Below are 71,298 nucleotides of genomic sequence, written 5' to 3' on the forward strand. Positions count from 1 at the left end.
GGCACCCGAGTTCATCACTGTACCCGCAGACCCCCACTTCCATAAGTCAGTCTGAGTGATGCAACCTGATTACAAATGATGTTGTTTTTTGTTTACTCGAAATGAACACATTCACAGCGTAATTCCCCATAGTCTTCATTTATGCCATTGCTGTTGCTTATTTGGTTTATTGCTTATTACTTGTTGTTTTTGGTACACTTCCTTGAAGTTGATTACACTTAAGTACCAACGTCCTCCTATAGGAATATGTCCAATAACGGCGTGACTACCACGTGGATCTCTGACATCATATTGATGATCATGTCGGTCATGGGCAAATATAGAGACATCAGAAATGTCTGCGTCTATTTTATGGTGCTTTGCATTATTGGATTAGTAGCAAGGGGTTGTGTTGTAAGCAATATTGGCTCTTACAGGGCCATGCCACAATGACAATAAATGTGCATTTATCATTTTTCTGCTGTATCGATGTAATATTGAGACATCAGATATGTCAAAATTAGCTCACAGTTTACCAGATCTGAGCCCCATTGACTCCCATCCATTCTAAAATTAAAGTAACACTTTACTGTCATTTTGCAGTTTGTGACAGGCTCCAGACAAACGTCCGCAGCTTGTAGAATGCTAGTCTGTTCTAGAGGAAAAATCCCTTGTAAAAGTTGGTATCAGATTCAGGATGTAAACCAAAACACATCATAATCATAATTATTATGAGAAGGAGATAATGTCCGCACACTGTTGAGTAGCTCCCACTGCAAACTTTATTTGATAAAGTCATCCTTTATCAAATAAAACTTCCAGTGGGAGCTACTCGACAGTGAGCAGACATTCTCTCCTCCTCCTGTACGTATCCTTTTGTTTAGCACCTGACAGTTCTTTGTTTTCTTTTTAGAGATGTGCGTACTTTCCTTCGGATTCCGTTAATCATAATGATCATCATGCCTTTTAGATGTCACAAGTTGTCTTAATTGTGCATTTAGTTTCTAGTAGTATGTCATTGTTAGGACTACTTCATGTCTCCTTTAAGAGACATGAAGTAGTGGCAGTTGTGGACATTTCTAAACCATTCTATGCTGTCATTAAATGTCTTTTGATCTCTCTGCGAACAGAAGATCAAGCAGCAGCGTCAGTGGCTTCAACAGTGAAATGTGTTCCGATGATCAGTCGGTAGGTGTCACATTTGTTTCAGCCAGTCGCTAAGCGTAAAACGTATAATTCATACTGCACATTATATTAACATGTCATATCCCCCCCCCCCCCCCCCCATTCGTAGCTTAACGAGGAGCCGCTAGCCATCAACCATGAATCCCCGTCTCAGGAACTGTTGCCGGTGAAGAAGAGGCGCACCCATATCCCAGACAAGCCCAACTACTCACTCAACCTATGGAGCATAATGAAGAACTGCATTGGCAAAGAGCTGTCTAAAATCCCCATGCCTGTCAGTATCACCACAAATACTATACTAGGCCGTCTTCCTAGGAAATAAATAACAATCTATTTGATAACGCACATTAAAGCAGCACTATGTAACGGGTTTTTTTATGATTTTTCTTTGTGGCTTTCGCCTTTATTTTATATATTTTATGGAGGGATAGACAAGACAGTAGGCTGACAGGAAATGGGGAGAGAAATGGGGTGACATGCAGTAAAGGCCGTCGGAATCGGGAGTCGAATCCACGGCACACTGCCAGACTGGATTACCAGCCAAGGTGCCTAGACCGCTGAGCCACGGCCCAGGCCACTATGTAACCTTTTGTACAACTATATAGCATTATGTCCCACAAAATTATAAAGTTACATGTTTAAGCAATGCCAATCATCCTCGGGCCATCCCTGCTAGGGCCTAGTCAAGGCTTGACTTCCCTATACTACATATGTATCAAGGAAGCTTTGAGAAGGAAAGACAAGTGGTCACGTGACTGGGCTGCGCCATGACACTTTCATGGGAGCCAAACTAAGTTTGGCAGAATGCACTGGAGTCAATGAGAGCTCAGTGACCAGCTCATGAACCTTATTTATGAATGACTGAGACCTTTTGTAAAGTAATCACTTCTGGAAAATAACAAAAAACAACTGTGTTGCTTTTCGATGTGTACACTGTGTCATTTTTGGTATGGTATCTAAAGAGCACAAAGTACCTTTCTGAACGTACCAAGTATCGCGAGACGTCCCACCGTTTCCTGTCTAGCAGCCAAATCTCACGATACTTCGGAGCCAGAAACGATACCTGCTGCTGTTTAGATCCTCAGATAAAATGATATACTGTGCACATCGAAAAGTAAGTCATTAGAAAACAACCTGTGATGTGTCTTCTTTTATATTCCTGAACCGATTATATGACAAAGGTCTCAATTGTTCATAAATAATGTTTGTTATGAGCTGGTCCAGCTGGCTCCATTCACTGCCATGAATTCATTGCACTTTCCGGTGTGAGTTTAGTTCCCATGAAAACCGTCCCATGAAAGTGTCATGGCGCAGCCCAGTCACGTGACCACTTCTCTTCCTTCTCAAAGCTTCCTTGATGCGTATATTTTTTCTACGTCCGAGCATAGACATGGTAACGCCCCGCCTGCCTCTGATTGGCCTACCGACACAGCCGGTGTCTCCGAGGTGGAAGATACATGCTGGATAGTCTGCTGCGCGAGGTTACTCCGTGTGGGAAATATATAAATAATACAAGTACGAATGAATGACAGCTTGGCACGCGCGACAGTAACTTTATTTTTTTGTAGAAGAAGCAAACTAATATAACTGTTTATTTGTATACATGTGTAAACTTTAAACATTATTGTACTGTAAAAAGGTCTCTTACCTTGATCTTTATCTTTTTTAGTATATTAGTTTACTATAATTAGATCAATACACATCAACACTTTAATTTAGAACACAGCCAAATCATAGTACATAGGACTACGTGTTCAATCAATTATTCAATCAAAGCAAAAGGCACAAACAATATTAGTTTGCCTCTTATACAAAAATTTAAGTTACTGTCTGGTGTTGCCATTCACTTGTACATTCTGTGTATTATTTCCCACCACGGAGTAGCCTTGCATCTCGGAGGACAGGCAAGGCGGGCAGTGTCGGTAGGCCAATCAGAGGCAGGCGGGGTGTTGCCATGTCTATGCTCGGACGTAGAATAGATATACGCTTCCTTGATATGTATAGGGAAGACAATGAGTTTCATGGTATTTGCCACGGCATAACGGTCAGTCAAAGTGAAGATTGGCCAATCACAGCGTCTCCTCGCCGGACATGCTTGCAAAGACTCTTGGGTGATGAAGTCAAAGACGTTTGGCTGTCATATTATTTGTGGCCACTGATACCTACCTACTACATAGGGCTGCTTTAATAACCATTACGGTGTGCTCATGTGTGGCAGGTGCGCGTACGGGTCACATTTAGCATGTTGGTGTTAAAGGTAATCAGACGCACATGCATGCGCATCATAGATGCATGGTCTCTGTCCTGTGCATGTGTGCATGCATGCATAGAGAGATTGTCTGGTCATTCTGGTCAATAGTGTGGTGTTTATGAGCTTATGCACACTGACGTCGCTTCTCCCGCTTTCTCTCTCCGTCTGTAAGTGTGCATCAGTGCTCTGTGCAAGAGAACAATGTTGGTGTAGCTAAGAGATTTAAATACATTTTGTACATACATGTGTATCTATGAGGTTGAATATATTTTAGTTTTCTATTTCCCTTGCATTGCCGTTCTCCATAATGTCTGCTCACCAAAACGTTGCTCTGGGGTCCATCGGACACTGAAACGTTAGCATGTAAATGATGCATGTATTGCAATGTGTCCAAAGCGCGAATATGGTTTAATCTGTAAATGGTGCGCTGTGACTGGCCAATCGCTGTGATTGACAGCCTACACCTAAACCTAACCCTAACCTTAACCTCAGTAAAAGTATACCTAAACCTAACCTCAGTAAAACTAACGCAGTGCCTGGGGGGCGTTTCCAAGAACCCGAATCCGCAGATGAAACCCTTTTAGCGTCCAAAGCAGCTTACAGTATTTGTACGTGCGAGCACACATTAATGCGTGTGTGTGTGGTCTCTCTCCCTTTGACGTCCAGGTGAACTTCAACGAGCCCATCTCCATGCTACAGCGGCTGTCGGAGGACCTGGAGTACCACGAGCTGCTGGACAAGGCGGCCAAGTGCCAGAGCACTCTGGAGCAGCTGTGCTACGTGGCCGCCTTCTCCGTCTCGTCCTACTCCACCACTGTCCACCGCACGGGCAAGCCTTTCAACCCCTTACTGGGCGAGACCTACGAGCTCGACCGCCGGAGAGAGAGCAGCTACCGTTCCCTCTGTGAGCAAGTGAGTGAGTTGGGGGGGCGGGCGAGAAAAAGTCACTTTTAACCCATTTTGTGCGGGAACCCCTTGGTGTTTTAAACATTCTGTTATAAAATGGTAAATGGTGCATTTATATAGCGCCTTTATCCAAGGCGCCTTTGTGCATTACATTCACCCATTCACACACACATTCATACACCGATTGCGGCGGAATGCCATGCAAGGCACCAACCAGCACATCGGGAGAGCAATTTGGGGTTCAGTGTCTTGCCCAAGGACACTTCGACACTTAGACAGGAGGAGCCGGGATTCAAACCGCCGACCCATGGATCATTGGATGACCTGCTCTACCTCCTGAGCCACAGTCGCCCCAATTAGCCGTTTTATTAAATTATGAAATTTAGCTATTGAAAAATAGCAGATCTACAAGCTCATAGCACGCCACCGAGTGGCGCGCTACAAGCTTGTAGGTCTGCTATTTTTGAAAAATCCTGAAAATTTAGAAGGATTTAGAAGAATTCTTTAAAATTTTGAGGTCAGGCCTAAATGGTTTAAGGAACTCGACCCGCCAAGTTATATTATACAACAGAGATTGACAACATGAGGGGGGTGTGTGTGAGGAAGATGGCAGGCCATGGTTTAACGATGGAGTGGAATGTAGCCATGGTTAAGATAAGCGTGGAATGTAAAGGGGAATGTGTGGGTTAGTATTGTTGGAATGTGGAGCTTCATGCCACGCTTCATGCTAACGGGTAAGACAGGTCTGGGCATTTGGGCACATATTTTTGGAAACGTATACACTTTGAATGTTCACGGCTAGCATCGACGGGTAACATCATATTCATACAAATAAACATTGCAGTGCACATGATATCACAAGCCTTGAACACAGCATCCATTATCATTAGTGCAGACTGACATGCAGCTTAGTGTCCCAGGGACATTTTATGAGTCCTATTTCAACGTTAAGAGTACAGTACTAAGTACAGTATTGCATCCCAGGACCCCCGGAGGGTGACATGATTGCGTCCTTTCTCAATTTAGTGAGTCTATGTCAGTCTTCTCCAAATTTGGTTCATTCCCAAACTGACCTACATTGATATCTGGTATAAAATAAGTGAAGTTATGAAAAGTGAAAAAGATATTAATAGACTGGGATTTATGTGATTTCTATGTGATGTTTCTGTTCTTATTTTTAGGAGGATCATTCACAACCTGTGATTTAGTTTGTATTAATACTAGTCATATATCCGTTACAAGATGATTTAAGTCATGATATTTGACCAGTCATTGAAGGCTTTTGTTGACATGCTTGACGTAATTCAATCTGTTTTGTTATTTCGGAAGTCTTCAGTGGGCCTATTTCCTGTATCAATTTGAATTGAATTGAATGTCATTTGAAAAATATATATACATAAACACAAAATATCCATTTATTCTTAGGTGAGTCATCACCCACCTGCAGCAGCACATCATGTGATCTCCGATCGAGGCTGGACCCTGAGGCAGGAGATCACCGTCGCCAGCAAGTTTAGGGGCAAATACCTATCAATCATGCCCTTAGGTGAGTACGTTTAGGGGCAAATACCTCTCAATCATGCCCTTAGGTGAGTACGTTTAGGGGCAAATACCTATATCAATCATGCCCTTAGGTGAGTACGTTTAGGGGCAAATACCTATATCAATCATGCCCTTAGGTGAGTACGTTTAGGGGCAAATACCTATATCAATCATGCCCTTAGGTGAGCAAGTTTAGGGGCAAATACCTATCAATCATGCCCTTAGGTGAGTACGTTTAGGGGCAAATACCTATATCAATCATGCCCTTAGGTGAGCAAGTTTAGGGGCAAATACCTATCAATCATGCCCTTAGGTGAGTACGTTTAGGGGCAAATACCTATCAATCATGCCCTTAGGTAAGTAAGTTTAGGGGCAAATGCCTATCAATCATGCCCTTAGGTGAGTACGTTTAGGGGCAAATACCTGTCAATCATGCCCTTAGGTAAGTAAGTTTAAGGGCAAATACCTGTCAATCATGCCCTTAGGTAAGTAAGTTTAAGGGCAAATACCTGTCAATCATGCCCTTAGGTAAGTAAGTTTAGGGGAAAATGCCTATCAATCATGCCCTTAGGTAAGTAAGTTTAGGGGCAAATACCTGTCAATCATGCCCTTAGGTAAGTAAGTTTAGGGGCAAATACCTCTCAATCATGCCTTTAGGTAAGTAAGTTTAAGGGCAAATACCTGTCAATCATGCCCTTAGGTAAGCAAGTTTAGGGGCAAATACCTGTCAATCATGCCCTTAGGTGAGCAACGGCGACTTTGAGAACACACACTTGTTCAGGAGTCATGTGACTTTGAGAACACACACTTGTTCAGGAGTCATGTGACTTTGAGAACACACACTTGTTCAGGAGTCATGTGCAGTATCAGTGTTTTGTTTTTGTTGACTATGACTAAATATACTGACAATACTGACAACAGCTAAAAACTAGACTAAAATGCTAGGAAGGGGACTAGTATAAGTATATTATAACTAGTATAAGTATATTATAACTAGTATAAGTATATTTTACACCTGGTTGCATGCTGAAAATAGCAGATCTACACGCTCACAATGCGACGCGTTGTGAGACTGCAGATTTCAGAAATCTTATATGACATTTAGTCGACTGGAAATAAGCGAATTAGCACAAAAACCCCAACCCCCATTGAGGGCTTATATTAGGAGAAATAGCCAATAATGTGCTTTTGCACAAAATAACACCTGGACCTCTTTGGTGGGGACGTAACAACTACAAATAAGGGTAAGAAAGCCTTCTAGCATGGTTTTCTCCTTTAACACAGTGTACACATCAGGCTAATGCATCAAGTTAATAAACATGCATGTGATTATTATTTTGTTGTACAAACAAACATTATCTTGGGTCGTCCTTGCAGGCACAATCCATGCCATCTTTGAAAAAGGCGACAATCACTACACATGGAAGAAAGTTACCACCACCGTGCACAATATCATTGTGGGCAAGCTATGGATTGACCAGGTAAGGCGAAGAAAAGCCAAACGGTACAGATAATATTGTTCAGATCATATAATGTTCTCTCGGTATGAATTGCCATTACTACAGAATGATTGCCGATGTATTTGAGTGGCCAAAGTGACAAATCTCTCCATCTCTTCCCCAGTCAGGAGAGATAGATGTGGTGAACCATACGACGGGGGATCGTTGCCATCTGAAGTTTATCCCCTATAGCTACTTTTCCAGAGATGTGGCCAGGAAGGTGAGGGAAAAAAAGAGAACATTTCAGACTCAGTTGCAACAGGTCTTCCTTTCCTTCACACCGTTAGTCATAGACAAGTTCTGCTTTTTTCTGAGATACCGCCTGACACGTTATTCTGCAGTCCTTAGCGCTTTTCGGTCTAGCATTGCTGATTCCTGTGGGTTTTTTTCTTCCCTGTGGTCTTTAAAACCCATTCTGGGCGGGGAGCCCTTTTGGTGTTAGCATTATGTTATGCTTTAGCTATTGAAAAATAGCAGATCTACAAGCTCATAGGTCTGCTTGTAGGTCTGCTATTATGAAGAACGACTGACATAGAAACATAGCTTTTTCAGAAAACTTGTCAGGATGCAGAAGACATTTTTAGAATCTGATCTCAGGTCAAAATGGGTTACGGTCACAACATGATGAAGAGCGTTCTCTTTTCCTTTCTCTCCTCCTCTGGTCAGGTGTCCGGCGTGGTGACGGACAAGGATGGGAAAGCCCACTACGTGTTGTCGGGAACGTGGGACGAGAAGATGGAGTTCTCCAGGGTGATGCAGAGCAGCCGAGGGGGAGAGAACGGCACCGAAGGCAAACAGAAAACAGTGTACCAGACACTCAAAGCCCGCGAGATCTGGCGGAAGAACCCACTACCGTGAGGACTGACTGCCTTTGTACATTTGCATCTGAGTGTGTGTACTCGGACCTATACAGCCCTTTGCGACAAGTTGAGAAACGTGTCTGCTTGTCAGTTGAGAAAATGTCTTTAGGCAAGTACTTGTTGAAAGGATGATGCGACAAAAGTAGACCCCGTTAGTAGGCCCCGTTAGTGGCCCCGTTAGTAGCCAGTTTACAGCCTCGCGGGTGTAAACTGTATCCCTTCCCGTTCTCTAGGGGCCCTGGTAGCTCAGTTGACATAGCAGGGCAGTGTTTTGATTGCCAGGTCAACTCATGAGATGTACACTCATAATCCTTCCTGTGGTACACGAATCTGATTGTTGTCTATGAATGAATGACCCTCTTTTTGCCGCCTGTGACTTCTCTACAGTGAGGGTGCAGAAGCCATGTATTTCTTCACTGACCTGGCGCTCACCCTGAACGAGCCCGAGGAAGGCATGGCGCCCACGGACAGCCGGCGCCGGCCTGACCAACGGCTGATGGAGGACGGCCGCTGGGACGAGGCTAATGCCGAGAAGCAGAGACTGGAGGAGAAGCAGCGGAGCGTCCGTCGAGAGAGGGAGAGGGAGGCCGCCAGCCAACGCACCGCCAGCCAATCAGAAGAAGGTAAGATCGCATGGTTATTATGTCTTCTAATGCAGTGGTTCCCAAACTTTTTCATGTCAAGGACCCCCAGATTGACACTCATTAGCCCGTGGACCCCCATTTGAAAACATATGTCAAGGACCCCCATAAGGGATGATTTTCACGGTTCGGTTTGACCTGAATTGGGCTACGGTCCCCCATTTCTATCTCTGGGACCCCAATGTATATTGTAAAATCAATGTTAATTTAACTTTGAGAGTGTACAAATGGACCCTGATGGGTCCATTTGGTTCCATTTGTACACTCTGAGTTACAGACCCATAAGGGTCCATTTGGTTCCTAACTATCATTTAGCTGGGGACCCCCTGGAACTCTCTCAAGGACCCTTAGGGGTCCCCGGACCCCACTTTGGGAACCACTGTTCTAATGCTCTATCCTCCCTCCCAACCGCAATTGGAAAAATCTTGGAACAAAACTGCCAGACAATCTCTGTAACTAATTTTTCTTTCTCAAAAGCTATCGATGAGGACTCTTTTACTGACTCCTCTATAAAAAGCAAGTATTTCTGTTTTTGGTTTTTTTTACCTCTCTCTCTCTCTCTCTCTTCCACTTGCCTATCAGTCAGCATTTAGCTTCATTGCTTCTGATTGCTGGTTCTCTTGAAAGCGATGTGGAACTTACTACTGTACAGTCTCTTTTTGGCAATATACACTACAGACAACTAACTATTTGTTATTTCCTCCTCCAGGTGCACACCACGACGACCCCAAGGCGCTATGGTTTGAGCATTGTGAAGACCCAATCACAGGTGAGCCCGTTCATATCTATAAAGGAGGCTATTGGGAAGCCAAGGAGCGGGGCAGCTGGGAGGACTCTCCAGACATATTCTGAGTGACCCCAGCATGGACTGGAAGGTGCCACAAACAAGGCTCTCGCGCTGGAGAAGTCCAGCGGAGAGTTCCCGTAAGAGGCCAGCGTGTCGCCCATCGTACCCTAACCCCCCACAGCAGATAGATCCAACAAGGGCTCTCTGTTCTAAGAGACCTGAAGGGTGGACACTGCGGTCGGTCCGATCCAGCGGGAAAACAGGGTCTTCCCTCCCGGCCCTATTACATTTTTGGTCCCTGGCTCCTCCATGCCCCCATGTGGGTTTGAGCCCCCCTGCCTCTCTCACACCATCACATGTCTGACGAAAAAACGGGGAAGATGAAACAGTTGAAGCTTTGAAGTTGAAGCCGTCTGTAGCATATTGGGTTTATTTTCACAAGTCGATAAACAATAAACTTTTGACATGGTGTGGATAAAGGGGACCAGGGAAGGAACTGAAACGGGCAGAACTGCCTAATGTAGGTCATCCTCTTTCTTCCCTTCTTGACCCTGTCATAGTCACTCACTGTAACCGATCAGGAGCAGATGCTGTCTGATCAGTCACATCTCCTCTACCATTGTGTGCCGCTAGCACTCTTTTTCTGTGAGATGATGTATTATTTTCTAACCTTCATCCAGGGCCTTGTGCTTGAGTCCTGAAGAGGGGGGGTAAACCCCCTGGATAACATAGTTGAAATAGTGGCGTTAAAATGCTGATTGGTGGCCTTCAAGAAAAATAGACTTATCTTTTTCTCAAACCCATTTCTTGTGCTGACCTAATGAACTGAAGTTTCCAGTGTGCTTGTACGTACATGGTTTCACACTTTGGTTTCATCCATCCGTAACCTGTACTGCCATTTTGCAGTATACAAAAAAATAAAAATAATCTAGTGCCCAAAATACTGCACCCCCCCCCTTCCCCACAGAAAAGAGAGAGAGAGAGAGAGAGAAAAAAAAAGATTTTTATTTTTTCAGATTCTATTGTTAACATAGCCTTTTTTGTATAGTCTGTTTAAATTTTCAATTCATCGGTGCAATTATGTTTTTTATGGTTTTAATTCTGAAGTGTTGGGTGGTAGTGTTTGAAGACCTAGGCACCATCTCTCTTTGCTGTTACTAAGCTCTATATAGGGCTAATTTATATATTGTTGATCAACCTTGTCATCGACGAAGTAACAGATTCTCAGCTGAAAATCGCTTATTTTCCTCCAGCAACAGTGAAATATTCAACAAAGTATGAATTAGACTTTTTAGAAATGGGCAAGTTGCTCTCACACCTGCCTTTAACATCACAACAGAGTACATATTTTATACTAAATGTATAGGCTGCTGGGTCTCACAGCTAATACACTATGGCAAGAATTTGTTCCATACTGAGGAAATCCTACTTGGTCTCTTCCATTTGTTCTAATAACAATGAATGAAGTTAACCCATTTTGACCTGAGATCAGATTAAAAAAATGTCTTCTACATCCTGACAGTTTTCTGAAAAAGCTATGTTTCTATGTCAGTCGTTCTTCAATTTTTCAAAAACAGCAGTGGCGAGTGTCGCGCTACGAGCTTGTAGATCTGCTGTTTTTCAATAGCTAAAGCATAACACGATGCTAACACCAAAAGGGGTTAAAAAAATGGGTTAAAGGACCACATCGACCCATTTTCAACCTAATGGTCATTATAAGATGCCACCATTTCTGTCTACTCACTCGTCGTCTCAGAAGAGCACTGTTGACTGTTCAGAAACCGGCTTACCACTGACATCATCGGTAGCAGTGTTGCTTTTGTCGACTAAAAACTAAGACGAAAAATGTTCGTCGACTACCTTTTTTCACTGACGAAAACTAAATAGAAACTAAATGAAAACTAAGCTATGACGACTAAGACTAAATATACTGACAATTTCATCAACAGCTAAAAACTAGACTAACTAATGTTAGTGTAAAATCAGTCATTACGACGGCATCAAGGCCTGCCAAAATTACTTTTAGTCGACTAAAATCTCATGACATTTAGTCGACTGAAACTAGACTAACACTAAAACATTCCAGGTGACTAAAATGTGACTCAAACTAAAAAACTATTCAAGAGACTAAGACTAAAACTAAAATCTAAATTTGCTGCCAAAAACAACACTGATCGGTAGTCAGATTTGGACATTTCAAACTTTATTTTTTATTTTTGAGGGGCACTAGCCCCTCCTATGACCAGCATTGTGTGTACCACATAGGGATGATTTGATTGGCTGAGAATGGAATGTGATAAGATCGCCCCTCACTTCACACAAGTGTGTGTGTGTGTGTGTGTGTGTTTTTTTTTTTTTTTTTTTTTAATATTAGAACAATAGCTTCTATTTCAGCATGCTAACTTTCCAGGTAGAGAGGTGCTGTAATTTCTATTAGCTTGGAATCCCCATTGGTGTCATTGGTAGGTCCGTTTCTGAACTGTCCATAGCCCATAATGAGACGAGTGTGAATTGATGGAAATTGTGGCATCTTATAATACGCATTATTGTCGACTGTCGACCGATTGAAAATGGGTGAAGTACTTCTTTTATAGATTTAACCACTCAAGTCCTATTTTATACTAATATAAGTCATATGACGGTATTGACTTGTGCAAAAATAGTCCATCTACAAGCCAACAGTGTGTCGCATTATAGCAATGCATTGTTAGCTTGTAGATGGGCTTTTATTTTCTTTCTTCTTCTTTTTTAAGTGGTTAAGGAATAGTATTTTGCCATTTTGTATGTAGAGAATTGCAAGTTACAACCTAGGTTTCATGGCACTAAAAGCCATTTTAAAGTGTGTCGTTATCCGGTGAAGTACTTGCTGTGATTTTGTGCTGTAAAGAGAATATGGTGTGAGTAATGCAAGGGAGTGACTGCAGGAATCCAGAAGAAATGAATGCAGTGGTGAAACAAAACAAACCATCACATCACAGTGAATACACATTTGCGTATTCCGAGAAATTTATACATATGCAATGTGTTTTGACACCAAAAATATGGGATATACTGTGTGTGAATTTCTTAATTTTGTTTGTAAGTGTACTTAAAAAAAATGAAGAATAAAGAAAAGGAATTTAAAAGCATTGCAAATAAGTGATTTTTATAAATGTATAGAAAATGGTATAATATAGTATTGATAATTGTATGTTTTATTTTTTATTTTTCTTATACTGTAGTTCCTCTAATATTATTGGAAGAGGAACGTAATTTAAAGGGAGCTTCCAAGCTTTATTGTGTGGGAACTGTTCAGTATTGTCTTAATAATAGGAGCAAGAAATGTTGTTTCAAACAAATGATACTGTATGTCTATGCCAAACAAAGTAATTTCATACAGTTGTCTTTCATTCCATTTTCATAATTTCATTAATTGGATAAAACAGTTGCAGATTGTTTGCCAAATCAGTATAGAAATGTCTGTCATCTACAGTACATGCTGTGCAATTGATGGGGATAACTTAATCTTATGTTGACCATGAAGTAATAAAAAGCAAACCAAAACATGTGTGGTCTTCAATTTATTGCGAACGCAGTGAGCACTTACTATGAGACCTAGCAGATCATGTCTGTCTGTCTGTGTGTGTGTCTGTCTGTCTGTGTGTCTGTCCCGCTATCCAAATATGGAGTGTGTTGCATCAGCAATCACTCAGCTCCATATATGGGCACAAAAGGGGCCAGGTCCACTCAGCTCCATATATGGGCACAAAAGGGGCACCATATAAGGAGTCCCCAAAGCAGCTATACGTCCAAAACCCAAAAATGTACGAGCTGCGTTCGCTTCCCGCGTTTGCGCGTCTTACTCGTTGTTTTAGGTTTAGATTGTATTGAGTTCATATGTAGACAAAGGTTTAGACAAATCATTAAATCATATAAACGTTAGACTAGTTTATTATTTTTGTTTTTTGTAAGCACAACCAGAGTAGATTTTTGGGGAAAATACAAACAAAACCTCTCACCTGAACAGACATTAATATTATAGTATTATATTATAACATTTAAATAAATGAGTTTAAAGTCAAAAGTAACCACCTCTTTCTCTAATGGTGGGAAGAACGGCCTGAAAGCGTTATTACAAATTCCTTTTAGGAATAGGTAGCAGTGTCTATGTTGGTAGAAACATAGACGTCGTATTATGGCTTGCGGACAGGATCCATTGCTTCCAATGTATTTACGGCAGGCCTTTCTTTATGCCTGTGTCATGCCAGCATGTTTATTATGAGCAGATTTTGTGAAAGGCAGACTGGAACCTACTATCCTATACACTAGGGGCTGTCGGGTGGTGCGTTGTGTTGACGACACTGGGAGGGGCTTTTGAGTAGACGGATGCCAGCCAGGAGGACCAAAGGAGTTGCTGCACTACACCACACTCCCAACCCAGCCCCGCCACACAGTACCACTGCCTCGGAAGGGTTAGAGAGAGAGAGAGGGTGAGATTTTACAAATGGCAGTGACGGAGTTGAAAATGACTGAGAGGGAGTGGTGAGGAGGAGGTATGAAAATGCTGAATCACTGAAACTTTATGAAAGCCTGGGAGAGGGTAAACTGTCTGCAGAGGAAGCGATAACATCCAGGGTAGACTGGGATATGATGGGTGATGTCCGATCAAAATGAGCTATATTTGTTTTAACCGTTACTCCTCCACATCTGATGTAGTTTGAAGGCTGCCTGATGTTTAATAGCTAGCTCCTGGTTACAGATTCAAGCTGTCAGCTGAGACCAGTTCCCACAATAGCACTTAAGTCTTAAGGGGACATTTTTTATAATTCAACTATTCAAGTGAGAAGACGGCACTGGTACTGGTTTCATCACGTCAGAGGTAAGGTTTTAGAAATCAATTTGCTTTGTATTGGAATGGTACTTGCATTATTTGCACTGTGATGATGAAAGAATAACCAGGTGCCATTGATGCTTTACTCTGGACAGCAATGTGTTAATGTGAACAGCAATGATAAAAGCAGGTGGAGTGGTCATGTGTCATTCCCAATGGATGTTTGAATTTGTTCAGGGAAAAAGGCTACGAAAACAATTTGGTAAATGGATATATCGCTTTTATCCAAAGCGCTTTGCAATGTGTATTACATTCACCTATTCACACACTGAGTGACGCCAGAGGAAACTATGCAGGGCACCAGCCTGCTCATTGGGAGCAATTTGGGTTCAGTGTCTTTGGGTTCAGTTCAGTGTCTTTGGCTTCAGTGTCTTTGGGTTCAGTTCAGTGTCTTTGGGTTCAGTGTCTTTGGGTTCAGTTCAGTGTCTTTGGGTTCAGTTCAGTGTCTTTGGGTTCAGTTCAGTGTCTTTGGGTTCAGTTCAGTGTCTTTGGGTTCAGTGTCTTGCTCAAGGACACTTTGTAGAAAGCACCCAGAATGTCAGCATCTACTCCAAATATTAAGTGGAAAGGATGAATTCAATTTCTACTGTGGGAAGACCAGATAATTCATCTTGAAGCTGTGAGTTAAACCAGGTTTCACTATGACTTTCTCCCCCTGCAGCCACAGATGGAAGAAGAGGTGATGCATTTTCCAGCAGTGTCCAGAGTGGCTGTGTGTGGTGGTACGCATGGGAACGAGCTGTCCGGAGTGTACCTCGTGAGAGAGTGTCTGAAGGCGGCAAAGAAGGCGGAGGATGATGGCCTTGTCTCAGTACTAGCAGTGATGTCCAACCCTCGGGCCGTCCAGCAATGTCGCCGATACACAGAGACTGACTTGAACCGCTGCTTTACACAAGCCACCCTCAAGTAAGTATCATTGTATATTATATCACCAGTAAGACGCCCTGAGGGCGAGAACGCATCCGCCTGGGTGACGGCAGACTGCTGGTCGAGCGCTGGCGCTTTGGCATGGGGGGTCAGATCAACATATGGAATGAATTCTGTACTGGCCATATATGGAGCGTGTCTTGAGTGTACAGGGTTTGATGAGGTCAGATATGGAACATATGGAATGTCAGGGGGACCCAGGACGAGGGCGAGGTCGCTTCTTGCCCTCAGGGCGTCTTACTGGTCTATCCGAAACGTATTTTGCCTGTGGTGATGCCATGATTTGGCCTATAGCGATTATAATTGACCATATTCACAGTGTCCATTTTCCTTTTGCAATTAACGATATTCACACCACACGGCATCCATTTTTTCTTTTATGTCATACTTGCGTTTCATGATGTATGAGTAAAAATGGCTGCCACATGAATAATGTCAATATGAAGTCTGTGGTATATGTGATGTTCTTTTCCAGCACATCGTAAGAGAAATGATTGTTTGCTCTCTTCCTCTCCCAGTGGGCCAGTATCGGACAGAACCCCTTACGAGATCATCAGGTCACAGGAGCTCAACTCTCTGCTGGGTCCCAAAGGTACTCCTCGGGCAGTGGATCTAGTGTGCGATCTCCACAACACCACCGCCAACATGGGCCTCTGCCTCATTGCTTACTCTGACTCTGACTGGATCTCCCTGCACATATTCAGATACCTGCAGGCATGTATGAACAATTTCCTATACAGCGGAGTGAAATATTTTAACCAAGTCCTTTGGAGACTTGAGGCCGCAGCCCGCACAGTGCCGGATTTACAGTAGTAGGGGCCCCCGGGCTATAGACAAAATGTCACGTGGCCGAAAAAGGTTAGGGGTATTTTGGTTTAATTTTGGGCTACCCAGCCCCCTAAAAGAGAGACAGACAGAGACTATACTAGAGGGCTTTAGACTGGATCAGGCTTTCCATAGCTACTGCAGGCACTGTCTGCAGTGCAGACAGCAGAGCAGAATTCAACTAAATATACAATAACTAAAACAAAAATCTCACTTGAATTGGATTGCAATATATTTCATCATAAAAATAACAAAAAAAGGTCAGGGGCCCCCACCCTAGCCCAATGGTAATTCTGGGTCGGAACCCGCAACATATTCATCCACATAACAGTGTTTGAATCACAATGCTATAGTTACTACTAATGAATGATAGCACTGTCATGTTGTTTTCAGAGACAGATGTCAGACACTCCAGTGCGCTATATCCACTTTGATCTCCCCTCAAAAGAAGCGTTTTCCCTTGATTCAGTAGGAAAACATGGCTTTGGTGAGTGTTAATGTCAAGACGCTCGCTCATTGCTAAAGGATAACATGCTTCTCACAACATCTTCTCGGTATAGAATCATGTGAATGCTACAACGGCTGCTGTATGTGTTTTGTGTCAAATCTATGTCCCCTGTAGCGATAGAGGTCGGCCCCCAGCCGCATGGCGTGATGAGATCAACCATCTACACGACAATGAAACTTGCTGTCCAGCATATACTGGATTGGGTCCGTCTCTTCAACTCAGGTAATAGGAATAGGATCATATGCCACCTTTATCCCCCAACACCCACCAGCATACATGCACATTCCCACCCCTATGCCTTTTACCCAAACCAGGGTGGGATTTTCACATTATACACACACACAATGAAATGTTATCCCTTAGCAGACTGTAAGTCTGCTATTTCTTTTTTTATATAGTGTATTGGAAGATTCTGTAAAATAATTTGAGGTAACTTCTACCTCAAATTGTGAGAAAGATGATTAATTTGCATTAATTTATACTGCTGTATGTGTTACGATTATGAATATAACAATACAAGGCGATAAAACAATTATTTTAAAAACAAGGTTGATTCTTCAGTGCAGATAAAAGTATCTGCCTGTACGAAGGTTGGCATCACCAAGTTAATATCTTTTCAGATTGCTTATTCGTCATACTCTTGGTGTGTAATAACCTTTAGTTTATTATTAGAAATGTTATAATAATAAAGGATAATAATAGTGATTATCATTGCATTCACCCATATTCACCTTCAAGAGAAATCATGCTTCAATACAAATCCTTGCCAATAATATAATATTGTAAACTCCCAAGTTAATAGGTTTAGTGTGGCTTTTGGCCTTTCCTCAGTTATGTTGCTGGGTTGGAAACTCTCCTAATTTGCACAATTAATTTACCTCTTTGAGGTGCTGTCTTTGAGGGGGATTTGGTAGAGGTGTATTCCATGGTTAAGAACATTGACTACCCAAGAGATTGCGAGACTCTCAACATCACAGCAGCCATTCATCCTAAACTTCAGGTAGAAAAATGTATGTTTTTCTTCAATACATAGCTTGAAAATGTACCAGGAAGATCCTAAAATCGAATAGAAATTACTGCATCTCTTCTCACAGGACCAAGACTTCTACCTCCTCCGACCCAGTGACCCAATGTTCCAGACTTTCTCAGGAGAGACACTGAGGTATAAAGGGAATGAGCCTCTCTATCCATTTTTCATCAACGAATGTGCGTACTATGAAAAGGGCATCGCTCTCTCCTTGGCTCGAAGGAGGTGTGTGCAGATACCAGCCATCCAGATGCAGACGGGGATAGAGCTTCAAGACAATGGAAGCACCAGCATGTCAGAGTAGTACCAGATTATTCAAGGGATTATTTGTAACAGTAAGAGCATCATGGACACTACCACTGTTTGGAAATGGGCAGTGGATCTGTTGTCAGCATGTCCATATAGGCAGAAGTCAGAGGCAAAGTTGGATAAATAAAAACAATCTTTATTTGAAATGGTAACAGCAGTTGCTTGGAACACGTGCGCACACACGCGCACACACACACACACACACACACACACACACACACACACACACACACACACACACACACACACACAACTACAACAAGCTCACTATTGAAGAATACATGACATATTCACTGCAGATTCACAAACGCACATTTATTTAACGCTACAGTAGAGCCCAAAACAGAACCAATTTCCACATATTAAAAAGAAGGGAAACTGAGAGGTGTGCAATGCATAGTTTTAGTTTACCTCAGTGCATGCCAGTAATTCAGGATATTTAGTCAGTCATAGCATTCCTCTTATCGCCAGATTCCCCACTGACACATATATATTTTTTATAATTATCAGATGCAACACTCGATATGTTTAAATATTGGAAGTGCAAAAGGAGAAGAGTATGTTATCTTAGTATGGCCTTTGAAAATACATTCATAATGCTTAATAAAATAAATCCTCCAATTAAATGCTGTTGGTTGTCAAATCTATTAATATATTTTGAGCCTTTGTCCTGAATGGTAAGAAATAATACAAAATCATGATATAATGTACAAAACTGTATGGCAAAATAATGAAACAAAACGTATACAACAAAAGGAAATTGACAGAGACTTTCAACGGCATATAAGATCCTGGAAACATAACATGAAATGATACATAGCCATCACCTTGATTAATGGTGACTTGATGACTGGTCTACACAAAGCTACATTCAGACAAAACATTGAAAATATTCTTGAATACAGAAAACAAAACATACTATTGTTCATAATCATAATTATGACAACCAATTTAATGATAAAATAAAAACTATAAATTAAACAATGTATGTGTGGGTGCATCTCATAGGGTGTACAATAAAGGCAGGCCTTTTCTTTTACTGTGTTCATACAGTACATCCCAAAATACAAAATATTTTACCTGATCATTTCCTAACTACATTTTGTAGCAGTTGAAGTAAAAGACTGCTGTACAGAGAAATGTACAGGGTGTTAAAAGTAAACAAACGATATATACTCTATATAGAATAGATACTACTACAGTCTATGGAAACCTAAATGTTAAAGCCAATTCTCTATCACACTTTGGCCCCCACACAAATGGAAATAATAGTTTTCGATGTAATGGATAGTGGTCAGTAGAAGTTCAGTGAGTAAAGGTTTTAACCACTGCCTTCTTTCCTGACCCGAGCGTTAATTGTAAGTGTAAAAGAAACTAAAAACTGTCCAGGAAGGTTCAATTTCTACACACAAGATGTGGGCTGGGTGTTTTATTGAGAGAGATGATTTGGAAAGGAACAATTTCAAGACTTGACAACATCTACGGATCAGTTGGCTAAAGCTGCGTTCAGACCTGAATATATATATATATATATATATATATATATTCGCCTCGGTTCGTCCCGTTTGTATCGCGGCAGGTCGCACCGCGCCCGTTTGCGCAAATTCTCGTCTTTGCATGTAATCACGCCGCTCTAACCATCCAAGTCTGATACTGTGATAGTGTTGGTGATTATGGTCTGAACGCACCTTAAGGAGGAATCTATGCCACCCGGTATGCAGTCATGCGGTAGTAGTTCTGACTGTGGCTGCGTGCCGCCCACACCAGCAGCGCGGCAGCCATCATGTGAAGTGGAGAGGACATCAGGGCCAAGTAGAGGGACCAGCCCAGAGAGCCGTCTACTTTGTCTGGTAGCACAGAGACCCTGTGGAGCAGGTCCATCCCTGCCAGGTAGCAGCACACACTGGCAAGAGTGCATAAACCTGCAAAGACACGAGAGATTGTTTATCTTGGAGTTCATGAGTTTCACCTGCGCTAGGCCTGGACAAAATCTAATTAAGTTTGACCAAATATTTCTATATCAACACGGTGACGATATTATTGTATTTGTGACGATAATATCAATACGCTGTATGACCTAGAGATGCCTGAGGAAGGTTTTTGACAGGAACTTGAAAAAGTTACATAAAAGTTATTTCTTTATTGAGAAAACCGAGATAGTGTGCAAGTGTCTTCTTCTTAAGCAACGCCAAACTTTTATCAGGTGTGCAAAATACTTCAGAAAATGTCAAAAATAATAATCTGAGCCTGGTTATTTTCGATTTTTTCCTAAAACATTCCTAAAATGTTTGGCAATTTCTGAAAGTATAAAATAAGGATTCAGTGATTAACCCATTCTGGGCGGGACCCCTTTTGGTGTTCTATGTATGTACAGTATTCCCCCCAAAAAATGTAAATGATGCTGCTATATAAATATTTGAAGTTTTTCAGAAAACTTAGGTCAGTATTTAGGCGTTAGAATGTTCAGTGTTCAGATTCCGTTTTGAGATGGGGTTTTTTTAAATCCTAAATAACTTGTTTTGCCACATGACAAAGATGACGTATTCTCATTTCTCAACAGGAAAAAGTGTCCACGCAGCAGGTACATTTTTCCCCCCGCAGTGACATGGCAGTGTGCCCAGCTATAAATTGGCCTTTAGTGTGAGTGTGGTTGATCAGGTCTTACCAGCCAGCAGATGGAGCACGCCTATGCCCAGTGTGGGGGACAGGCTTCGACAGACACAGGCACAGAAGCCAACGAGGCCTGCCAATACGACAAGGCCCAAAGACACCAGTGGGAGCAGGAACTGGCACCTCCACAGATCTATGCATGAACATTATATATATTATGCACAGACACAAACAAGAGGCCTGAATGAGTCAGTGGGGCTGTCACCGTGTCACGATTATGAATAGCTATGTGTGTGGCTGTGTCCCTGGGTCTGTCCCAGGGACAACACGCTATAGTGTTCACCACCAAGTGTCACTGTTGCACAGCCTAACACAGACACGCACAGGCCAGGGAGGAGGGATTGTACAGTACAGTAAGTACAGTACAGTACAGTACAGTACAGTACAGTACAGTACAGTACAGTACAGTACAGTATAGTACAGTACAGTACAGCACCACTCACTTCAGACAGGTCGGATTTTTTAATATATGAACATTGTATCAACAATTCAACATGTAGCCTAAATGATGACGATTATGCAAAAAAAAATGTAATTATTTCAAATGATTGCGATTAGGTGATTATGTAATAACTGTGACAGGACTATGAGTGTTTCAAGTGTTTCCACGACTACACTCACGTCACAGATGTGGTAACTGTACAACATGATTAATGCATTGTAGGCTATAGTTTTAGACCAGATGCAATAGATGTAGCCGCGCCTTCTACGACATTACAATGGTCTGCTCTGGGTGTAATGTGTATGAAAGGTCATGTACAACCACCATGGCATGTTACGGTGTTATGCTTTGTTTTACTTACAGGTACGCAACATGTCTTCTCCACTGTTGTGATTCCCTGGTTCTTTGTACTTGTGAGTGAACTGCTGGGATAAAGTGAAACTCTTACAGTCCATCACCATCTTGACACCTGAAAGTTTAAACACATGGTATATTATGTCACTCGACCCTGTACATAATCATGGATACAGCCTACACAGGATAGGTGGGCTCCACTATAGGGACATCTGGGCACCTCAATGTGAAATTGTCCAAAATGTTTTGGGGTTTTTTTAAAGAAGAAAATGAAAGAAAGAAAAATTAGTAATGTTAAAGTAGCCTATTGCTGAGTTTGATACCAAATCCAGGAGTAATGACAATTCTGCAGGATCCAGGGTAGAGTTGGTAGCCCTGGTCCAGTGCGTTAGTTAGCGAGTTCTCACTCACTTTAATACTGGGGGCCACCCATACCACGCCTACGGAGTTGGCAGTCCTGATTATACACACGTGCAAGCTGTAACTATGAGTGTCTACAAAAGGAAACAAACGAAATGGAGTGTAGGAATATGGAGCTATGCTGTATATGTTTCCATTTGGTTCCACTGCCAAAGTTATTGTGGGAAATTAAAAAGGTTGAGAACCACTGGACTCCACAGTCAGGTAGGCTTCATTATCAGGTGTTTAATTAACCATGGGCTATTTTGTCGCAGTTTACGAAGGTAGGCTGATCAATCATCCTACCTGGCTCTTCTTTGTACCAGTTGTTGCTGCCTGGAACCAGCACACATCGCCACCAGAGACCCGTGGTCCCGTTGAGACGAAAGAGGGTGTCGCTACATGTTTTCTCATCCAACTCCCCGTCCTCCGTGAAGAACTCTTCGTGCAAGGAGCGCAACTCCGACACGTTGGCCGTGCCGCGCACGCTGGGGCTGGAGTACTGGTACCAGTGTTGCGTCCCGACCGCGACGGACAGATACACCGTGGCTATGATGCTTAGAACGCAGCCGATGACCAAAGCGGTGGCGTAGCGGTTGTCGACCATTGTTGTTGTTTACCGAAGAAGACACGTACAGGGAGGGGATTAAGTTTGTTTTATGCCAGTGGCTGTAGGGTGTTTGCGGCGCGATTGCGATGCATTGATCAGTGCAGGTCACTAGTCAGTCAGCGGCAGTTAGCGGTGGATCTCTCCCAGTAGTAGGCTACGCAGCAAGCCATTCCCGACATTCTAAAGTAGCCCATATATAGCTGGCTACACTATAATGAAAACGTTGTCAATGATGGATGTCCGTCTTGCGCGTGTCCAATAATAACATATTCGTTGTTACCACATTCGATCTCAGGGGCCCATCTGTTGTCCCACGAATCCACGATCACTGATGCAGATCGGTGGGTGGACCGTCCGACGCGGCGACAGAGATTATTGTGCAGGCATATACGGTATACCACGCACAGTCGCTCATAAACACAAAACAATCAATACCTGCAACTGACTAGGCTACCCAAATAAATGTCGACCTCGATATAGCTGGCTACCAAAACGGTAGCTTACTTCTACGGTGCGGCAGCGATAGCCTACCCGGCGTTGCTGGACAATTTCGCGAACTGTAAACACAGCAAATACTAATCCATGCGTTTTCCTTTTCCGGGGCTGTAGGCTGCCCGCATCATATGGGACAGCTAGGGATGCCCATGCAGGACAGGCCCGGACTACATTTGTTGTGATGATGTCATGATGATGTCCACTAGCTGGAAATTAATCAGCTTTTGAACTGTGCATGCCTACATAGATCCTCTTAGCCACAATATTTTGATCCATATAATAATAATGCAGGATATTGAGAAATGTAGACCTAATATTCTGCCAATTATTTTATTCCCAGTTTCTATCTATCTATCATATCCATCAATGTCTGTTTCCGTCTGTCCAGCTTTATTCATTTTTATCTGTCTATTATCTTGCCCACAAATGTGCCTTGAAATGAAGTCAAAAGTATAGTTGCAAGGTATTAAGGCAAGGTGTTGATATAAATTATGTATTTTATTTAACACATTTTATATATTAACATTTTGCTGTAGCCAAGGCCTATTGTTTTGTCCCACCTCTGAAGTGGACATTTTGTGCATGATCATCAGCCTATCTGTGCCATGTTAGTGTTTTCTTAATCACTTACTTACTTTATATGACAAATAACAACAATTATGTCACACAATGTGAGCTTTGTTGACTTTAGGGTTTAAGGACCACTTCACCACTTTATAACCTACCTTCATATAGGCTAACTGGTCCTCATTAATGTTCATGATAAAATGCCACCTTTTGGACGGGTTTCTGAACTGCCCACAGCCCTCCTATGAGACACAGAACGAGTAATCTTTTTTGTATTTTATCATGATCATTAGTGACTGAGGACCAATTTTGTGAAGGTAGGTTGAGAAGTGGTCCTTTAATATGGTAACAAGTTTTTTTTGTATTATTTTTAAATTGATTTTATCAACATATCAGACCCCCACCTGCCACCAGGTTCAGTCTTGGCGCAAGGGGGGAAGGATGCCACTATCCGGAGCTGTTCTGGGATGAAAAGGGGCGAAACATCAAGGAAGGATGGCTCCCATGCAGCTGATGACCCTGACAGCTAGCTTTTACTTCCAATGCTCAGACCATCGTGCCACCAAGGATTACCAGCAAGAGGAAGAACTTGCAACACCTGTAAGTAACAGTTTCTGCTTCCAGCAAAGCACCTTTAATGTTTATTTCACCTGTCCCAGTCTAGTGACAATTAGAATTTCACATTTCGCTCACATGATGATAATAATAACTTTTCTTATGCAAACTGCTGATCTTCAGTGCGTGCTAACAAACCACATTTCTGTACACACCTCGCCATACACATTGTTGCCACAGACACAAATGCATCTCGAAGTAAAACTGAACTCCATTATATCTCTGAATGCAGTCAAGTCTGATAAATGCAGTGCATTATAAATATGTAAACTATAAAAAATTAACTAAATCATTCAGACTATATTGCTTTGCTTTAATATAGTCCATCATTATCCTGACCTGCACTGTCTGTCTGCAACATAGTACTGCATTATGTTATAGGAAAAGTAGAAAGAATGTGCTCTTTGATATAAGGGTGATAACTGTAATCAAAGAAACCACATTTTAGAAACAGTGTAGTTGATCCATCTACAGTATCTCATGTATTACTAATAAAACAGACTTTTGCCTCAAGTCTCAATCTATAATTGCAGTATGCAGGGAAGTCTCCTGAACTTGGAACGCAGAATTTTGTGTTGAACAAATTTGTTTCGAAATCCATGTTGTACGCCGCATCTCCAGTAGATAAAGAGTGCTGGGTTGCGCCACCAAAAAAGCTAATCTACAAGCTTTCAACGCGACACGTTGTGATCTTATAGATCAGCTATTTTTGCTATTTTAGTCCAAAAGTGCCCTCTTATGGAGATTTTAGCCCCTGCCCCTCTAACACACGTCCCTGGCAGTATGGTACCCTCTGTCACTCAACTGTCTTTCTTTTCTCCCTGTAAATAAAAACGTCTGGGTTTCCGAGGCTACTCAACTGTTGACTTAATGTAAATCTGGTATGCATTTAGTGACTCTAAAACATATATTCACATCAATAAGCTTTGTATACATTCTTGCAGTAAAATTGCAACTGTAGCCTATTCTTTATAACTATGCTTTAAAGAAAAAATATATATATACACTTGTATTCTCATAATAATATAATAAATATTTGTTCAATCTTTTCGTGAGTTATCTGACTGAAATAGTGGAAGTGGATTGTGAATTGTGGGGAATCACGTCTCTGGTAAGATAGACAAAGTCAGCAGTGTGAATTAATTTAACATAATTCTCATTCTCATTAATACTAGAGATGTCCCGAGATGTCCCGATACTGTATCGATATCGGGAAAAGTATCGGATCGGCCCTTATTTGTCATATTGGGTCATATCGGTATGGCAGGTAAATAAAATGTTGGGATATGTGGAGTTTGCTTTGTGGTTGCCCAAACTCCAAGTGCACATTTGAGTGAGGAGTCTGCTATAAACACAACACCAGATATAGCTATAAACTAACACAGAAATTGAGGTATTGGGATCGGATCGGAAGCGAAAAAATCGGGACATCCCTAATTAATACATTTCACCATTACATTTAATGAGCGCATCATCTTCTGTCTCCAGTGACATGTAAGTCCCTTCTCATACCATGGATGGTCAGTTTGGTCACATAACCGCATTGTCCTTCATCATCCTGGATGTACTTCAGGAGTGACACTATCGTTGGCTTGACAACAGCCATGCCAACGCCACCAGAGACAATGCAGTGAAGATGCTTGTCTTCTGGAGTGCCTCACTCGAAGAATACACTGCGAAACAAGAAAAAAGACAGTATGCTTAGCATCAAAACAAAAAAGATGTTGTAATATTTGTCTGTCTTTAATTGATCGGGTACTTGCTTACATATTCCATTAACTTCGATGGAGTTTGTGTTGATGTTGAAGGCTGTGATTTGATCTGCTGCTTTGACCAAAACATCTGCAATCCGAGCGTCATGAGGAACGGATGAGGAACTGAATGATAGGTCTTGATCATGGATGATTGATCCATTGCTGGAAACAAAATCACACAAATATGATATACAAAGAGTCAAATACACTTGATTGGACTACGGTAAACACTATTTTTGGAATAATCATGATTGGCGGGCCTTTGTTAAAGCTGCAATTCGTAACTCTGATGTCCTACCCAGGATTTGAACAAGAAACACAATTGCTACCACTCCAAGATGGAATCCCTGCTTGACCTAATAAGATATTCCCCTCATGAGAATGAGACGGTACTACTTGTCAATCGGCAGGTGTCCTACCCAACACCAGGGTCTACATTTCTCAATGGAAGAGACCACCTGCTCCAACCACTGCATATATGATGATGAATTATGATGAGCTTGAGGCAGTAGCCTACTGATGACTACTGATTCATGACCTGACGAAGATGTGACTGATACATCGAAACGTTGTCGCTTACTTGCACCCTGATTATAAAATTAGGGCTTAAACTGTCTGAGTTGCTCCAGTGCCTCCTTTCCTCCTGTAACCTGTCCTGTCTCTTGAGATGCACCATACTGGCCTGCCATAGGCTAGAGGCGTGGCTGGAACTCCCTTCTGCTTGAGGCAGTACTATTTGTCAACCAGTGGGCGTCCGACCTACCTGACAACCGGGTCTAAATGGAGTAATGGGCTATAGTTATATTGTACTCATCTATTTTACAGATTGTGTTCGATTCATTAAAATAAGTTCAGGATTACAGCTTTCATTGAAAAGCAAGTAGAGTTTCGTATCGGCATGTTACCTGAATGCAACCACATCCAATGATCTGAATGTGCTGAATTCTGCTCTGTAGAAGGGTTCAAGCTGTAGAAATAAAAACAAAGGTATCTGAATCTGTCAGTGATTACACTCTTGATAGAAAAAGTTAATATCCTGTAAGGAAGATACAATATCAGGCCATTCCACCTTCAACCTGTTACACATTGCTTTCTTTAATATTTCCACAATTTTCTTTCTCAGTTGGGTTACGTACATTGTCCTTTATCAATTTGGATCGATCGTGAAAAGCAGAAGATGATAGATCCAGCAGGTCAGCTGTAAGGGTTTCTCCTGTGCTGAATCTCAGACGCTTAGTGACGAGTTCTTCAGTAGTAGTAACTTCTGCAAAAACAAGTTTGTACAAATGTTTCAATCTTTTCAGATAACTTTGTAGGCATTATGCAAAAATAGCCACTCTTCAAGCTCACTGCTGCAATGCGTTGTGAGCTTCAAGATGAGTTGTAATTTATCATAGGACAACGTTACAGCCAGGGCTTAAGTTGTCGGCGGAAGTAGCGGGATTGTGGCGTAAATACCACTGAAGGAAATGACGTTGACACTTAACAAGTCAACAGACTTGTAAAGCGTCATTTTCTTGAGTGTTGTGATTGGTCGAAAAATATCGTATCCGGGGAAATACATCTGATGGATGTTCCAGCCCAACACTTCCACTCTCTGCCTTAGGTTGTGACCATGCAGGCTTTTCTCTTCACACATGAGTAAGACTGAGACCGAGGCTAGATTAACAGAGTAAAGAAGAGTGAGGTTTGAAAATGTCAAGTATCTTGAGGTTATTTTAATTTTAAATACATTTGCACTGAATTTGTTATTGTGGGATCGCTAAGGCGACCACACTAATGTTAGTCCCACTGCTAAAATTATTCTTTTGATCCAACTGTTCAACGTTCATTCTACTTTGGACATATCCGCTACAATTTGAAAATTTGATATTTCACTTTTCTTTATTTTCTTCTTTTTTTTACCCTTTTTTCCGCCCAGTGTCAATTATCTAATGTAATCCTGGGCTCTACACTCTCTGCCAACCATGATGAATGAGCAGTCTAAGCTGCTTCTTTTCACCTGACGGGGGAGTTTCCCCAGTTGGACGTAGCACGAGGAAGGAACATGTTATTCCAACCAGTTCCTTTCCCCTCCATCAGGCTGGCCAGTAGGAGGCAGTTTTTTTCACCCAGTGTCAATCTAATGTAATCCTGGGCGCTACACTTCCTCTGCCAACCTGGGAGGGCAGCGGTACCTCATGCTTCCTTCTATGCATGAGTAGTCCAAGCTGCTTCTTTTCACCTGACAGGGGGGAGTTTCCCTGGTTGGAGGTAGCGTGTGGAAGGAACACGTTATTCCGACCAGTTCCTTTCCCCTCCCATCAGGTGCCCTGGCTGGCCAGTTTAGAGACCAGGATTACTGCATGTTTTTGTGAGGGTGTCTACCCTAGGAGACACGGGGAGAACATGCAAACTCCAAACAGAAAGGCCCTTTCGCCAACCACACCTTGGGTATGGGCACTGATGATGCGGAGGAGAGAGCGCGCCCCCAGTAAGCTATATATAGCTTACTATATATAAGCTATATATAGCCTACTGGGGCCATATCTCACAACGGGTAAGGGCTAGTGTGTATATATAACACATACCTGCACTAACGGTGCCACTGATGACTTTCAGGGGGCCGGTGGAACCACTGCTAATCGCATTATTCATCACTGTTGTAACTGCAGATGTAGAAGGAACTGAGTCTTTTGGGAACACCAGTCTCATTTCAGGAATAACCGATCCTTCACTGTAAAGTGTAAGAAAGACAATTGTGACTTTTACATTTCAAATCATTGCCAAACTCATAATGTAAAGTAAGCAATTGATTAATTCTTACGTGAATCTGATGACTATAGCGCGTATAAATGATGTAATGCCACTGCTTCTGTAAATAGTGTTAACCTGAAAGAGAACAATGCAAATTGGTTTAGTTAAAACAAAGTGCCCAGTTTGGGACATATGAATAAACTTGACCTTGACCTTGACCTTCAATAGCTGATGGAAATAATTGTCCCAACTAGAAAATGCTAACCAACAATGTGATGCAGTGAAGTTAAATAAGGAGGCAGACAGCAGGCTCACTTTTCACTTCCAGTTATTTCCTGTTTAATCGATCACCTGGCAACCCAGAGCTATTCATATGTTGCATACGAGGGCAATCTATCATAAACCACTTTAAAGACCTGGCGGAGATCTCCGTCAACGGCAGGGGATGTTAAAAGCTTCCTTTCTGCCTGCATTGGATATTGATAATGATAAAAATAAAGTACATCATTTGTCTTACTTCTGAGACCACCATGACAGCCAAAGTCTGAAATGCTGTAGTAGACGAGTCGGAGAGATCAGAGCTGAATCTTTGGTCGAGACTAAACTTAAGAGTTATGGTGTCCTCATCATTATTAGGAGGATCTGTCGAGGCAGTGGTGGCTTCAGTGGTGGCTTCAGCAATGCTAGCATTGGCCGTAGCAGTGGCAGGTCCAGGTGCTGCAGTGGCCGTAGCAGTGGTAGGTACAGTGGTAGGTCCAGGTGCAGGTGCTGCAGTGCTAGCAGTGGCCGTAGCAGGTGCTGCAGTGGTAGGTGCAGGTGCTGCAGTGGTAGGTGCAGGTGCTGCAGTGCTAGCAGTGGCCGTAGCAGGTGCTGCAGTGGTAGGTGCAGGTGCTGCAGTGGTAGGTGCAGGTGCTGCAGTGCTAGCAGTGGCCGTAGCAGGTGCTGCAGTGGTAGGTGCAGGTGCTGCAGTGGTAGGTCCAGGTGCTGCAGTGCTAGCAGTGGCCGTAGCAGGTGCTGCAGTGGTAGGTGCAGGTGCTGCAGTGGTAGGTGCAGGTGCTGCAGTGCTAGCAGTGGCCGTAGCAGGTGCTGCAGTGGTAGGTGCAGGTGCTGCAGTGGTAGGTGCAGGTGCTGCAGTGCTAGCAGTGGCCGTAGCAGGTGCTGCAGTGGTAGGTGCAGGTGCTGCAGTGGTAGGTCCAGGTGCTGCAGTGCTAGCAGTGGCCGTAGCAGTGGTAGCTGCAGCGGTAGGTCCAGGTGCTGCAGTGGCCGTAGCAGTGGTAGCTGCAGTGGTAGGTCCAGGTGCAGGTGCTGCAGTGCTAGCAGTGGCCGTAGCAGGTGCTGCAGTGGTAGGTGCAGGTGCTGCAGTGGTAGGTCCAGGTGCTGCAGTGCTAGCAGTGGCCGTAGCAGGTGCTACAGTGGTAGGTCCAGGTGCAGGTGCTGCAGTGCTAGCAGTGGCCGTAGCAGGTGCTGCAGTGGTAGGTGCAGGTGCTGCAGTGGTAGGTCCAGGTGCTGCAGTGCTAGCAGTGGCCGTAGCAGTGGTAGCTGCAGTGGTAGGTCCAGGTGCTGCAGTGCTAGCAGTGGCCGTAGCAGGTGCTGCAGTGGTAGGTCCAGGTGCTGCAGTGCTAGCAGTGGCCGTAGCAGGTGCTGCAGTGGCCGTAGCAGGTGCTGCAGTGGTAGGTCCAGGTGTTGCAGTGCTAGCAGTGGCCGTAGCAGGTGCTGCAGTGGTAGGTCCAGGTGCTGCAGTGCTAGCAGTGGCCGTAGCAGGTGCTGCAGTGGTAGGTGCAGGTGCTGCAGTGCTAGCAGTGGTCACTGGTGCTGAAGTTGGATTTCCTGGCGGAAAGGGTACATTAAATCATGAAGTTATCAATACTTCTTTCATTATATTAAAGATTGTAATGTTAATCCATGAGCACCCTATTTGTCATTGTAATTTTGCACATTATTTTGTCCTCTGCATTAACTCAATTTAATACAGTACCGGGGGACACCTTCTGGTGTTGTAGTTGTATTGACATTGCATTCATGGGTATGATGTAGTAGTCCAGCAGGCAACAAAGTGGGGAAATTTGGTATATCTTTTTTTATTGGCCTAAAATACTGTCTTTATACATATACATTCATCAATCCACCTGCTGGCCGTTATAGCGTTGAGCATTTTATTTTATACATATATGTGACCGTACCATTAACAACCTAAGGCAAAATGTACAAAGTTTCATCATGCTTTAAGTAGCATTTGACGTGTCAAATGATTCTGAATCCATTCAAAGCATTAGTTTTGCACGAGAAACACTAAATTCGGCCATAGCCACTTGCCTAAATAGAGCACCGAAGTCTGGCGTCAATATCGGTAGAGGGCGCTGAGTTCATGTGTTCATGTACTTTTTTATTTGCATTGTAATCCACATAGAGCAGGGCCGTCTTAGCAGGGGAACATCTTAAAACTACATCTCCTAACATAATGTACCGTCGGATATAATATATTAAGCTACAACTCAGCCTTTTTTCAGCCATATATAACATTACAAAATGTCCCATACTGTTGGGTGGGCCGTTCATAATACAATTCAGCCGCAGGCCACATAAAATTCTTCCCCAGGCCGCATTTGGCCCGCGGGCCGCACTTTGGATAGGCCTACCCCTGCCATAGAGGGATTTTAGATCTCATATAAGAACTGTGTTTGAAAAATCAACAAATCATCCCAGCCGTTTCAATCATGGATAATTATGAAGCCTCAACTGACTGAGACAAAACGCTAACGTTACTGCTGCTGAGTTAAATTTTCGTTAGAAACGGTCTGTATCAAATATAAATGCCTAACTGCCGTAAACGACACATGTGCAGAGCCACCTCCCTGACAATATCATTTATAAGAAGAAATAAATTACATTTCATTAAATGTAATTATAAAGGTGGATTCTTGCTTTTATCTGTTGTGTCAAGAATTCTTACCCCTTTCAACAATAGATGATGTGTCCACAGGAAGGGAGAAGTTCTCGTTGGATGCAGCCTCCTTCAGAGTAGTTATTACAGACGTGGCATTTGGTGATGGGGCATTTTCCACTTGGTTGAATATTACTTCAGCATCCACTATCACTGATCCTTCGCTGTAAAAGTGATGTTTGAAAGTTATTTGAATAGTATTATTATTATTAGTAGTAGTAGTAGTATTATACTGCATTAACATGTTTGTTATTTATGACTACATTTATAGTACAAACAATTATATGTTATATCAATTAATAAAGAAACATATACTTATTACAGTAAATACCATTGATGCATATATACCTGAAGCCGTTTACAGCAGTGCGATTGAAATTAGCAACATCTTTAAAGACTTCATCCATCTGTAAACAAACAGATTCAGTTATTTAAAAATAATTATTCCAGAGTACAATAATCCCTATGATTACACCAAGACAATTTCATGTTTCATGATTAATATATGAATAAGGTTCTTGAGAACATGGTAAAAGCCAGAAGCAGGTATGTATTGAAATGTATAAAACTTCAATTATTGAACCTTTTTGTTACTAGATTGAGATCAATATTATAATAAAATTCACGATAACCATATCTCCAGCGGGAATCCCTCAGGCTGATCATAATAATAGACTTACCGCTTGAGTTACTTTGTTTGCTAATTCCAGGAATGCGGCAGATGATGTGTTTTTAAGATCTGATGTAAAGTTTTGGTCCATTTTGAATTCCAACTTGACCTTTGCCTCCGCTGGTGGAGCAGGTGTTGTAGCTGCATGAGATGCACATATTGGGTAGAAACAGTTAGTTGCTGTTCTATATTAGTATCACTAAACTGAGTAGTGAATCAATCAAAGTTATTAGTTATTAGCTCTTTTTTACTAATGATTTATTTGATTTACCTAGAGTTGTAGCTGCAGTGACTGCTCCAGGTGTGGTTGCAATTGTGGGGCTTGGTTCTCCAGTTGTCAGTGTGGTTGCATTGGTTGGGCTCGGTTCTACAGGTGTGGTTGCAATAGTTGGGATCGGTTCTACAGGTGTGGTTGCATTGGTTGGGGTCGGTTCTACAGGTGTGGTTGCATTGGTTGGGCTCGGTTCTACAGGTGTGGTTGCATTGTTTGGGGTCGGTTCTACAGGTGTGGTTGCAATAGTTGGGATCGGTTCTACAGGTGTGGTTGCATTGGTTGGGGTCGGTTCTACAGGTGTGGTTGCAATAGTTGGGGTCGGTTCTACAGGTGTGGTTGCAATAGTTGGGGTCGGTTCTACAGGTGTGGTTGCATTGTTTGGGGTCGGTTCTACAGGTGTGGTTGCAATAGTTGGGATCGGTTCTACAGGTGTGGTTGCATTGTTTGGCGTCGGTTCTACAGGTGTGGTTGCATTGGTTGGGCTCGGTTCTACAGGTGTGGTTGCATTGGTTGGGCTCGGTTCTACAGGTGTGGTTGCATTGGTTGGGCTCGGTTCTACAGGTGTGGTTCCATTGGTTGGGGTCGGTTCTACAGGTGTGGTTGCAATAGTTGGGGTCGGTTCTACAGGTGTGGTTGCAATAGTTGGGGTCGGTTCTACAGGTGTGGTTGAATTGGTTGGGGTCGGTTCTACAGGTGTGGTTGCATTGGTTGGGCTCGGTTCTACAGGTGTGGTTGCATTGGTTGGGCTCGGTTCTACAGGTGTGGTTGCATTGGTTGAGCTCGGTTCTACAGGTGTGGTTGCAATAGTTGGGGTCGGTTCTACAGGTGTGGTTGCAATAGTTGGGGTCGGTTCTACAGATGTGGTTGAATTGTTTGGGGTCGGTTCTACAGGTGTGGTTGCATTGGTTGAGCTCGGTTCTACAGGTGTGGTTGCAATAGTTGGGGTCGGTTCTACAGGTGTGGTTGCAATAGTTGGGGTCGGTTCTACAGGTGTGGTTGCAATAGTTGGGGTCGGTTCTACAGGAAAAGAATCACAAATCACAAACAAGATTTATTTCTTTGTTGGATTCAAATTGAACATACAAATTATACTAAGATCGCCAGACCATTTTAAAACGTAATTTGTGCCTCTAGCAGTCTAGCTTAAATAACAAAAAGTTACAAATGTTTTTAGTGAAGTAAGAAAAAAGAAAAAGAAAGAAAGAAAAACTCCTAACGTAGCAATCAGGCTAACATTTTGCATTCGTGGGTATGACGTAGTTGTATTTATGTAGTTGCATTGACTGGTGCTGTATTCATGAGTGGAATTGTACAATGCTAATAATTGTCTGTATAGAAAATATTAGTTACTTACCAAATCATCATAGTTTAAGAATTTCTTAGGCGAGACCCAACAAATCTTTGCTGCCTCTAGTCTAAATATATGGATCTGACACTCCTCCTAATAGTTAAGTCTGCCCAATTCCGCCTTCACAGTTTATATACATTTGAGGTACCATTTAAATTATTATTGATAAAATAGCAGTACCTGTTGGTGGAGCTTCTTCTTTAACCACTGTTAAAATAAAACACTCATATCAGTACTTGCAGGCCATAATATATCATTTTCAAGAAGAAAGAAAGACATGTCATTAAACATGTCATTATACAGGTGCATTCTGCTTGCATCTGTTAAGTCAACAATTCTTACCTTCGGCTTTAATAGATGATGTGTCCACAGGAAGGGAGAAGTTCTCGTTGGATGCAGCAACCTTCAGAGTATTTGTCACAGATGTGACATTTGGTGGTGGGGCATTGTCCACTTGGTTGAATATTACTTCAGCATCCACTACCACTGATCCTTGGCTGTAAAAGTGATGTTTGAAAGTTTTTTGGATTGGTATATTATTATTATTATTATTATTGTTGTCTCCACCAGACCGAATGCATGGGGAGAGTATCTTTTACACTCTCTCTGTGTGTGTGTGTGTGTGTGTGTGTGGGCCTGTTTTCGCGCCACCAGGAGGCAGATTTTTGCAAAACCCTTTTTCTTTTTTTTTTACAGTACAGCTACAGAATTTGTGCAAACATCACAAACATTGGTACACAGTCTCTCTATAGCCATTAAACATTGGTACACAGTCTCTCTATAGCCATTAAACATTGGTACACAGTCTCTCTATAGCCATTAAACATTGGTACACAGTCTCTCTATAGCCATTAAACATTGGTACACAGTCTCTCTATAGCCATTAAACATTGGTACACAGTCTCTCTATAGAGCGTCACAGTCCCACCCCCTTTCAGAACGACTAGTGGCCCAGGAAATGATTCTCCATTAATTTTCTCCATAGGCTTTTCAAAAAGTATTTATATAAAGACGGTTACGCCGCGGACAAAGCCAACTCGGATCGTGACATATCATGACAACAAACACAATATTTTGTGCCGATCAAATAATTTGAAAGAAGAAAAATCATTTCCTGGGCCACTCGTCGTTCTGAAAGGGGGCGGGACTGCGACGCTCTATAGCCATTAAACATTGATACAGTCTCTAAGATTGGCTTCCAAAGTTTGCAGCAGTGCTCCATTTTGAACAAAATACCACAATGCCATTTGAAAATTCTCAAATCAGCAGCATGGTGGTGCTATAATTGGCCTATTCGTGTTTTTATCTATAACTGCACCGATCTGTCTAAAACATTGTATGCACACTCCCTAGAGGCCAAGGAAAAACCTTTGCCCTGTATTTTTCACATCTGCTCTTTATGGCGCCACCAGGAGGCCGACTTATGTAACATATGTTTTATATTACTCCAAATTTCACATTAATCGGTACACACAATCTCTATAGTCCTGTGATCAAGACAGGTCTGTTTGATTTCTCATATTCCATCCTGATTGGCTAAAATTGGCTTCCACATGGTTTTCAGGAGTGGCGTGTTTGGTACAAAATGCTACAAATCATGAACGCAGCCTCCGACTGCGACTGCGGTGAAACTGCACGCATATTCCCACTAGGCTGAGGAAAAAATGCCACTTAACATTTTTCCAAAAAAAATGCTCCTATCCTGGTGGAGAGCTGTGCCGTGGGAGGCATCTGCATCAACAGGTTATTGTTGTTTATGATATTATAATCAATTAATACAAAAAGTCAAAAACATATACTTAATACAGTAAATACCATTGATGCATACCTGAAGCCCTTTACAACAGTGCGATTGTAATTAGGAACACCTTTAAAGACTTCGTTCATCTGTAAACAAACAAAGATTAAATTATTGAGGGGAAAAAAGAAGATTACAGTAACAGTAAAAGAATCCCTTTTATTCCACCAAGATCATTTCATGTTTCATGATTAATAGATTTACCGGTATATTTTATTAAGAATAAGAATTAAACATGTAACGATACACTCAACTCACGATACGATACGTATCACGATATGAGGTTTACGATACGATTTTTCACGATATTTTCAACACAATTCTTTTCCATACAAATGACCGAAAACTTTTTTTGTATGATTTACTGTAAACTGTAAACATGCTTTCTTGTTTCTTGTAAACCTAGCTCGAGTTAACATGTAAAAAAAGTTTTCTTTGATGGCATCTTAGGATAGATGTAGACCTATTTGACAGTGCAGAAACATAATTGCCTTCCTTGATGTATTGGGCACAGTCACAAGTCACAAGCTCCCCTCTTCAGGCCTCTACTACTGAAAGTGACTGCATGGAGTAATTTCTCTCCAAAAGCACGTGAATATGATGGAATATGATTACTTACAGCTCACATTTCATATGACACACTAGCCCCCCTTAAAAATATATATAATTATTTGAATATCTATTTTTATTTTTTATTAATCGATACATATCGTCAGGATATAATATCGATATATTTTGATATACGATATATCGTTACATGCCTATTAAGATGTATTGTATCTTTGCACGAGATCAATATTATAATAAAATGCATCATATCCACGTCTTTAGGAGGAATCCCTGAAGATCTGGGGAATGTTTTTTTGACAGGCTGTATATCATAATAATGGACTTACCACTTCAGCTATGTCGTTTGCTAAGTCCAGGAATGCGGCAGATGATGTGTTTTTAAGATCTGATGTAAAGTTTTGGTCCATTTTGAATTCCAACTTGACCTTTGGCTCCGCTGGTGGAGCAGGTGTTGTAGCTGCATGAGATGCACATATTGGGTAGAAACAGTTAGTTGCTGTTCTATATTAGTATCACTAAACTGAGTAGTGAATCAATCAAAGTTATTAGTTATTAGCTCTTTTTTACTAATGATTTATTTGATTTACCTAGAGTTGTAGCTGCAGTGACTGCTCCAGGTGTGGTTGCAATTGTGGGGCTTGGTTCTCCAGTTGTCAGTGTGGTTGCATTGGTTGGGCTCGGTTCTACAGGTGTGGTTGCAATAGTTGGTATCGGTTCTACAGGTGTGGTTGCATTGGTTGGGGTCGGTTCTACAGGTGTGGTTGCATTGGTTGGGGTCGGTTCTACAGGTGTGGTTCCATTGGTTGGGCTCTGTTCTACAGGTGTGGTTCCATTGGTTGGGGTCGGTTCTACAGGTGTGGTTGCAATAGTTGGTATCGGTTCTACAGGTGTGGTTGCATTGGTTGGGGTCGGTTCTACAGGTGTGGTTGCATTGGTTGGGCTCGGTTCTACAGGTGTGGTTGCATTGGTTGGGCTCGGTTCTACAGGTGTGGTTGCATTGGTTGGGCTCGGTTCTACAGGTGTGGTTCCATTGGTTGGGGTCGGTTCTACAGGTGTGGTTGCATTGGTTGGGGTCGGTTCTACAGGTGTGGTTGCATTGGTTGGGCTCGGTTCTACAGGTGTGGTTGCATTGGTTGGGCTCGGTTCTACAGGTGTGGTTGCATTGGTTGAGCTCGGTTCTACAGGTGTGGTTGCAATAGTTGGGGTCGGTTCTACAGATGTGGTTGAATTGTTTGGGGTCGGTTCTACAGGTGTGGTTGCATTGGTTGAGCTCTGTTCTACAGGTGTGGTTGCAATAGTTGGGGTCGGTTCTACAGGTGTGGTTGCAATAGTTGGGGTCGGTTCTACAGGAAAATAATCACAAATCACAAACAAGATTTATTTCTTTGTTGGATTCAAATTGAACATACAAATTATACTAAGATCGCCAGACCATTTTAAAACGTAATTTGTGCCTCTAGCAGTCTAGCTTAAATAACAAAAAGTTACAAATGTTTTTAGTGAAGTAAGAAAAAAGAAAAAGAAAGAAAGAAAAACTCCTAACGTAGCAATCAGGCTAACATTTTGCATTCGTGGGTATGACGTAGTTGTATTTATGTAGTTGCATTGACTGGTGCTGTATTCATGAGTGGAATTGTACAATGCTAATAATTGTCTGTATAGAAAATATTAGTTACTTACCAAATCATCATAGTTTAAGAATTTCTTAGGCGAGACCCAACAAATCTTTGCTGCCTCTAGTCTAAATATATGGATCTGACACTCCTCCTAATAGTTAAGTCTGCCCAATTCCGCCTTCACAGTTTATATACATTTGAGGTACCATTTAAATTATTGTTGATAAAATAGCAGTACCTGTTGGTGGAGCTTCTTCTTTAACCACTGTTAAAATAAAACACTCATATCAGTACTTGAAGGCCATAATATATCATTTTCAAGAAGAAAGAAAGACATGTCATTAAACATGTCATTATACAGGTGCATTCTGCTTGCATCTGTTAAGTCAACAATTCTTACCTTCGGCTTTAATAGATGATGTGTCCACAGGAAGGGAGAAGTTCTCGTTGGATGCAGCAACCTTCAGAGTATTTGTCACAGATGTGACATTTGGTGGTGGGGCATTTTCCACTCGGTTGAATATTACTTCAGCATCCACTACCACTGATCCTTGGCTGTAAAAGTGATGTTTGAAAGTTTTTTGAATTGGTATATTATTATTATTATTATTATTATTATTGTTGTCTCCACCAGACCGAATGCATGGGGAGAGTATCTTTTACACTCTCTCTGTGTGTGTGTGTGTGTGTGTGTGTGTGTGTGTGTGTGTGTGTGTGTGTGTGTGTGTGTGTGTGTGTGTGTGTGTGTGTGTGTGTGTGTGTGTGTGTGTGTGTGTGTGTGTGTGTGTGTGTGTGTGTGTGTGTGTGTGTGTGTGTGTGTGTGTGTGTGTGTGTGTGTGTGTGTGTGTGGGCCTGTTTTCGCGCCACCAGGAGGCAGATTTTTGCAAAACCCTTTTTCTTTTTTTTTTTACAGTACAGCTACAGAATTTGTGCAAACATCACAAACATTGGTACACAGTCTCTCTATAGCCATTAAACATTGGTACACAGTCTCTCTATAGCCATTAAACATTGGTACACAGTCTCTCTATAGCCATTAAACATTGGTACACAGTCTCTCTATAGCCATTAAACATTGGTACACAGTCTCTCTATAGAGCGTCACAGTCCCACCCCCTTTCAGAACGACTAGTGGCCCAGGAAATGATTCTCAATTAATTTTCTCCATAGGCTTTTCAAAAAGTATTTATATATTGACGGTTAAGCCGCGGACAAAGCCAACTCGGATCGTGACATATCATGACAACAAACACAATATTTTGTGCCGATCAAATAATTTGAAAGAAGAAAATAAAGGCAGGATACAACACTTTGTTTTGTTTTTCTTCTTACTAATTATTTGATCGGCCCAAAACATTGTAATTATTGTCATGATTTGTCACGATCCAAGTTGGCTTTGTCCGCGGCGTAACCGTCTTTAAATAAATACTTTTTGAAAAGCCTATGGAGAAAATGAATGGAGAATCATTTCCTGGGCCACTCGTCGTTCTGAAAGGGGGCGGGACTGTGACGCTCTATAGCCATTAAACATTGATACAGTCTCTAAGATTGGCTTCCAAAGTTTGCAGCAGTGCTCCATTTTGAACAAAATACCACAATGCCATTTGAAAATTCTCAAATCAGCAGCATGGTGGTGCTATAATTGGCCTATTCGTGTTTTTATCTATAACTGCACCGATCTGTCTAAAACATTGTATGCACACTCCCTAGTGGCCAAGGAAAAACCTTTGCCCTGTATTTTTCACATCTGCTCTTTATGGCGCCACCAGGAGGCCGACTTATGTAACATATGTTTTATATTACTCCAAATTTCACATTAATCGGTACACACAATCTCTATAGTCCTGTGATCAAGACAGGTCTGTTTGATTTCTCATATTCCATCCTGATTGGCTAAAATTGGCTTCCACATGGTTTTCAGGAGTGGCGTGTTTGGTACAAAATGCTACAAATCATGAACGCAGCCTCCGACTGCGACTGCGGTGAAACTGCACGCATATTCCCACTAGGCTGAGGAAAAAATGCCACTTGACATTTTTCCAAAAAAAATGCTCCTATCCTGGTGGAGAGCTGTGCCGTGGGAGGCATCTGCATCAACATGTTATTGTTGTTTATGATATTATAATCAATTAATACAAAAAGTCAAAAACATATACTTAATACAGTAAATACCATTGATGCATACCTGAAGCCCTTTACAACAGTGCGATTGTAATTAGGAACACCTTTAAAGACTTCGTTCATCTGTAAACAAACAAAGGGGAAAAAAGAAGATTACAGTAACAGTAAAAGAATCCCTTTTATTCCACCACGATCATTTCATGTTTCATGATTAATAGATTTACCGGTATATTTTATTAAGAATAAGAATTAAACATGTAACGATGCACTCAACTCACGATACGATACGTATCACGATATGAGGTTCACGATACGATTTTTCACGATATTTTCAACACAATTCTTTTCCATACAAATGACCGAAAACTTTTTTTGTATGATTTACTGTAAACTGTAAACATGCTTTCTTGTTTCTTGTAAACCTAGCTCGAGTTAACATGTAAAAAAAGTTTTCTTTGATGGCATCTTAGGATAGATGTAGACCTATTTGACAGTGCAGAAACATAATTGCCTTCCTTGATATATTGGGCACAGTCACAAGTCACAAGCTCCCCTCTTCAGGCCTCTACTACTGAAAGTGACTGCATGGAGTAATTTCTCTCCAAAAGCACGTGAATATGATGGAATATGATTACTTACAGCTCACATTTCATATGACACACTAGCCCCCCTTAAAAATATATATAATTATTTGAATATCGATTTTTATTTTTTATTAATCGATACATATCGTCAGGATATAATATCGATATATTTTGATATACGATATATCGTTACATGCCTAATAAGATGTATTGTATCTTTGTGCGAGATCAATATTATAATAAAATGCATCATATCCACGTCTTTAGGAGGAATCCCTGAAGATCTGGGGAATGTTTTTTTGACAGGCTGTATATCATAATAATGGACTTACCGCTTCAGCTATGTTGTTTGCTAAGTCCAGGAATGCGGCAGATGATGGGTTCTTAAGATCTGATGTGAAGTTTTGTGTTATTTTGAATTCCAACTTGAGCTTTGGCTCCGCTGGTGGAGCAGGTGTTGTAGCTGCATGTGATGCACATATTGGGTAGAAACAGTTAGTTGTAGTTATATATATTAGTATCACTAAACTGAGTAATGATTCAATCAAAGTGATTAGTGGTAAAGCTCTTTTTACTAATGATTTACTTGTTTTACCTGGAGTTGTAGCTGCAGTGACTGCTCCAGGTGTGGTTGCATTGACCGTTGGTGAAGTCACATAGACTGTTGGTGAAGTCACATTGACTGTTGGTGAAGTCACATAGACTGTTGGTGAAGTCACATAGACTGTTGGTGAAGTCACATAGACTGTTGGTGAAGTCACATAGACTGTTGGTGAAGTCACATAGACTGTTGGTGAAGTCACATAGACTGTTGGTGAAGTCACATTGACTGTTGGTGAAGTCACATTGACTGTTGTTGGTGAAGTCACATTGACTGTTGGTGGTGAAGTCACATAGACTGTTGGTGAAGTCACATTGACTGTTGGTGGTGAAGTCACATTGACTGTTGGTGGTGAAGTCACATTGACTGTTGTTGGTGAAGTCATATTGACTGTTGGTGAAGTCATATTGACTGTTGGTGAAGTCACATTGACTGTTGTTGGTGAAGTCACATTGACTGTTGTTGGTGAAGTCACATTGACTGTTGTTGGTGAAGTCATATTGACTGTTGGTGAAGTCACATAGACTGTTGGTGAAGTCACATTGACTGTTGGTGAAGTCACATTGACTGTTGTTGGTGAAGTCATATTGACTGTTGTTGGTGAAGTCACATTGACTGTTGTTGGTGAAGTCACATTGACTGTTGGTGCTGAAGTCATATTGACTGTTGTTGGTGAAGTCATATTGACTGTTGGTGAAGTCATATTGACTGTTGTTGGTGAAGTCACATTGACTGTTGTTGGTGAAGTCACATTGACTGTTGTTGGTGAAGTCACATTGACTGTTGGTGCTGAAGTCATATTGACTGTTGTTGGTGAAGTCACATTGACTGTTGGTGCTGAAGTCATATTGACTGTTGTTGGTGAAGTCACATTGACTGTTGTTGGTGAAGTCACATTGACGGTTGTTGGTGAAGTCACATTGGCTGTTGTTGGTGAAGTCACATTGACTGTTGTTGGTGAAGTCATATTGACTGTTGTTGGTGAAGTCATATTGACTGTTGTTGGTGAAGTCATATTGACTGTTGTTGGTGAAGTCATATTGACTGTTGTTGGTGAAGTCACATTGACTGTTGGTGGTGAAGTCATATTGACTGTTGTTGGTGAAGTCACATTGACTGTTGTTGGTGAAGTCACATTGACTGTTGTTGGTGAAGTCACATTGACTGTTGTTGGTGAAGTCACATTGACTGTTGTTGGTGAAGTCATATTGACTGTTGTTGGTGAAGTCATATTGACTGTTGTTGGTGAAGTCACATTGACTGTTGTTGGTGAAGTCACATTGACTGTTGGTGAAGTCACATTGACGGTTGTTGGTGAAGTCACATTGACTGTTGTTGGTGAAGTCACATTGACTGTTGTTGGTGAAGTCATATTGACTGTTGTTGGTGAAGTCACATTGACTGTTGGTGAAGTCATATTGACTGTTGTTGGTGAAGTCACATTGACTGTTGGTGAAGTCACATTGACTGTTGTTGGTGAAGTCACATTGACTGTTTGTGAGGTTGGTGTGTTTGCATTAGATGAGCTTGATGATGCTGCTACAGTTGTAGTGCTCACCACTTTGCATGGAATACAGACTATAAAATAAATAAATAAGAACATTAAGTAAATAAGAACATTAATTTAATATGGGAAATTATTATCTCATAAATCAACTTACCCAGTAGAATGAACAAGGTTTTTAGTATTGGTCCAAACGCCATCATGTCTCCTGTTGAATCTAAAAAAGAAAGACAAATATCAATATCATGCCTTCACAATATGTAGAGAAAAGATCTATTACAAAATGATAATATTTTGTTTTGTTTTGTTACATTTATGATTTCAATGTAAAGATTGTTGTATTTTCCATAATGATTAGCACCAGATTCAGATTTTACAAATATTTACAAAATAATCAGTGGGTGAAATTCTTTCTCACAAACTACCATCTTTTTACAGTTGAGGTCAAGAAGAGAGACAGAAAGAAACAATGATCCTGAGCTCAGCACAGTTTCAATGTTCTTCTCAATCTCTAACTCATTAAAAATGAAACTCTTGCTGAAATGAGTGAAGTAAAATATTTGTGGATTATCTTGGATAAAAACCTAAAATTTGAAAGACAGGTAAAGCATATCAAGGTCAAACCAATTATAAACTGTGGGACTTGGAAAACTGCACAGATTTTTTCTCACCTATGGTCACAATCATCTCAAACTATCTTAAAAACAATAACATCAATATACAAACACTATAAACTATAGTTTATAAATGTTTTATTTTGATTTTTATATCAAATTGTTTCACCTTTGTTTTCTGGACTCTGGTAGAGCAACTACACGAGCCTCAATAAATGGTACTGTAACTGTACAGATCCCAAGTGTAAGAACTCATTCGAACAGCCTGCCTTCTTTCTTAGTAAAGGGGGCAAACCTTTGGAACTCTGCCTACGGTTCTAAAACTAGAAAGGGGTGGTAATGTGTTTTACAGAGGACTCAAACTATGGTTGAAATCAAATCAACTGTGCACTGCTCACATGTATAGTTTCTGACTGGCTACCTAAATGATTACTCTTGTTTTGTTTCACAAGTCAATGTAATCGTAATGGGTATAATTTTGATGTAAAATATTACTAGTATACAGTATATTCCTCTTTTTTTGTACTTTGTACTTAGGGTTTGTAGACTAAATTGTATTTAAAAAAGGTCTCCTGTGACAGGTGTTGAGAACTAGCACTCGTGCTGCTAATACAGTGTAAGCCTTGCCATACATGGGCAACTGCGGCCTGGGGAGCAACACCTTCACTTAATGCGGCCCGCAGGTTAATATCAGAATACTGATAAATTATTGATTTCAGCTGTTACAATTCCTTTTACAAAACATGCAAACATAACCCTCTATTATTATTATTTTTATGTCCAATGTATTTCTTTTTAGTACATAAAGTTAACATAACTATAACTAAATGCATTTGAAATATAAAAGAGTTACTTTTCAGGATTCCAGTTCAAAAATAGCAAAAAGATATTATTTCAATTCAAATAGCCTATAGCAAAAATAGTTATTCTACAAGATCAAAATGTGTCACAATGCGACACATTTTGAGCTTGTAGTTCAGCTATTTTTGCTACGACAGAAATATGTGATCTGGCCCTCTAGAGTGAGTGTGGAAATATAGTGGCCCTCGCAATCATCAAAGTTGCCCACCCCTGTTGTAAGCAACGCATCTACGATTGTGCAATGAATTGCATTTTTATAGTGCTTTTCCAAGTGCTCAAAGCGCTTTCATTCATTCATACATTAGGGAGGTGAAGCGGCGAACAGTCGACCCTAACCCCGACCAACTTATTTGAGGCAATAGGGTTCAGTGTCTTGCCCAAGACACTGAATGTACCAGGCATATGCCCGGTGGGCCGACCCTCTGGGCCAAATGTTAAATTAGTTGTCTGTTGATTGTGTATCAGTATTATTTATGTTGTACTGTAAATGTGGTGGTGTTAAGGGCTTGTATTTCAAGTATTTGTACGGGCCTCAAGCCGAAAAGTCAATAGAGTGCTGGCTGTGGTCGGCCAGTTTGGGCCAAATTCTGCGAAAATGTCCGGCCCAAATTCTTGTCTCAGTCCAGCCCTGTTTGGCTCTGCTCATGTGATATCACAGATTACCTGTGCACCAAGACACAGAATCTGATATCAACAACAACCCCCAGAGCAGAGCCCAAGATAAAGATTACATGACAACACAACTTCAATTGAATGCCATAAACACATAGATGCATATAATATAAGACAAACAATCCAAAAATCACGTTATGATCACAGAATCACCCATTACAGAACTAAATGCCACAGGGAAGAGACCGGGGAGGTGGAGCAAATTGAACGCTGACATCTGAACAACTGATGTACTGTGGGTGTGTGTGAGTTAGCTTGAAGCGAATGAGAGACAGACAGACTGATTTGTGGGAGTATATATGAATTAACTATTAGCGAATGAATGAATGCATGCATACATACATACATACATACATATACACACAACTTGTGGGAACAAGTAGCCTAGTGGTCTAGAGATAGATCCCGAATAAACAGGGTCGCATGTTCAAACCCCACAAATGAGGGGGGGGAAGCATCCTTTACTTTTATCTAACATGATTTTACAAGCCAGCCCTATAGTTACCGGTATACAAAAAATCTTTTGTTGACCAACATTTGTCAAGTCTATTCTTAAAAGTGTTGACTGAAGGAGCCTGGACCACTTCCTCCGGAAGTTTATTCCATGCTATGACAGCTCTAAGTGAAGTTTATTCCATGCTCTGACAGCTCTAAGTGAAGTTTATTCCATGCTCTGACAGCTCTAAGTGTAAAGAAATTCTTTCTCTTTTCTGAATGACAATTTAGTGGTAAGAGTTTAAGAGAATTCCCTCTCAACTTGTCTCATACCTGTTAACTTGTCCCAGAAATGGACAACAGGCTCGGCTGTAAAGTCATATATCTGGTGAAGTTTATAGACCTCGATCATATCTCCTCTGTTCCTCCGTACACTAACGTTATATATGACACTTCTTTCAACTTAATTTAGTAGCCCTTCTCTGAACCTTCTCTATTTTCTCTATGTATTTGATTTTGTAAGGGCACCAGACTGAGCATGCAAATTCAAGATGTGCTCTCGCCAAGGATTTATATAAGGTCATAAATAGTTATTTACGTAAATGTAAAAAGGTTCTAATTATCGCCAACATGGAGTTTGCCTTTTTTACTTTTTCAGATATGTGCATTTCAAATTCTAGTGAATTATCAACCACCACCCCTATATCTTTTTCTTCCTCTACTTGATGAATCACTAGATCTCCAACTGTATAATTATTAGCCAAGTTGTCGCTTTTTTCCCAATGTGCAACTGTTTACATTTATCTGGATTTAATTGCAGTAACCACCTGTCACACCAATTGCTGGTACGCTGGAGCTCTGCTTGGAGTTGGAGTTGTGCTGTGTCCGTGTCATGTTGTTGTAATTCTAAATATTTTTGCTAAAATAATCTGAAAGTATTTCTGCTTTATCCGCTGTTTCTGCTTTGTCCTCTGTTTTTGGAGAGTTCTTATTGTCTTGATTGACATATAGATCTCCTACTGATGTTACATTTTTTGTCCTTTTGTTAATGTAGTCCCAAATAACCTTCGGTTTCAGTTTAGATTGTCTTGCTAACTCTTCTTCATATTGAATTTTTAAATTTCTTGTTCTCGTTCTCACACAGTTTCTAACTCTACGGTAATCTTTTTGTATCTCTGGATCATTACTTTTCATGGCCTTTTTCGCAAGAGAGTTTTTCTCATTTATTTTACATTTTTGTACTACTATCCAAGGGGAAAGTGTGCTTCCTATTCCATGTCCTGCTCTTGCTATTTGGGACATATTTATCCTCTATTTCTTTCAACTTTAACTTTAATAGTCTCCAATTAGCGTTGACATCATAGTCAGAAAAGTATTCCCCCCAGTTAAATATTTCCAGCTCTCTGATTGCTGCCTCGAAGTTACCTTAAACAACAAAACACGATCACTTTTACCTAATGGGCCTAAATACTGAACATCCTCAACCATATTCTCCTCGTTCGTAAGTATAAGGTCCAGTGTGCAATTTACGTAAAATGTTGCATGATGTACTAGGCTGAGGAATAAATCCCACCATTTTCATTGGCCTGTTATAGTGCCACCAGCAGGTGGATTTTTACAAAAAACAATTTTTTGGAACAAAATGCCTCAAATCATGAATATGAACTTACAATTTCCGTGAAAGGCGTAAGAAGAAATGGCACCCTTTTCACATTGGCCTATTCTAGCGCCACCAGGAGGCCACAATAACCTACCTGACCTGGCGGAGACATGTGCTCCAAGGAGCACCTTTTCCAAGTTTACTATTATTAAAGGGATATTTCACTTTCAAATGAAATAAACATTAAAAGATAAATAAAATATAAATGGAAACATCAGAGCCCCCTCACGCATGTTCTTCTATGTTATAAATGTTGAAGTTAGGACATATTTCCCAAAATCCTGTAGGAACTTAAATGGTACCCACGCAGCAATTTTGAAATCCTATTCAATGACAAAATTCCTATTCAATGACAAAACTGTCCATTTCCATGTACTGCATTCATATCATATAACTGGTGCATTGTACATACATTTAATATGTGTAAACTTATATACTGCAATTTAACCCATTCTGGGCGGGAACCCCTTTTGGTCTTTTACCCCCTCTCAGGCCGGGAACCCATTTTTGGGTTCTGTACAGTATGTACAGTATTCAAAAATGTTTAAAAAAATGAGCTGCTATATAAATATTTGACATTTTTCAGGATATAGAGGCGTTTTTAGAGTCTGCCTCAGGCCTAATGGGTTAAGGGCTCATATTAGCTGAGCATCTTCATATAAAGTGGTTGTGAATATACATGAATAAAAATAGACTTGAATATATTAATTAATATTAAAATACAGTATTGGAAAATAACAATGTAAAATATACATATAAAGATTCTGCAATATTTGCTTAATCCTAGTCCAAGGTGTTTTATGTTCCCATTTGCCAGGTCAATTAAATATCATAAAGATATGTTCAAATTAAATGTAACTAAGGGCCAACCTAAGATAAATAATAATGAAAACCATTGATTTCACAATAGATTACATAAATAATACATTAATAACAATATGCACTGTTTAATTACAATTCAATTATTTAGGATCAGCTACTGAGAATACAGTAAATATGTGTATAGGTTACAGATCTGTCAATCCCTTTCACATTTAGAAGAAAAAGCATCTGATACTAAAACGTGTGTACGATCAAAGGTGTACTTACTCAAAATTGGAAAGCGTCAAGAAAGTCAGACTTCATGAATAATTGTGCCCGTTTATAATTGGTATTTATATTCCGTTATGCTATATATTTAAATTCCCAGTCAAGTGATTTGGTTGATTCTGGCGCACGTCTTTGGTGACAACTGTCTTACTGTCAGTAACTTATATATGGGTGAAGTATAGCATCACGTAGTGGCGACAATCATTTTTCAGAAGTGACATCACATTAGTAAAGGCCAAACAAAGGAGAGCTATCACCTGTGTCAGTTCCTTGAAACAGTCACCCGGAATTGTGAGAATCTTCTTTGTCCTCAGTTTCAAAGGTGTGTCAGAAGCTGTTTACTACACACACGTGCACGCACGCACACACACACACACACGCACGCACGCACGCGCACACACACACACACACACACACACACACACACACACACACACACACACACACACACACACGCCCATACTCATTGTGTCAAACAGTATATGGCATACACAATATGGCCTACTGTTTTTTATTTATTTAACAGGGACAATACAAAAAACAATGTATCAAGTTGTAAAAACATGAAACCGTTGCAATGTATATGGGTTTGTAGCCAAGGCTAATTTGCAACCCCAGTCCCTGCGGCCTTTCTAAAGTTCTATACCTCCACCTAAAACACTCCTTTAGTTTACAACATACCTATACTAAAACAATCCTTTACATACAAATACTAATACATCCAATACATAAGTTCAATAACAGTTTTAAAATGTGCCTAACACATTAGTGTTCGCACCTCTGGGCCGATTTCAACCAGTGTTTGACTTCATCATTAAACATTTTTAGATCAGTTTGTCGTTTTATTTCAGATGGTACGGCATTCCACAGGTGTATCCCTTGTACTGAGTAAGAAGACTGACCAAATGTGGTGTTACGCTTTGCTACCTTGAGGTTGCCGGCTGCTGATCCTCTTGTGATCCTAATTGGTCTATCTGGTCCTTTTATCTGAGGACGGAGTACCGCTGGGGCAAGGTCATGAACACATTTGAAAATTACCTTAATGAAAGAGAATTTAATAAAACAGTCAAAACTAAACAAGTTGTATTTTGTAAGTATTATGCAATGATGCCATTTCATTGGGTTTTTTTATCCATTATTTTGAGTGCTTGTTTATAAAGTGATGTGATTGGTTTGATGACTGTCTGTGAGGCCTGGCCCCAGACAGTAATGCAGTAGGAGATATGGGATAAAATCATGGCATGCATAAACAGTTGGGCTGCGTGCAGTGGTATATGTTGTCTGGTTAGTCTAAAGCAGTTCAGGTTTGTTTTTAGAGTCTTGCTCAACTTTTTGGTGGGTTTATAAAATTTTAGTTGAGAGTCAAGAATGACACCCAGAAATTTGTGTAGTTTGTGCCTGTATTGAGTGTTGTCTGATCCTTCACATACATTATGTGAAGTATGAGCCATTACCCTCTGGTAGACGTTATAGAGCGTGCCATTGCAAGAGCAACCACTTCAAACTCTCTTTCCTTCCCACTTGTTCTACTGAACAACCGCCACATAGTTCATAGCTCTTAATGGAGAATGGACTTCTTGACCTTCGTCTGTTATTTATTGTTCTTACCTTGTGAATACTCTTGTACTTTTTATATTCATATACCTTCTCCGATTGCAAATTTGCACTGATCTCTTGTGATACTATACCTTGTACAATGCTGCTATTGTGTATTGTTTGTCTGTGTTTTAAAAAACTTTGATGTATTACTGCACTTTTGCCCAAGACAAATGTCCTCTCGTCGGACAATAAAGTATATCTCATCTCATCATCTCATTGACGCTGTCATGCATGGTCAGAGCTCAATCAATCAATCAATCAATCTTTATTTGTCACATACATATTAAAAAAGTAGTATCTTTAAAATGCAGTGAAATGTATGTAGGTCAGCCCCACAGAAGTGAACAGTAATACATGACAAGAGGACTAAAGCTAAAATAATCTACCATTTAAAAACTTCCAACCCTAAAAAGCAGACTATAATAAATAATTAAGTTAGACTACAATAATGAATAATGTCCATAGAGGTATTAAAAGACATGTCCATGTGAAGGGAGAGGGGGGGGGGGGGGTTGTATGTGCGCACGTGCACTCAACTGCCCCTCTCCACGCTCAAGTGCGTGGGGGGTGACCTGATCACTGTCGTCTCTCAAGGTCCATGTCATCATTTAGAATCCTAATGGCCTGGGGGAAGAAACTTTTCCTCAGTCTTTCCAGGACAGCCTTGTGTATCCTGTATCTTCTCCCGGACCTCAGCAGTTCAAACAGACCATGAGCCGGGTGGGTACTGTCCTCCATGATCCGCTTGGTCTTTGTTCTGCAGCGCTTGGTGTAGATCTCCTGGAGGGCTGGGAAGCTGCCTCCTGTGATCCTCCCCGCCATCCTGACGACCCTCTGCAGGGCTTGCTGGTCTCGCACCGTACAGTTCCCATACCACGCTGTGATGTTTCCTGACAGGACGCTCTCTATGGTGCAGGTGTAGAAGTTGTGTAGTGCAAGAGGAGACACTCCAAAAGATCTCAGGCGTCTGAGATGGTACAGCCTCTGCCGTGACTTCTTCACCACAGCGTTCGTCTGGGTTGACCATGACAGGTCTTCAGTCAGGTGTACACCTAGATATTTAAAACAGGTTACCCTTTCCACCGTGGTCCCACTGATGTTAAGGGGGGCGTAGTTCTTGTTGCCCTTTAACCTGAAGTCCACTATCATCTCCTTTGTTTTGCTGGTGTTCAGGAGGAGACTGTTATCCTGACACCAGTGAGTCAGTCTCTCCACCTCCTCCAGGTAGGGGGACTCATTCCCCTCTGAAATCAGGCCAATCACAGCTGGGTTTGTCATTTGATATCCTGTTTGTTCTATATTCTGGGTGTAGGTGATCTGTGTTCAGCAACGATGATGCAGCAGTTTCAGTTTGCATCAGTGTTGCAGATTCTTCTTCAGCTACAATGAAATTATGTTTTGGAACAGTTTAGCATTGATTTCAGAGGATACTGAATCCAATGCTATTAGTGGTTTCTCTGCAGTTTGTGCTGTCGAGGAGGTGTAGTTTGTAATAGCAAGGATATATTGGGAATATATTTTACGGACATGAATTGTCGGTCGGCTTGGTGGTTGCGATTGTGATACTATCTGTATATGTTAGGTATGAACTGGTCTGTCTTGTTTCTTGGGGTGGTTTTATGTGGATAGATTTCACTTTTGATATACTTGTCCTTGTGCGCTCTGTAGCCTATTGCTGTGTATGGTCATCTGCAATAATTGCCTTACTGCATGTTGAAGAAGAAAGGCTATAATTGGTTTCCGTATATATATATTCATAGTCGCTGATGAAGGAGAGCCCGAATCTAATTGTGACATAGCTTGGTTAGTATGGGTTTGTCTCATGGTTCATGTTATCGGTGCATTTCTTCCACTGTACATAATACATACAATACCCTTGACTGTAAAACCTCTTTTATTTGTGCACAGGTGTCAGCTTGTAGATCTGTATTCAGTGTAGCCTATATTCAGAGGTTTTACAGTCAAGGGGAGTGGGAGGCCCGGGTTCAATCCCCGCTTTCAGCGCAATGCTACAATCTGGCGTAGTCAGCAGGACGTGGAGTGTGGTATCCTTGCATGAGGGACATCGTGGGGGGGGGGGGGGGGTGATTGTAGCCCCCAGCCAAGACCCAGCCTGCAACAGCCCTGCCAATCGGGCTCAGCCCTATTGGCACGACAGGTTGCGCATTGGTCTGGCGAGTGGGAGGTCCGGGTTCAATCCCCGTTTTCTGCGCAATGTTACACCTACAAGGCCAACTTATTGTATGACTACAAGCGGTTTGAAGTACTTTCATGGGAAGGTGCATTGATAGGTTTAACCAATGGTCCGGGGACCACCAGTGCATTAGATTTTTAAGTCTTAACTCTTTAAATCTTGAGAGTGTAAAATGACGGGTCCATTTGGTTTCATTAAGCTCTTATGAGTTCAATTATTGTTAATCACCTGCATTAGGCTACTTAATACGAATCTACAATGATTCGAGCATGTAAAATTATTCTTATTTTGATCAAGCCTTATCTCTTCTATGGTACCACTTCAATGCAGCATCTCTTTCTCCCCATTTCATGTCTACCTACTAGCTACTGTAGGCCTACTATCAATAAAGGCATAAAAAGCCCTAAAATAAATATTTAAAAAAAGGTAGAGAGATCAGACAACATTGGTCAAATAAAGTGCTGGCACTGCAACTGTATCCGAGTTCAGAAATAAAGGATTGTTGGAAATGTGTTCCGATACGTCATCTGATCGATAATTTATGGACTGAAATATACCATTCAAACACTATAAATCATGAGTGTCCAGTCTGTGAGAGTGCTTTGTGGATGCATACATACAAGTCTACTACTACTACTCTAATTCTAATACTACTACCCTTTAAAAAAATACCTTTATCTGTTTTAATTAACTACTGTTAGTAGCCCTGTAAGACACAAGAAAAGGAAAAACACCATGAAACACCCAACATACAAAAACAGAGATATTGCACACATTTCATTCGGCAATCTCAATCAGAGATCGCCGAATGCACTTTATTGACTAGTTGCACTTTATCAATCAAAATGCTCAATCAGAGATTGCCGAATGCACTTTATTGACTAGTTGCACTTTATCAAGGGAATGTGTGCAATATCTCTACAAGCTTTAATTGATTGTTTGAATACATTATTAACATGATTATTAAAGGACCACTTCACCACTTTTCAACACATCTTCATATAATTGGCCCTCACTAATGTGCCACACAAAATAGTTTTTCTACTCAGTCTGTCTCATATGAGCGCTGTGCAGGGCGGTTCAGAAACACGTCCACCAGTGACATCATCGGGGGGAATCCAAGCTAATATCTTGTTTCCTTGTGTCTACCTGAAACAAACTGAAAATAGAAAGGAGAGGTTGCACAGCTCGTATAGTCACGATGCCAAAAATACTTTTGTATTATTACCAACGTTTCGACAAACTAGTTGCCTTCTTCAGGGTGTGGGTTGAACTCAGCTTTGATGTCATGGTCAAAGCTGGGCGAGGCAACTCGCCCGCATGAGTCTGGCCATCACAATTCTACACTCCATTGTGTTGTGTCTTGGGGTGTGTGTGATATCTGATCACTTAGGAGCCACAAGTAGTAATTTATCCCAACAATCTCATGGCTGTTGTTTGCAGTCACATGCCTTGCAAACAAGCATATCACGCATATTTGAATGTCTGGTCTTCATTTCCACACTGACTGCACCAGTAGTTTCTTATGCCTTATCCGTAAGGCGGGTTGGTATGACGGAAAGGTTGAGATGAGGTTATATGAATAGGTTTATTATGTTTAGGTTTATTCAACTTTCAGCATGATCACAGGTTTTAAAAGACAGGAGCCATTAAAAACACTGAATTATTTTGCCAGTCACAAATATAAAACTTCAAATGTAAAATGCAATAGCCTATCTTAAAATCCAAATGGTGTAAACTCAAATCTAAAATCCACTATCATTTAAAAGTCTGCACATATATGGGATTGGTGATTTTCTGTATCTCTCAGTTCTGCATGATGGGGTGTCCAGGTCGTCTCCATTTCTAGTTTGACGTCCAGAGATCTCTTTCCTGAGAGGAGGTAGCCAGTTCCTGAAGTTAGATTTGAACAGCTTCCTGGCGAAGTCAAGGCATGTGCCAGACTGGGGCTGCATATTCCAGCACCGGGCGCACGTAGCCTGTGTAGATTGAAAAATACTTGGTAATTTCCTAGTAGCTACTGGGTAACTTGCATGGTAGCAGAGTAAATACTTATAAATACTGGGTAGTTACCTAGTAATTACACAGTAAATACTTATAAATACAGGGTAATTACTAGGTAGTTGTCAGGAAGATACTTGGTAATTACCTGGCAACTAGTGGGTCATTCACCATGGTAAGTTCCATGTAATTACCAGGTAATTATACAGTAAATAGTTATACATACAGGGTAATTACCTAGTAGTTGTCAGGGAAAATACTTGGTAATGACCTAGTAATTACTGCATAACTACATAGTAGTTACCAGGTAATTACCTGGTAGTTACCTGGTAATTACCGTACCGTAAAATGAAGGGTTACCGAGCTTTCTTTTGCCTGAGGTCTACCTGACTGTCCCATTTCAAGTTCGCCTGAATGGTGACCCCCATAACCTTTAATAAGTCACACACTTCTAGTATGTTTTGGTCAATGGAGAGTGTTGGGAGGGCCGGTTTCTGTCTCATGCCAGTGACGTGTATGACTTTGCATTTTCTTGGATTTAGTTTCATTTCCTTGATGTCTTGATGTAACTTTATTAGCCACACCCTTCTTTGAGCCATGATGTCCACAACCCATAATTTACACAGCTCTGACTGGGCAACCTGCCATGGTGGAGATATTCACTCCTAGTGCACTTTTGTAGATGATACATGCTGAATATTTTTTGCAGTTTCATTGCAAAAAAGAAAATGCGTGTCAAGTAAATCATCTTGAATTTTTTTATTTATTATATATAATATATTAATTGCATTTTCTTTTCTTTTTTTTCAACAGAACAATACATGACAACTTAAAAATCAGACAATACAATCACTTAAAAACAAACAAAAAAAACATAGCCTACAGCATAAATACAGTATAATGAGGGCACTTAGACGGGCAACAAAAGAGTCCTTAGGGCCACATGATTCATCTTGAATTTTTGAATATATTAGTGAGTATGTACTCTTTTCAAAACTAAATTTCTCGTCACTCCCCATATGTGTTTAGAGAACCGCTTATACCCATTTGCTTCTGGTAGCATGTGAGGTGGAATTATCATTTTAGAATACAGTGAGCAATTAGCAACCATGACACCCATTGCTAGTGTAGTGATGCTTAGGAGTGGGGATTGAACCCCAGTCTCCCACTCGCGAGACCGACACACAACCTGCCAATAGGGCTTATCCCGATTGACAGGGCTGTTGTGGGTCCGGGTCTTGGCTATACATCATCATAAAATCATCATTAAAGTGTTACAAATCTTACAATTTACAATTTAGGCATTTAGCAGACGCTCTTGATCCAGAGCAACTTACATTTAAGCAAAAACAAAAGCATATAAGTTTGTCTAAAATACTATCTAAGTCGACATAAAATGCTATCTAAGGGGTCACCCTAACCCTAACCTCCCCCGGGGCAGACACCTAAACCTAACCACCCACCCTCTCCCGACCCCCAGCGCACCTCGGACCAATGCTCCTTCTGAGGGAACATAGGGCTGAGGGAACATAGGGCTGAGGGAACATAGGTATGACCCCCTTTTTTTCTGAGTGTAATTTTGCAGCATCCATTATGAATTATTTCTATTCCAAATGACATTATTTGAGAAAATGGGCACAAATGATTCCTGGCATGATTTACTACAGTAGATAGTTATGAACGCAGTATGTATGTTGTGATATTAGCATTTTGAAAATGATTGGTGAATTGCAGATAGCACTGTTCCTTCAAATGTATACACTGTTCTTTATTGAATTACTATTAGTATTAATTACTAGTGTTTAACAAAACTTAGGATAATATAGTAACAAATGGTGTGTAGTGAGGGAGACTGCTGAACTTGAGTTCTGAACTTGAGTAACCTGACCTGGAAAAAATACCGTAATTACGCAACATACAATACTACTGACATGCCTCCTCAATTCGCCCTACTTACTGTAAGAAACATGCAATACTGACACGCCTCCTCAATTCACCCTACTTACTGTAAGCACATACAATACTGAAAGGCTTCCTTAATGCCTTTGGATGCGAGTTCTTTGGCCACATGCGCACGCGCGTGCACACACACACACACACACACACATGTGCACACACATTTTGTCAAGTCACATTTGTTGAGCTTGAAGAATAGTTAATTAAAACATGTAATGTTTTCTCGTTCTCTTTGAACCACACTATGACTATGGTGTCACATACAGTGACTTCAGGTCTGCCATTATACTACCATAAATCGGCACAATCTTTCTTTCTTTTTTTTCCTTTTTTTTCTCCAGTTTCCAGATTTTCTTTGGTTAGCCTATATACAATACCACTTTTCCCCTTTGTCAGGTCTGTTGTACCCATCTTTAAGCCCATAATATATGGAGATCTGATTGATACATCTGTGAATCTATCTATCTATCTGCCTGTATCCCTTAACTCCCTTTTATACAGTACAATCCAATATGCCCATATATTTTAGAAAATAGGCTATTGGGCGGATCGGCGGTTCTGACCGACATGACGCCACGGCACCACACTCCCTCGATCGGGGTAAGCGAGTTCGCAAAGTTTGTTGATTGCGCCAAGAAGTTGATTGGTTGATTGGTTCTCGAGATACACAAAGGACAGATTAAATCACACACAGCACACATGCAAGGCACGCAAGAGTTTTTGCACACACACACACACACACACACCCACACACGCACGCATGCATGCATGTACGCACACACACACACACACACACACACACACACACACACACACACACACACACACACACACACACAGTGCACACATATACATTATATACTTTATATACAGCATATATTGTAAAGCATAGGCCTACAATATATACATATAGGCCTAGTGAATAAATGGTTCTCTATTCTCTCCAGGGGTAGGCAACTTGCGGCTCTAGAGCCACATGTGGCTCTTATAGGCCCTCTCTCGTGGCTCCCAGTTGCTACGGCAAAGAAGTATGAAAAGGAATAAGAGGTTTTCTTTTTCTTTTCTTTTCTTTTTTTTTTTTTTACATTTATTTTAATCATTATTATTGAATTTGTAGTAGGCGTAAAGTAATTCTTTCATTTTGATATTGCAAAACAATGTTGCCTATAAACCAGATAAAAATAAGAATCAAATGTAATGAAGGAAAATAGAATAGAAGAATGTATTCATGATAAGACATCTACGTCTTGTTTTCACCACCAATGCTGCTGGCTTACTGCTACAGTATACTTGACATGCTTTGAGAAATGCTTTGAGGCAAACAATAAAATGTAATTTTAAAAGACCAGAAAGACCATAAATAATTAAAGTTTGCTTTATTAAAGCAAACATATTGTGCGGCTCCAGATAGAATTGTAATATGTTTTTGGGCCAGAAATGGCTCTTCTGAGAAATGGCTCTTCTGTCTTATACTGTCTCTGTAGGCCTACTGTCTGCAGCTTTCACATTCCTTGACCTTGCAGTTAAAGCTGTGCGAGGAATGTAGAGATTCTTCGTGAGTGCAATAATCTAAATTATGTGCCAGTAAACGCAACACGTTGCACAATGACAAGATTTATTTTTGGGACGTCTTAGTTTTCCCCGTCAGACCGGCCAGTCTGTGACGTGCAGCCTCAGCCCAGTTAATTACTCATACACATGAGAACATCGTATCGACTAAACCATGTGAGAACACGACACGCTATCGCTATGTAATCGTGTGTTTCTAATCAAAGTAGAGATGCCGTTACTGAATGCATTATTCCAGCCAGTCACAATAGCTGGCACACGTACGGGGAGGGACAAGTGACAACACTTGATTCTATCGCACTTTAGTTTCTAATTTCTCAGATGTAACATCCAGTAGGAAAACCACTTTAAAAGAAAATAACCATACCATATCATCATGATGGGGCTGGATAGTAGGCTACTTGAGATCAGTTTTGCTCTTGAGTCTGGTCTTAAGACTTGACTGCTAATTTAAGAGTTGTACGGTCAAGTGTCAAAGAGTGGTAGGCCTACTGTATTTTGGTTCGGTTTTAGCTCAAAACACTTTCTGAGGAGAGCTAGCCCCTCCTCCTATGTCCAGCTTTGAGGGTTTGTGTAAACACAAACATTGTCCTAACACAAACATTGAATGCCATTGATAATGAATGGCCAGTTTTGAGTGTTTGTGCTAACACAAACATTGAATGCCATTGACAATGAATGGCCAGTTTTGTCAAAGGATCTCTGACCTTTAGATCTCCCAATGAGTGTTTTGATGACGTAAAAAAAAAGCACCGTCAAAGCTTTTGTGTTTCCATTCATTTGCATTTCCATTCATTTGTGTGAAGTCTTGACTCTGCTAATGCATGGTTGGCTACGGGAGTACAGCATTGACAGACAACCCCCTCAGACAATGAGCATAACAAAAAAAGTGACATCATCTCCAGTCTCCAACCAGCTATTTAAAGCGATCATTTGTTAATTGAGTGGTCTCAAGTTCTCTCAAGTGTTTAATTGTGCATATTGCGTATGAAGAAGTAAGTTCGGAAGTGGCTGCAGCAGGAAGTATAGACTTGCACCCACTAGATGTTAATGTTGTCGATTGTAAACCTAAACCATTCCATATGGTTTGAACCGACATGCGTGACTGTGGAATAAAAGTAGGCTATATTTTGTTAATTTTATACCAATGAAAGCAATAGACCTGTGCATACGCCTGATTTCTGGGTGTGCGAAAGTTTTCTCCTACAGTTCCTACAGTAGTATTGGAAAAAATAAGCAAAGGTAAAGGTAAATAATATTCATTTCTTTCATAAAAGCATGAGGAATGTCACACGTGCAGTTACCCCAATGAATATGAGCAGCATACATACAGTTTAACAGTTTTCAGAACAATGTATGTTGGATGTATCAGTGGTTCTCAATGTTTCCCCACAATGATATGTACCGTATTTGGTCATGGACCCCCATCTCAAAATATTTATTTATATATTCAAAGAATTGCATTTATTTTCACAATTTTCAAAAATAATAGCAGATTTACAAGCTCATAGCTATGAGCTTCTATATCTGTATATCATGCAGGTAAAAGATCACACCTGTGTGAAGTGAGGGGCGCTAATATATTAAAGTCTAACTCATGTTGCTATTATTTGGTGATGATGTAAAACAAACGGTGACAAAACAAACATTAAATTGTCAATGGCGTTTTTATAACAAACATTGAACTAAAAACAAACATTAATTTCTGTCCATTGTCAATGGCGTTTTTAAAACAAACATTGAACTAAAAACAAACATTATACCTGTATGGGGCTAGCGCCCCTCAAATATATACACAAACCTGCAGAATAAGTAATTATGTTACCATCCTTTTTCCTTTTAGACAAGAAAACTCTAGTCTAGAGCAACGTATAAAATGACATACTGGCATTATACTGTAGGATATGTTGTCATCTCCATTTTAGCTCTTTGATAACAACTTGTATTTTCTATCCTCACAGGAAGAAGCCTCCGGTACAATATATTCCCTGCGAGATCGAAGGCTGTGGTACTGTCTCAGCCCACCCACGCTACTTACAGGTCTACTGTCCTATGCACTGTAACCATGACAACCTTCCTTTAATTATCATTCCACTGTGTGGAATTTGAAACTGTACAATGCGGAAAGGGTTTGATGAAAACATTTTTTTGGATGGCAGTCACGATAACCAGAGCCCAAACCGGTTCTAAGGGCTTTTCACCACCACGTAAATTATTTTCCCCATCAATCAATCAATGTTATTACCTTTCAGATCAGACAGATTACATCTGTAAACTCCGGTAGAGGTATATACCTGTGACACCCTCACACCGCAGTTTACTCACAAAACCACAGTTTAAGCTATACTTCCCTATGAGCCCTGCTAAGCTAAGAGCTCTGCCTGCTTGTTCTTCTGGTTCTTCCTCAATCCCAGCTCATACATTTCTTTACTTTATTATTCAGTATAGATAAAAAGTTCGATAAAGGAAGCAGATTTGCACTACTGTCCCGATGTCCCGATTCCTTTTTTTTGTCCTGATCCGATCGTTTGATTTTGAGTATCTGCAGATACTGATTTTTCCTGATGTGATAAATATATATTTATAGAACACTTTTATGCCATATCACAATAGTACAATATCCAAAATCACACACACAATATTCAGTCTAATATCATGATATGGATATAATAGTGATAATTACTAGGGAAGTTCCGATCACGTTTTTTTTGCTCCCGATCCGATCATTTGAAAATGACGTGATCGGCCCTGATTTCAGATCGAGCAGTTTTTTCTTCTTTTTATTTTGGGAGGACAGATCACAGACCAGGTTCATTAGAATACCACATGTCCACATCCAATATCAGGAATTTGGAATGGCCAACCGAAAAAAACTATTCTATTTAGGGCAGCCATTTTTATATAATGTCTCTCTTAGTCTTTTCACAGAAAGGGTAGACATTCCAAGGATTGGATCAATAGGGCTGTTTCTTCCAATGTCTCACATGATGGCCTTCTTAATTCTGCTTAATGGAAATAAACAAAACAGATCCTTTCTTCTCTTTTTCTTTGAAAAAGCTCAAGTAATAATAAGCAGCCAACAGTGAGATGGACTAGATAATGAATGAATGAACGAATGAATGAATGAGTTTATTTCGAACATTATTTGAAAACAAATACATTAAAACAAAACTGAAACAAAAAAATACACCAACAATGTCTGAAAAGAAGTAGGATGATGTATAAAACTTATTAAACCCCAACCCCCCTTTTGCTTTTACCCATATAACTTTAAAAAAATATAGCCTATGTATTATTATACACATACATTTACAAGAACCCAATTCATCGTTACTTAAAGAAAGATAATAGAACAATTAAAAACAATCTCGGCAATAACAGAAATAAAACCAATACAACTGGTAAAATAATATATAATACATTGTATCAAACTGTGAACTAATTAAGTAGGCTACCATGTATTTAATGTGTATAACTGAATTGAGCTGAAATGATCTGCATGTCACACCACAGTGTTCAACACCACGCAATCACACATCAGTTAACTTTACTTCAATTTACATACATTTGTTTTAAGCTCATGGAATTTCCACAGTTGAAAGTGTGCAAACAGCCCACTAATGATGGCATCTGTAAGAGAGATATGAGATGAGATGACATTTACAGGCATAGCCTGTTCTCTGTCTCCCCCCTATGGACAGTGTGAGATCTGCGGTTTCACCTGCCACCAGACTCAACCAAGCCCCCAGTAAGGCTATCCAACGTTGAAGCTGCCACTACCTACTGGCGAAAAGTGGAACTTCAGCACTTTCATGGAGGTGGACGGACGTTCATGACGTCATGTGCGTAACGTGCATCATCCCAGGGCCTCAAATTTGAGGTCCGGGCTTAACTTCCGCTCACTCGAGCCATTGAGTTATAATTGTACCGGCAGTCTTCCGGGTGCTTCAAAACGCCACTGAGCATCTTCCATTGAAATGAATAGCGGGGGCGGGGCTAACGCTCTGGTTCGGTCTCTATCCTTTTATTACGCTCTCAACTGGCACATGAAGAAGCCATGATGCTGTCACTTTCTACCAGTTTTCCTCATTGCTGAAGCACTGGCAGCCCATGCAGGCGCACTCATCACCACCCTACCCAGGTCCTATAGAGACTTTGGCGCCGCGGTAGCTTCACCCACCCAGACCCCTGTTACCCAGGTGACCCTGGAGGGCCTTCTGAACAGACCCCTGTTACCCAGGAGACCCTGGAGGGCCTTCTGAACAGACCCCTGTTACCCAGGAGACCCTGGAGGGCCTTCTGAACAGACCCCTGTTACCCAGGAGACCCTGGAGGGCCTTCTGAACAGACCCCTCGCCCCACTTCAGCCGCGCCGTGGTCCCCCTCACCACTCAGAATCAGAAAGACGCATCTCAGACCCAGGTCCTCCAGGTGGCTTATGTGTGTGATGCAGATGGGGCAGCCACAGGAGAGCTCCACTTTTCTGCAGCTGACGTGGCGGCCCACCTCCGCTGCCAACTCCCACCTCTCCAGCAGCAGCCAAATCCAGCTCATTCAACTGACCGCCCTGCCTGCCTCCTCCTCCTCCGACACCCACCTCCCACCCTGCTGACCCTCAGCTCTGTCACCACCCTCTCTCCCTCAGGCCTGCGGGTTGGGTTGGGTTGGGTTGGGTTGGCTGGCGGGGAGGAGCAGCCGCGCAGTCAGCCAGGGAAGAGGTGGTGTGGGAGCGGGTAGCGGGCGGCAGGGAGCAGGATATCGGGAAGAGGGTGTCGGAGTGTGACGAGAGAGTGAGGGAAGATGAAGGCATGATTTGGGAGAGGGGTAGTGTGAGGCACACGGACAGCTGGCCACCTGGATGGCGTGGCGTGGTGCTAGAGTTCGACCGGCCGAAAATCTATATAGAAAGAGAGAAAAATAGATATTGAAGTGAAGTTTACCTTACTTTGCTACTACAGGGAAAACATGCACATGTACGTCATGTTACTATTTTTTTTTACTCTTTTGATTGCTCTTTCTTGCACTCTATTTTGGTACAGTAGAAAAGAATAATGTTAAGAGCAGTTTAAAAGCAACAAGGCAAACAAAAGCAACAAGGCAAACATATCATATCCAAACATATACGTATAAAAGTGCAAGAGCATCAGGGGGACTGAAAGGCTTGTGAATATAAAATGTTTTGAGCCATGGACTTAAAGCTCTCAACGTAGGGGGCAGACCTGACAGCAAGAGGATTGCTGTTCCAAAATGTAGGAGCTGCGAAAGGCACGGTTGCCCCTGAGCCTGGAATTGTCGCTGGAATTTCTAGGAGTCGTCTGTCTGCTGACCCGAGGGTCCTAATGGAGGAGGGATATGATAGGAGGTCAGAGATGTAGGAGGGGGCCAGTCCGTTCCATAGGCAACTGGTGGCCTATGGGCTGAACTGGCCCGCCAGCAATAATATCTGTCCGGCAGATTATTTTGTCGTTTCTAATATCTGATTGTCTGATACCCCAGATGAAGAATGCTTCTATTCAATGCAAAGTGAGGGGTGCACCCCTGGCCCTCACTTTGAGCACAGATCACTTTATGAGCATTAATATTAATATAAATACTATTTTATTAGTCTCTGTCTATAGCCTTAGACTGAAACTAATAAAATAGACTATAAGGAGTCAGAGACTCTAAGGAGTCTTCCTTAATAGTTTTATGTACTTTCATGAGAGTAAACAACAGGCAGACGTTTCACTTTCTCTCTATAGAAGAAACATTTGGGAAATGCACTTAGGCCTATGTCCTTGTCTATGTCTAAGAGAAATGCTTTCTATACGGCACTGCTATTTTCCAAATAAAATAAACATTATATAATATATATAATATATAATACAAAATATATATTATTTTTTTTAATGCATTGTTTTTGTTAATCAAAAACAATGCATCAAATACTTATAGTAATCTTTTCTATTTCAGTGGAATACCTAGGCCTACAACTTTTATATCAAAGTCTTGGGTGGCAATGCAAACATTGGCAATAAAAACATACAAATGATGATGTATTGTCTTAATATCATCAACACGTAGCCTACAGATGACATTTATTTTTGCCTGTTTAACATACTAAGGTTATAGGTATAAAAAGATCTCACTAGTAAATCATTTGAATGGGAATTGGGGGTGGGCCACACTGTGACGTTAAATGTCCTGTGCTGTGCGTCCCCTAAACCCGCCCCTCTCCCAGCTAGGCTTGCGGAACCAATTAAATCCCACTGCCCCGTGCGTTGCGTCGCTTGTCAACAACGACAGGACCAGGACATGTTTCATCATGTTTCATTGACAACGCGAGGGGACGGCACCGCGAGCGGGCAAATTTTGACTTTTGAAAAGACCCGATTGACGTGTGTATAGACCAAAATTACCGGATTTTCTAAATTCATGCCGCGGAGGGAGAATCACTTTCTTGTTCCATCCAACTCACTCTCACCGCGGCTTACCGTGCACATACACACACACAGACAGCACCTAGCCAGAGCCAGGCTCCACTGCTCCAGCACTAATGGCAGAACGAGAGCAGCGCATAACTGGAGGTTACGCAGTAACCGTGGTTATATTAGGGATATGAGTGAAGCGATTCACTATGGGAGCGCTCCCTCTGAGCGCGAGACACAGAATAATTATTAATAAACTCACATTCTACTAGTCGAATGGGCCTTTGCGACATGCCGTATTCCGTCACCTCCCCGGGTATAACCGGCGAAATACGCGCATGCGCACTAATTCGGTGAACATTTTCCTTCTGCCGTAACAAGCTAGAAGGGTATCTTGGTGAATCGCTTCACTCATATCCCTAATATAACCACGGTTACTGCGTAACCTCCAGTTATATAGCGGAATATTCGCTTCAGCGATTCACTATGGGAGACTTCATAAACTCCCTTCACCATATCACTGACGTGACACACCCATCCGACAGGTATACCTCCGTGGCCACCTGCGTCCCTGACACAGTGACCACAACCAGGATTCGGGAAGACAGGCAGACGAAGGCCACCCGGGTCACCGACCCGCTGGCCATGTCCCTACCTAGTGAGGCGCAGACAGCCCAAAGGCCGTCTAGAGCACCTCAGGGCTAACTGGGCTGATGGTCTTGGACCACCTCATGGCTCCAGGGCCTAAACCTATGCCCCAGGCTCTGGGCTAACCTAAGTTACCTGAACCAGGGCCTACCTATGCGAACCGCCGCGTGCAGACGCGACACCAAGGACAGCATGAGCCAGAGCCGGCTCTGCTACGTCCAGGTTATAAAACCTCGCAAACGTCGACGGGGACGACCAACTCGCCGCCGTACAGACGTCCTGTATCGAGACACCCTTGAACAACGCCCAGGATGCCGCCACGCCCCTCGTGGAGTGTGCCCTCAGGCCATCCGGCGGGGGTGTACCCGTACTAGCATAGGCCAGTTGAATGGCTTCCACAATCCACCGGGAAAGCCGCACCTTCGTGACAGGTTTACCTATCGCCCCAGCGCCCCATGCCACAAACAGCTGGCTACCCTGCCTCAAGGGAGCTGTTTTCTGCATGTATATCCGTAACGCCCTCACTGGGCATAAAGAGTGTAACTTCCTATCCTCCTCCCCCGCATGAGGAGGTGGATGGAACGACCCCAGATCAACAGGAACACTCCGAGCGAGAAAATTCTTAGGCACAAAGGCTGGGTTCGGTTTCACCGTCACCCTAAGTCCATCTACACTGAAGAACATGCAGTCCGCACTTACAGACAAGGCATGCATGTCACTAACCCGCTTAGCGGTCGTCAGCGCGATCAACAGAGCGGTCTTGAGCGATAGGAACTTTAGCTCCACCAACTCCAGAGGTTCAAACGGCGCCCCCATAAGAGCGTCCAGAACCAGAGATATGTCCCATGGCGGAGCCATAGACCGAGAGACCGGACGTGCCCTGTTCGCGCCCTTCATGAAGCGACGTACTAGGGGGTATTCACCCAAGGTCTTCCCCTCAATACCTATGTGACAGGACGAAATGGCTGCCAGATTGACCTTCACCGTGGAGAAGGATTTTCCGTCGTCCAAGAACTCCTGAAGGAAGGTCAGAACTTCCTTCACCGAGGCCAGGTACGGGACTACTTGCCCAGGCCTCTTCAAACACCACCGTTCGAAGACCCGCCAGGCTACATCGTACTGTTTTCTGGTCGACTGGGCCCTAGCTCCCTGAATAGTCGCTATGACGTTAGGAGGTAGGCCCTCATCCTGCAGATTCAACCTCTCACGGGCCAGGCCCACAGGTCCAGCGCGTGCGGTTGGGGATGGAATATTTCGTGTCTCACTTGAGTGAGCAGGTCCGCCCGCAGCGGGAGCTGCCAAGGGCGGTCGTACAGGAGCGGAGTTATCTCCGACCTCCACGACCCCCATGACGGAGCGATCAGGATCAAGGTCAGGCCCTGAGTCCTCACCCTGTTTAGCGTGGGAAGGATCAGGGACAGTGGGGGGAACGCATATAGCAGAGACCGAGGCCACCCGTGAGCTAGAGCATCCAAGCCCAGAGGTGCCTCCCCCCCGATAGAGAAGAACAGGGGACATTTCGTGTCCTCTGTCGAGGCGAACAAGTCCACCTCGGGAGTCCCGAACCTGTCCCAAACCTGTGCCGCTACCGCGGGATGTAGAGACCAGTTCGCATACCTGAGCGGACCCCTGGATAGCAGGTCGGCCCCTGCATTCAGGAGACCTGGGACGTGACATGCCCTGATCGAGAGGAGGTGCTCGTCGCACCACAAAATCAGCTGGCGTGCTAGCATGTGCAGCTGGCGTGACCTGAGTCCGCCCTGTTTGTTGATGTAGTACATCGTCGTAGTGTTGTCCGTGCGTATCAGCACGTGGCAACCACGTAAAAACCGCTTGAAACGGTGTAGAGCTAGTAGAACCGCCATTAACTCCAAATAGTTTATGTGGGCGGTTCGGAGGCCGGCGTCCCATGTCCCCCTGGCCGTCCTCCCATCGAGGGTGGCACCCCACCCCGATAGACTCGCGTCCGTAGTGACCACCTTTCTGGAGAGGACTATCCCCATGGGGACGCCCTCTGTTAGGACATTTTGACCATTCCACCATTTCAGAGCCAGCACACATTCCGCTGTCACTAGGACCCGTCTGTGTCGCTGACTGCTGGGGATCCGCAGAGATCTCAGCCATGCCTGAAACGGTCTCATATATAACCTGCCTAGGCGTACCAGGGAGATGGCCGAGGCCATGAGGCCCGCCATCCTCAGACAAGTTCCAAACGCAATCTTGTGACCTGTTCTGAAAAGAGTCAAACATGCACGGAATGACTTGACTCTCTCTTGACTCAGCCTGGCCGTGAAAGAGAGAGAGTTCAGTGTTATGCCTATATAGTCTATTATCCGTGCAGGCACTAAAATACTTTTCACGTGATTTATGCTGAAACCCAGAGAAGATAGGAGACTCACCACTAGTTGAGTGTGGGACAGCGTCTCCGGTGGTGAGCTCGCGCAGACCAGCCAATCGTCTATGTAGGTTGCGATGCGGACCCCCTGCCGTCTCAGTGGAGCGATGGCGGCTTGTGTGCATTTCACGAAAACCCTGGGAGAGAGGGACATCCCGAACGGCAGCACCATGTACTCGTATAGCTTCCCCTCGAAACCGAAGCGCAGAAACTTCCTGTGCGGTGGATAGATAGGGATGTGAAAATAGGCGTCTTTTAAATCCACGCTGGTGTACCAGTCGCCCTGGCGCAGAGAACGCACTAGCGAGTCCGCTGTCAGCATCTTGAAGCGGAAAGTTTTCATGTGTCGATTGAGAGCACGGAGGTCTAGGATAGGCCTTAGCCCCCCCCCCTTTTTTGGTACGAGAAAGTATCTTGAATAAAAACCCATCTTGCTCTCGTTCGTGGGAATCTCCCTGATGGCTCTCTTGTTTACCAAAGAGACTATCTCCGATCGTAGTACATCCGCCGCCTGACCACTCGCGTGTGACATAACAATCTTCTCGAACACGGGTGGTCTCATTGCAAACTGTAGCTTGTATCCGCGGGCGATGGTGCGCAGCACCCACGGAGATGCACCAATCTGTTTCCACTGTTCTAAATGTAGAGCTAGTGGATTCTCTATAACTACTGGAGAATTTTTCTGTTGTACTATGCTGCCCCCTGTTGGACAGGGGCTGGCAGCGGCCTGACTCACCTTGTGAGATGACACAGAATTCTCCGCCACCGGCCTGGCGCTCATTGATGGTGCAATGGCGCCCTCTGGTGGCGGGGGCGACCAATCCTGGAAAATTTGGCCGTGACGGTGCCAGCAAGTGACAGGTCTGAGGCTGTGACCTGTCACTTTGTTGACACGTCCCCCCACACTTCCCGAGAGCCGCAGTGGCTCTCTTGAAGGTGGGTTCATGACCCTCTGGGTTCGGGTTTGTATTTGGGTTTTTTGTTTGTTTTTTATTTTGCAATATTTTATTACAGAAAAAACATCCACAGAACATTTTGCAATATGACATTCTTGTACATTTACAGAATATTTCACAGTGTGGAAATTGTGTACACTCTGAACACCAACGTCGTCTACTGCGATCCGGTGTGAGCACAATTTTAACCTCTTTGGAGGTGGTCCGCCGGCGAGGTCCGAGACCACTCCCGACGGATTCAAACCCAGAACCAGGGGTGCTGGGGGGCTGGCCCTCTGCGGCCCCCCGAGGCAGGGCCAGGCCTGCTATTTATTGCGGCCACGCCCGCGTCCACGTCCCCTGAATCCGCCTCTGCGTGATGGGGAGTTCTGGCGGCGGCGGTCGTCTCCACGAGGCGTTCGCTGTCTTCCACGGGTCTGGTTGAATGCACGTGACCCCTCCCCTCTCCCCGTGAACGGGGGGGTGCGGGAGGACGGACGCTCATTGCGGACTCTCCAGGCCTGACGGCTGTGCCTCTCGGCAGGCTGGCGAGCAGGAGGAGGCGGGGCTGACTGAGCAGGTCTACCCGGGCGGGGGAGGTGGCTCCCCGCTTCGGCTTGCCGTTTCTGCTCCTCTCCGGAGGCGATGAGCTTGTTTAGAGCGTCGTGGAACAGGCCCTCATGGGTAATGGACCCTCTAAGCATTACAGAGCGGACGTCACCTGGGTTTGGAATTGGAAACACGTCCAGCCATCTCACTCTTTCTTGTTGGACTGCGTTGGCCATGCCTCGTCCAACAGCCTCCGTGACGGTCAGCGTGAGCTCTATGATCTCATCGACGAGGCGTTGGGCCTCGGCCAGTTGGTCCGGAGTGGGAGCTGCACCCGCCTCGGCCAAGAGCATCGATAGGGAGCCCTGCAGTAGGGCCCCTGCGTTGGCTGACTTGGCAATGGTCACCATGTTGTCGTAGAGGCGGTTGAGAGCTAGCGAGGCGTCCTTGTCTTTCTTGTCAGGGAAAACCGGGTCCCTATCCATGGGGAAGTAGTGAGGGCTGTGAGGGTTCACCAGGTACCCTGCGGTGGCCCTGTCTATTTTTGGGAGTCCTAGCAAGCCCACCTCGTTGGCGAGCTCGGTGTCTAGGGCCAGCCCCCGACGGCGCTGTTTCTTGGCGTCAGAGGCAGGTTCGGCCCAGGTGTGGGTCAGTACGCTTTTAAAACCTCCGGCGAGCGGCAGCGAGTCTTTAGGTGGAGGCTCGGTCCGCACGACTCTGCGGCATTGCCAGCCGTCCTCTGGCGGCAGGCCAGGGTCCTCTTTGGGCCAGTCTCGCCCGCACCTGACCGCTGCTGTTCTGTATAGATCCAGCAGCTCGGTCTCTCGCTTACGCAGCTCGGCTGTAGGTGGATTGGCCTCTGGTGGTGCGATGGCGCCCTGCACGGGCGCCACTTCCTGTCCAGCAGGGGCTGCCTGTTCGGCCGCCATAGCAGCTGCTTGGGCGTCGACGGCCGGAGGGTCCTCGGCCCGCTGCTCTCCGTCCACATCAACATATTCCTCCTCAACAATGACGTCGTCGTCGTCGTCGTAGTCGGAGTCGTGGACCTGGTCCAGCACTTTATAGTGTTGGTAGGAGGGAAGGCCGGTCTCCATGTCGTCGCCTTCGTCCCCGTCTCCGTCCCAATCATGGTCGGCACGTGGGGTGTGGGTCAAGGGCGGGAAGTCCTTGTCCATGTCAAAGACTGGGGGGGTCTTGGCCATCGCTACTGGGGCCCCCTGGGACTCGGAGTGCCTAGACGTGGAGGCTACTTCGTCTGGTGGAGGCCTACTTACCGTGGCCGACGCAGTGGAGCGGGGCCTGGCGCCTTGCCTGATGAAAACATCTTTCTGGTCATTATTATTATAATCAGCAGAGGGTAAGGGGATCCCTGAGCTCATTGGTACACACGAGGGACTATGGCTAGGCCGTGTGTTATTTACCGTGGCGGGGCCTGCACGGCATCCATCTTGTGCGTCTTCGAGCAGACGCTCCTCGAAGTCATCATAGTTTTCGTCGTTGTCGCGCTCGGGGGACTCGTATAACTTCCGTACACGGGTCAAACGGCGCCAAAGGTTGCGTTTGTCCATGTTCGCGCACTTAAGACATTTATCCGGAAAATCTAGGGCCTCTTCTGCGTGGTCGAGGCCCAGACAGTAGGCGCACAAGTTGTGCTGGTCCCATCCGGACATGGAGTTGCCGCAAGAGCGGTTCTTACATGTCTTTTGTTGCATCGGGTACTTGTCGCCTTGATAGCGGCGGGCTGAAGCTCTAGAACAACTCCGTTCAGACATGCTGCTGTGGTTACAGTACACTAGCAGCTAATAGGTACAGCAACGGAGATAAACGACACGGCTTGTGCAGCACGAGACAGTGTATGGCTTATACAGCAACCCGAACAAAAAGGCTAGAAGCTATCGCTTATGCAGCGGGGCTAACTAGTTAACAAAGGCTAGGCTTATACAGCAGCTAACAGGCTAGAAGCTATCGCTTTCACAGCGGGGCTAACTAGCTAACAAAGGCTATGCTTGTACAGCAGCTAACAGGCTAGAAGCTATGCTTTCACAGCGGGGCTAACTAGCTAACAAAGGCTTATACAGCAGCTAACAGGCTAAGCAGTTTTAGCTTACACAGCGAGTACTTACTTAGCGATAGAAGTCTTAAATTCGTGAGCTTATATCACCGAGGTGAGATCACCGATAAAGGAACCTCGCGGTACAGGTCGAATTGCAGACCCGTCCTTATTGAGATTAATTGTTTTATTTAACCAATATCGGAAAAAGGATCTCAGTGATATGAAAGCTTGTGTCTCACGAGCAGAAGAAAATCGAATTAGTGCGCATGCGCGTATTTCGCCGGTTATACCCGGGGAGGTGACGGAATACGGCATGTCGCAAAGGCCCATTCGACTAGTAGAATGTGAGTTTATTAATAATTATTCTGTGTCTCGCGCTCAGAGGGAGCGCTCCCATAGTGAATCGCTGAAGCGAATATTCCGCTATATAACGATAGACGTGCTAGACATGCTTGTCCCCAGCCGCTCTCAAACGGGAAGAGCTGTGGATTTGGCCAGATTATTACTTGATGAATGTACTCGTCTTCTTGACCTTTATGTGAGTATACCAATGTGTTGCCCCGGTCTACAGGCTATATAGGCCTACTCTATAGCATTTTTCTTAAATAACCTAACTGTTTGTTTTTCCCTGGCTGTGTGATGGATACCCTGTCCCGTTACATTCCAGAGCAGGCCTGCCTAGTGCCTATGTACATGCGCTTGTCTTTTTTGTAAAGAGCTCTGTAGCACTGTAGCTTGTTGTCTCTCGCAGATCGGCTATATAAAACTAAAACGCGACGCGTGTTGCAAGAGGTGTGTCTGGCTGTCTGCTTCGAAAGCCGTTATGCTACTTTGGCATACACTGTTCACTTTGCATCACAAGTGTTTGCTGTTTTC

The 71,298-nt window shown here is 42.6% G+C and overlaps 4 protein-coding genes and 5 long non-coding RNA genes across 15 annotated transcripts in view; 4 read left to right on the top strand and 5 right to left on the bottom strand.

The window, feature by feature from the left end:
• LOC308335555 (oxysterol-binding protein 1-like) overlaps nt 1–13,182 on the top strand; it is a 19,971-nt gene extending 6,789 nt beyond the window's left edge. For all 3 annotated transcript variants that reach the window (XM_080792610.1, XM_080792612.1, XM_080792611.1), the window contains 11 exons: nt 1–45; nt 1,110–1,167; nt 1,274–1,438; nt 4,082–4,327; nt 5,747–5,867; nt 7,241–7,344; nt 7,487–7,582; nt 8,029–8,216; nt 8,610–8,845; nt 9,341–9,379; nt 9,573–13,182. The exon at nt 1–45 is cut by the window's left edge and continues 103 nt beyond it. In XM_080792610.1, the coding sequence (XP_080648736.1) occupies nt 1–45; nt 1,110–1,167; nt 1,274–1,438; nt 4,082–4,327; nt 5,747–5,867; nt 7,241–7,344; nt 7,487–7,582; nt 8,029–8,216; nt 8,610–8,845; nt 9,341–9,379; nt 9,573–9,715 (1,441 nt within the window). In that variant the 3' untranslated portion in view covers nt 9,716–13,182. The remainder of the gene's footprint in view (nt 46–1,109; nt 1,168–1,273; nt 1,439–4,081; nt 4,328–5,746; nt 5,868–7,240; nt 7,345–7,486; nt 7,583–8,028; nt 8,217–8,609; nt 8,846–9,340; nt 9,380–9,572) is intronic.
• A 2,005-nt stretch (nt 13,183–15,187) lies between these two features.
• LOC308335945 (N-acyl-aromatic-L-amino acid amidohydrolase (carboxylate-forming) B-like) lies at nt 15,188–18,111 on the top strand (the record flags this gene model as incomplete). The annotated part of the gene is made up of 6 exons (XM_080793170.1): nt 15,188–15,426; nt 15,966–16,161; nt 16,666–16,759; nt 16,895–17,002; nt 17,668–17,780; nt 17,875–18,111. 6 exons carry the CDS (start codon nt 15,188–15,190, stop codon nt 18,109–18,111), a joined length of 987 nt encoding a protein of 328 aa, XP_080649296.1.
• On the bottom strand, nt 18,103–23,314 carry LOC308335164 (claudin domain-containing protein 1-like). Of its 2 annotated transcripts, none has more exons than XM_080792168.1 (4): nt 22,288–23,314; nt 21,590–21,653; nt 20,782–20,919; nt 18,103–20,038 (listed from the first exon to the last, which is right to left on the bottom strand). In XM_080792168.1, exons 1-4 carry the CDS (start codon nt 22,586–22,588, stop codon nt 19,750–19,752), a joined length of 792 nt encoding a protein of 263 aa, XP_080648294.1. In that variant the 5' UTR covers nt 22,589–23,314; the 3' UTR covers nt 18,103–19,749. The 2 variants fall into 2 exon arrangements, with proteins under 2 accessions (XP_080648294.1, XP_080648295.1); XM_080792169.1 differs by having other exon boundaries at nt 21,590–21,697.
• A 944-nt stretch (nt 23,315–24,258) lies between these two features.
• Nucleotides 24,259–29,424, bottom strand: LOC308334914. Its single transcript, XR_013965935.1, has 7 exons — nt 29,276–29,424; nt 28,829–28,893; nt 28,587–28,738; nt 27,159–27,286; nt 26,928–26,989; nt 26,036–26,184; nt 24,259–25,941 (listed from the first exon to the last, which is right to left on the bottom strand). It is a non-coding gene; the product is annotated as an uncharacterized lncRNA (long non-coding RNA).
• Nucleotides 29,425–31,724: 2,300 nt separating this feature from the next.
• LOC308335623 lies at nt 31,725–32,808 on the bottom strand. The gene is made up of 4 exons (XR_013966057.1): nt 32,641–32,808; nt 32,380–32,510; nt 32,048–32,106; nt 31,725–31,863 (listed from the first exon to the last, which is right to left on the bottom strand). It is a non-coding gene; the product is annotated as an uncharacterized lncRNA (long non-coding RNA).
• Nucleotides 32,761–33,441, top strand: LOC308335625. 3 transcript variants are annotated; one of them, XR_013966059.1, is made up of 3 exons: nt 32,761–32,841; nt 33,106–33,204; nt 33,337–33,441. It is a non-coding gene; the product is annotated as an uncharacterized lncRNA (long non-coding RNA). The 3 variants fall into 3 exon arrangements; XR_013966060.1 differs by having other exon boundaries at nt 33,106–33,171; nt 33,337–33,440; XR_013966061.1 differs by lacking the exon at nt 33,337–33,441 and adding an exon at nt 33,238–33,273.
• Nucleotides 33,442–34,339: 898 nt separating this feature from the next.
• Nucleotides 34,340–37,086, bottom strand: LOC308335622. Its single transcript, XR_013966056.1, has 4 exons — nt 36,947–37,086; nt 36,686–36,816; nt 35,820–35,878; nt 34,340–34,488 (listed from the first exon to the last, which is right to left on the bottom strand). It is a non-coding gene; the product is annotated as an uncharacterized lncRNA (long non-coding RNA).
• A 5,700-nt stretch (nt 37,087–42,786) lies between these two features.
• On the bottom strand, nt 42,787–48,254 carry LOC308335624. Its single transcript, XR_013966058.1, has 3 exons — nt 48,117–48,254; nt 42,943–43,002; nt 42,787–42,841 (listed from the first exon to the last, which is right to left on the bottom strand). It is a non-coding gene; the product is annotated as an uncharacterized lncRNA (long non-coding RNA).
• Nucleotides 48,255–63,705: 15,451 nt separating this feature from the next.
• Nucleotides 63,706–71,298, top strand: part of LOC308335186 (uncharacterized protein) — a 10,028-nt gene continuing 2,435 nt past the window's right edge. For both annotated transcript variants that reach the window (XM_080792200.1, XM_080792201.1), the window contains exons 1-2: nt 63,706–64,001; nt 70,860–70,960. In XM_080792200.1, coding sequence (XP_080648326.1) covers nt 63,971–64,001; nt 70,860–70,960 — 132 coding nt within the window. In that variant the 5' untranslated portion in view covers nt 63,706–63,970. The remainder of the gene's footprint in view (nt 64,002–70,859; nt 70,961–71,298) is intronic.

The sequence above is a fragment of the Protomyctophum bolini genome, assembly GCF_963924005.1.
Source record: "Protomyctophum bolini genome assembly, chromosome: 20".
Lineage (NCBI taxonomy): Eukaryota > Metazoa > Chordata > Actinopteri > Myctophiformes > Myctophidae > Protomyctophum > Protomyctophum bolini.

Bases quoted from the DNA above. Each gene is read 5' to 3' on its own strand.
- LOC308335164 (XM_080792168.1), bottom strand. From the start codon at position 22,588: ATGGTCGACAACCGCTACGCCACCGCTTTGGTCATCGGCTGCGTTCTA. The intron at 20,920-21,589 runs GTAAGTAAAACA...GTTCATGCATAG, and splicing joins AGAAGACATGTTGCGTACCT to ATCTGTGGAGGTGCCAGTTC. The intron at 20,039-20,781 runs GTAAGACCTGAT...GTGTCTTTGCAG, and splicing joins CGTGCTCCATCTGCTGGCTG to GTTTATGCACTCTTGCCAGT.